The sequence below is a fragment of the Pan paniscus genome, chromosome 6, assembly GCF_029289425.2.
Source record: "Pan paniscus chromosome 6, NHGRI_mPanPan1-v2.0_pri, whole genome shotgun sequence".
NCBI lineage: Eukaryota > Metazoa > Chordata > Mammalia > Primates > Hominidae > Pan > Pan paniscus.
The window spans coordinates 180,818,086-180,879,033 of NC_073255.2; the positions used below are offsets into that span (position 1 = coordinate 180,818,086).

The window sequence follows — 60,948 nt, forward strand, 5'->3', positions numbered from 1 at the left end:
TTATTATTGCTAAAAGATAAAATGTTAATCAGTGTAAATTTAACATTCACAAGAAGTCTAAGACTTTCCATGAAAAATGTTTTGCTGTCACCTTTTCAAAGATTAGAAGCAAAAATAGACAAATTATGATATGTGAGTTTGTATCTATAGTAGACTGTGTTAAATGTCATTATATTGTACTCAACAAAAGGAATAAAATTGTGCTACTAATGCCAGTCTGAACAAATATGCAGCAGAATATTATTCTTAGCTCTATCCAGGTGTTGGTGAGTCAAATTTATTTTTCTGTAATAACCTCATATGAAAGATGAACAATAAAAAATACTAAAAGTAAAATATTACTTAAACACAATCTTGAAGCATTCTTATAATAAGTGCTCCTTTGGTCTATCACAGAAGGGAGACTGATTTGGGCTGAAGTAGCTGAAGAGGGCTCCATGAGTGCTTTGAAGGATTGGTGTTATGTATGAATTCAAGTGGGTAAAACAAGATTAAATGGACTTGAAACAAGGAATAGGAATTTCAAGAATGGGAGCTGCTAGGAGATAGTACTTGAAGGAAATAGAGTGTGTGCATTGGAGAATAAGGAGGTAAGTGGAGGGAAGCTCTACTGGCCCACAGATCATTTTAAAAGAAAAATAACCCCATTAGCCTCCTGTTGAATAGATATATTTTAGTGTTCTCCACAATAGATTAAATACATTACTATTATTGTAAAGTGCTTCTTCCACCATAGTTCAAAAACTAAAACTCTATAGAGAACTAGATTGAAAACAGACACGTAGTAAGAAAGAACTGGAAGGATTTTGCAATCATCACTCAGTGAAAATGAGAGAAAGAGAGAGAGAAAAAAGCATGCTCATTTTATCTGCAGACCCTAACTTAGGATGAGGAAATCAAAATGTGGCTAAGAAATTTAGAGATGTTTGAGATAAAGACACATTGACGAAATTTAAGGAAGAAGATGAGGTATACCTGAACTGCAGAGTCAAAAATATTTGTAAGTGAGAAATGTGGAATGATTATCTAGAAGTCACGGCCTCTCCTCTACAGTCAAACAGCAGGAATTGGAAAGTGGAGCAATTTTAAGGCTGATAAAATAAGTAAGTTTTAAGAGAATTTAATTGATATACTATCTTGAATATTTTGTTTTCTCTCCAAGGTCTTATCTCATATACAGAAATCCTGTCCCCATCCAATTTCAAGTTAACACACTAAAATAAATCCCATGAGAATACAGAAGGAACAAAATGAATAAACATGTGAGATGCTTTGATTGGTTTACTTGCTAATAGAAAAGCAATAAATTCTATAATTCCCTCTAGGGAGAATGTGAGTAGACGCAATCTCACATGGTTCTGTTCACTGAATCATTATTTTTGTCTGGGGAGTTAGTTGTAGACAAATGATAATAGAAAAAGCCCCAGCTTGCACAAACTAAGTCTATCATAAAGTTCAGGAGAGCTCTGTTGCTGGGCTTCACCTCCCAAGGAGGCCCCTTTAGAGACAAGAATCAATCTCAGTCTATTTATCCTTCCCTCCTGTCATTGAGGTTTCTTCTAAGCCCAAGGCTATGTTTGAAGAAAAGACTACATATTATGCCACTGTAAGTAAAAGTGGTTCATTGACGCTGAGAAGTTTGCAGGTGGGAAAAGGGAACCAGAAGTGAATGACATTTCCAGCTTAAGGTATTTTTGACAAAACACTGCCCTCGTGTAGTTTCCTTCTGGCCCTAAGCCTATGTTTATAACTGGGGTCCTGAGAGTAGCTCTGGGGACCACTACTGGTCCTCACAACCATGGGGTGGCCATGGTTCCTCTCACCCTCCTGGTCCCTCATCCTCACATGCCAGTGCCTGGCTTTGTCATGACTCCGCCAGAGAAGAGGAAGAGATAATATCATGTAGGATATTATCTGGCTAAAGGGCTAAAAAGAACTCCAGGGACTACGTGGCCCAGGTTCCTCTTCTTACAAATAAGAAAACACTAAATCAGAGTTATTAAGTAATTCACTTGTCCTGAGATTGATTGATCTTCCTTCTGCCATTGCTAACTGTCTGCCCTTCCGATTCTTGAACGATTGTCTGGCTAACTAGGACCCACTGCTCAGTTGTTCAAGAGAGAGATGCCACTGTCTCATAGGGCAACCCAATGCCTGTGGGGAAAAGATTCTCTTTTTGTTTCCTTATTTAGCACAGGAACTGTTAAACATATAAGCATTTCCTTGTTATTACTGGATCCAGAAGTCACTTTCCAATGATTGTTGCAAATCATCAATAATGGTTTTTATGCACTTATTAAGTGTCTTATGATAGATAACTCATTTAATCCTCACAACCATCCTATAAGGTAGGGTTTGTTACCCACCCCATTTTGCAGATGGGGGAACTGAGGCACAGCAAGGCACAGAAAAGTCATAAATTTAGTGTGTAGCAAAGCCAGGATCTGAACCCAGGCAATAGGGCTCTATCTAGAATCTTTGCTTGTTGTTTTTTTTTTTCTAAATTATGCTATTCATTAGGATCAAATTGAGTATCAAAGTAACTACTGAGATCGTAAGTAATGTCTGAGTGATTGCAAATATTTGAAAAATCTGTGCTGTCCCAGAACCCTGTCTTTGATAGCCATGGCTTCCATTCTGACTAAAATATCAATAAAAACGTTTACTTTTGATCGGTGTTAAATATCCTAAATATGTCCCCTTTTCTTCCATAAGATTCTCTCTCTCTCTCTCTCTCTCTCTCTCTCTCTCTCTGTCATAGGCATGGCAGAATAGCACTTTGAGTTTTGAAAACCTGTATTTTCTTCTTTAATACAAGAATGAGGTTACATTAAATTATTCTTTTCATCTCTTCAAGTTTCTTTTCAAACTTAATTTTATGAATCAAAATAGAAAAACAATGGCAATGAAAGCAAAATGTGTTTTTATTTAAATTCAAAAATAACCAAAAAGGAATGCAAAATAAATGTGAAAGAGTTTGCAAAACTGTAATGATTGCATTGGATTTTTAATTCCAATGATTTAGATTCTTTCCTCAATTTTGTGGTCTCTGTAATGCTGTTAATAACAGCTAACATTTATTAAACCATTAACAGGTATCCTAGTGGTACTCATTCTTCACATCAGCCCTTTAGATATCTGTTGTTATTATTTTACAGATGAAAATAGTGAGGTTCAGAATAGGGGACTCAACTTTGTAATGTTCAACATTCAGAATCAAGGTCAGAATGATTGCCTAAAGAGCACTGCTAACAATGCTTATCTCATTGTTCTTCAGACATCGTATTTTTTTTCAATTACTGCTAATTTTGTCATGCTATGGAAGAATAAAGAACTGTATCCATGAAGGCTTTTTCCTCATTCTATGCACTGAAGATCTTTCTTTGATGTGTAGCTGGAGTACACTCTCAAAGAAAACTTTATTTCAGGCAACTGTGTCTTTATTGTATCTGCTGAGGCTTTTTACTCAGAGAAAAAAATAATCTGACTTCTTAAGCTATGAAATCCAAAATGCAAAACCATGCCAATAATGAAAAAAAAATGTGTTCAGCTTATAGTATCATTTTCTGTCATCCTTGGCTTCACAAATGAGCTGATACAACATTAGTTTGTGTGAAGAATCACCACTATGTGTGAAGAATCACCACTATGGAGTTGTCACCTTATGACCCTTGCTAGCAAACTCTTAAAATGTACATTTGACATCTCAGTTAGATGTGGTTTGGATGCAGTTCACATCTAATTAAATAAGACTAACAGTTCTATTTGCTCCTTTTTTTATTCAATTCCTTTAGAAATAGTTTATTTTGGCTACTGCTTTCTTTCAGAAATGTCATACCAAAAAAAACACATGTAAAATTCTATAAATGCAGATTATTTTACTTATAAACTTTGATTAGTCAAACAATTCTAACCATTTGGCAAAAGGAAGCTCATGATGCATTTGTAACTGCTGAGGCATCCAAGTGCTTGCTACCCTGGGTCCCTGAACTGGGTGCAGAAACACAGAGATGCACACAGCACAGTTGAGAGCCACGGGGTTTGTCACATCCCACTCCCAGGATTCTGTCTCAGGCTGCCCTCCCTCTGTAAGTTGTGACCCTGCTTCACCTCTGGGAGGTCTCCTATGTCTCATCGAAAGACTATCTTTGGAAAGAAATTTAGTCTTTTCAGTTCCCTGTTTCTTTCTTTTGATTTTTAACTGGAAATTCCCAGAAGCTACTTTACAGATGAGAAAATTAAAAGACATTGAAATGTAGTTCTCTGTATGATGAAGCTCATTTTCTTTGACCTGTGCAGATTTATAACTTGGCTTTGCTTCTGCCCTTGTTCATAATTTGGTGGACGTGGCAAAAATTTTCAACCTGGTTTAAGATCCACTTCTACTTGTAGTCAATAGATGATGTTGATTGTTTCTCTATCAGGACAACTCGGGAAAAAAGTACACGCTTCTGTAGGAGAAGTGATACTGAGATTTTTCAATTTCTACTTACTTGTTAAGGATTAATACTTTCTCATAATTTAGTGACATTTCTCCCATTTGAAGCTCTAAGAAAGTCTTCTAAGATCAGATGTTCCTGTTAAAACTTGGTGAGAAGACCAGGCACAGTGGCTCACACCTGTAATCCCGGCACTTTGGAAGGCCAAGGTGGGTGAATCACTTGAGGTCAGGAGTTCGAGACCAGCCTGGCCAATATGGTGAAACCCCGTCTCTACTAAAAATACAAAAATTAGCCAGGCATGGTGGTGCATGCCTGTAGTCCCAGCTACTCTGGAGGCTGAGGCAAGAGAATTGCTTGAGCCCAGGAGGCAGAGTTTGCAGTGAGCCGCGATTGTGCCACTGTTCTCCAGCCTGGGCAACAGAGCAAGACTCCATCTCAAAAACAAAAAAACAAACAAACAAACAAACAAAAAAACAACTTGGTGAGATGCAGAGAAATAGTGTAAACTTTAATTCTATATTTCATTGTGAAGTTTTTCTAAATAAGAAATGCCCTGTTTTGTTTCCTGTAAAGCACAAAGTTCATTAAAAACAAATGAACGGGTGTGCAATTTATACAAAAGATAAGTCGCTGAATATTCCAACTTTGTAGAGATCATCAGTATAAATAACTTCATGCTTAAAGAATTTTCCTGCAAATATGTGAATAGATACAAAAGACATAAATATCTTTATATTCTAAAATATAAATCAGGTCATATAATACACACATACGTTAACTTCATGGAATGACCTAAAGATCAAAATTGTCCTTTTTCATGGCTGCATAGTATTCTGTGTTGTAATAACAGCCAAATGAAAATAATCGATCCCCAACTGATAAACTTTTAAGTTGATTTCAATCTTTTTATTTTTTTATTTTTTAAATTTTTGTGGGTATATAGTAGGCATATATATTTATGGGGTACATGAGATGTTTTGATAGAGGCATGCAATCTGAAATAAGCACATCATGGGGAATGGGGTATCCATCCCCTCAAGCATTTATCTTTCGAGTTACAAATAATACAAATACAATTACACTCTTTAAGTTATTTTAAAATGTACAATTATGTTATTACTGACTATAGTCACCCTATTGTGCTATCAAATCATAATTCAAATTTTTAAATATATAAACAAGATTACGAAGAATAAGTACGACCTTTTGCTCACTATGCTTCAGTTTCATTGTGTTTCTTTCTCTTCCCAGAAGTCACCAAGCACTTCTTGCCCAGAGACTTTGCCTTTACTGTTCCCTGTGAAGAGAATGGTCCTCCTTTGGCTCTGGGCAGGGTTGCGGCCTTCATTGTTTAGGTTCCTTTCACCTGACTCTGCTTGAGAGAGACCTTTCCTGACCATCTCATCTAAAGGAGTCTTCCTCAAACCAAGCAACTTTCTATTATTTTACCCAGATTTTTTTTTACTGTTCTTTTCACAGTCAGCAATTATCTTATTTACTCATTTACTCCTGGTGTTTTAGTGGTAGTAACTAACCATTCCCTCTCTCTGCTCCAGAAAAAAATCAGTTAAGAAATGCATACAAGAATCAGATATAATTTTAAAATATATATATTTCATATATTTTGCTAGTAAGGCTTATTGAAAAGCATGGTTCATATCTTCAAAAAAATTTCTTTCCAAATTAAAATCATAATCACTAGCTGACACCTCTCCCGACCTCCAAATGGTAAGAAACATGCTCCTGGTGCCTTATGCCAAAGGGGGTGGAAATTCATGTGGGTGAAACAGAGAAGGGGCATCCTCAGTTTCTCTTTCCTGTTTCACAATCATATAAATTAGGGGACAGAGAAAGGCAGGTATATTCCAAGACAATTTCATCCAAGGGCATAACAATTTCCTTCTCTAAATGGGAATGTGAGGAGTGGAAGAGAACACTGCCTTAACTTCACTTCTTCATGACCTGGTCCCCTTCTGAATGCATCTACCTCCACCACTGTGCCTCCTGCGCTTAGAACAGTGGCTAAAACAGATCATGCACTCCAGGATCATTTGTTAAAGGATGGATGAAGTACAAATTGACACTGGATAATATTGTTCTCTTATCGAATTAGCAAAGGTTGAAAATAAAAATACGTGGTGGTGATGACCATGTGGGAAAGAGGCATGATTCTCAGGTACACATCAGTGATATATTATATTGGTATAAAATAATAGAATTTATATAGATAAAAATTAGCAGAATTTGTATTGGTAAATTTTCTGAAGCAAAGCTGGAAATAGACATCAAAAGCTTGGAATTTCAATATATTTAGCACCTGCAAATTCACTTTTAGAATACATTCTCAATTAAACATCATCAATATAAGCCAAACATAAGCTTGTAAGAATATTTATCTCAATGCTACCAAACATAAAAGAAATAGAAACCAAAAATTTCTGACAAGAAAAATGATTCAATAAATTATAATAAAAAGGATATTGTACTGCTTTTATATATTATTATATATTTGTATATTGCCTTTTTATTTTTTGTATATTATATATTTACTATTTTGATTTACAGACTTGAAACTATTTTCCTACATTTTCTTCCATTTTAATTCTTTCACATGTGACTAAATTTTAGCATCAAGTGCTGATAAAGAATTAAATAAAATACTTGAAATAGAACTACAAACCCTAGAGATGGAAAATAGGTACCAGAGGTGCTTCCAGGGAGTATTGGCCAGTGGCTGAAAAAATGATGGTTGTAGGAAGTTTTAAAGAAACTACAAAGTTGAAAGGCTATTTACAAAAGATTTTCAATCTTAAATATGAAAGTAGAATTCATGTGAGAAGGTAAATGGGTTGCTAAGCAAGAATATGAAGAACAGAATGCCCTAACCACTTCATACTGGGTAGAAAAACGCAAGCATGCCCAGGATATAAAACCATCTTGTATTGCAGCATTTTGTCAGTGTCATCTCTAATTTCACTACGTTAATAACTAAGGATTCCACCCTATAAAAGAAGCAGAGTACCTGAATTCTCCTAAATGACACGTGTTTCCATGCATGTATGTGTATACAGTAATACAAGATATATTATATTACACCTTATGTTAATTTTTTTATATAAGAAGTATTATAGCTATACTTTTTTTCCGATTACTCTATTGGTACAAGAGGATTTTTTAAATTTCATGAGCATAATTGAGTTGGTTCCAGTAACATATTTGAAACAAATTCAACAAAGAATCCATTCAAAATAATACATTTCTTAATGCTCCCTCTGAAACACTCAGCAAATATTGTGCATCTTTGACCCACAGCTCTGACCTTCCTGTCCTAGATGAGGGTTTGTCTTTCTCTGCCACAAGAGCATGGAAGGCAACCAGACATGGATCACAGACATCACCCTGCTGGGATTCCAGGTTGGTCCAGCACTGGCGATTCTCCTCTGTGGACTCTTCTCTGTCTTCTATACACTCACCCTGCTGGGGAATGGGGTCATCTTTGGGATTATCTGCCTGGACTCTAAGCTTCACACACCCATGTACTTCTTCCTCTCACACCTGGCCATCGTTGACATGTCCTATGCTTCCAACAATGTTCCCAAGATGTTGGCAAACCTAATGAACCAGAAAAGAACCATCTCCTTTGTTCCATGCATAATGCAGACTTTTTTGTATTTGGCTTTTGCTGTTACAGAGTGCCTGATTTTGGTGGTGATGTCCTATGATAGGTATGTGGCCATCTGCCACCCTCTCCAGTACACTGTCATCATGAGCTGGAGAGTGTGCACGATCCTGGTTCTCACGTCCTGGTCATGTGGGTTTGCCCTGTCCCTGGTACATGCAATTCTCCTTCTAAGGTTGCCCTTCTGTGGGCCCCGGGATGTGAACCACCTCTTCTGTGAAATTCTGTCTGTCCTCAAGCTGGCCTGTGCGGACACCTGGGTTAACCAAGTGGTCATATTTGCTACCTGTGTGTTTGTCTTAGTCGGGCCTCTTTCCTTGATTCTGGTCTCCTACATGCACATCCTCGGGGCCATCCTGAAGATCCAGACAAAGGAGGGCCGCATAAAGGCCTTCTCCACCTGCTCCTCCCACCTGTGTGTGGTTGGACTATTCTTTGGCATAGCCATGGTGGTTTACATGGTCCCAGACTCTAATCAACGAGAGGAGCAGGAGAAAATGCTGTCCCTGTTTCACAGTGTCTTTAATCCAATGCTGAACCCCCTGATCTACAGCCTGAGGAATGCTCAGTTGAAGGGCGCCCTCCACAGAGCACTCCAGAGGAAGAGGTCCATGAGAACGGTGTATGGGCTTTGCCTTTAAAACATGTGGTTTGCTGAAGCAAGAATTTTGAATATATTTTGTAGAAGAAGTTTAATATAAAAATGGTGAGTGATTGAATTCAAGCTTTGAAAATAGGGCAATATTCAATGGAATGTATGTTCTCTAAAATCGAGGAATCATCTCAGTAGATAGGAGAGCAAAATTATCAGAATATTTAGCCTTTCCTTTAAAAGTGTTAGAACATCTTTTTGCTTTTATTTTTATTTATTTACTTTTTATGTCACAGTGCCATTTTATATAATTTCCTGAAATAGGCAAAATGAAACTCTGGTGTTAAAGGAGATAACAGCATTGTTTTATAATAGCTAAAACCTGAAAAGAATCCAAATATCTATCAACAGGGAGAAGTTGAGTAACTTGTATATTCACACAGCAGAATACTAAGTAACAAAGAAAATGAATGAACCTCAACATACAGTAACATGGATGAATATTACAAACACAAAATCTGGAGTGATAGAAGCCAGACACAAAAGGATGTATGATTCCACCTACATAAATTTCAAACATAGGCAATAACTAAACTATAACGTTAAAGCTAGGATATTAGACATCATTAGGATGAAGGGAGTAGATAGTGACTGGGAGGGGTAGGAAGGCAGCTGGGTAATGGCCATTTACTGATAATCCCTTGCACTATACATTTATGCTTTGTGTACATTTCTCTTGTGTACATTTTAAAAATAATTTCTACATTTATTTTAGATTCAGGTTGTACATGTGCAGGTTTGTTACATGGGTGTATTGTGTGATGATGAGGTCTGTGGTACAGATGATCCCTCCCCCAGGTACTAGGCATAGTACCCAATAGGTTTTTTTTCGGTCCACACCCCCTTCCTCCTTACACTCTCTAGTAGTCCCCAGTGTCTACTTTTCCCATCTTTATGTCCATATGTACTCAAAGTTTAGCTCCCAGTTATAAATGAGAACATGTGGTATTTGGTTTTCTGTTCCAGTATTAATTTGCTTAGGATAATGGCTTACATTTGCATACATATTGCTGCAAAGGACATAATTTCATTTTCTATGGCTATGTACTATTCCACGGTGTATATGTACCACATTTTCTTTATCCAGTCTACTTCTGATGGCCACCTAGGTTGATTCCATGCCTTTGTTATTGTGAATAGCACTGTGAAGAACATACACGTGTATGTGTTTCTTTGATAGAAATATTTCTTTTCCTTTGGGTATATACCCTGTAATGGGATTGTTGAGTTGAATGGTAGTTCTATTTTTAGTTCTTTAAGAAACCTCCAAACCTCTTTCTGCAATGACTGAACTAGTTTACATTTTCACCAGCAGTGTATAAGTGTTTCCTTTTATCTGCAGCATTGCCAACATCTGTTATGTTTTGACTTTTTAGTAATAGCCATTCTGACTGATTTAATGATAGAATGTCATTGTGGTTTTGATTTGCATTTATCTGATTATTAGTGAAGATGAGCATTTTTTCATGTTTGTTGGCTGCTTGTATGTCTTCTTTTGTAAAGTGTTTGTTTATATTCTTTGCCCATTTTTAATGGGGTTGTTTTTTGTTTGTTGATTTGTTTGTTTCTTATAGATTCTGAATATTAGACCTTGTTGGATGCATAGTTTGCAAATTTTTTCTCACATTCTTTAGACTGTCTATTTATTCCGCTGATAGTTTCTTTCGCTGTGCAGAATCTCTTTAGTTTAATTACATCCCATTTGTCAATTTTGGTTTTTTACAATGGCTTTTGGGGACCTTGCCAACAATTCTTTGTCAATGCTGATGTCAAGTAGGGTATTTTCTAGATTTTCTTCTAGGATTTTTATAGGTGTGGTTTTACATTTAAGTCTTTAATCCATCTTGAGTCATTTTTTATATATGGTGAAAGTAGGGGGTCCAGTTTCACTCTTCTGCATATGGCTAGCCAGTTATCCCAGCACCATTTGTCAAATAGGAAGTCCTTTCCCCATTGCTTATTTTTGTTGACTTTGTCAAAGACCAGTGGTTTTAGGTGTGCAGCTTTATTTCTGGGTTTTCTATTCTGTTCCGTTGGTCTGTATGTCTGTACAACATCTTGTATCCCTTGATGAAATAATTTAGGAGTAAAAGGGAATAAGATACGGAAAGCTTTAGATCAATACTAAACTGTGTAAAAAACCCTAAAATATATTAAAGCTTTAGGATTTGGTAAAATGAAGAAAATCCATGAGTAAATATTCAAATGGCCCAGGAGACAACAATGGTTTTGAGCATTATTCAAACTTTACACTTACTCTTGGGTGATGCTAATTACTGAAAAGGCAAGATTTAATCACCTGTTGAAGCTCTTGAAATTTTTTTCATCAATACTTTTTAATGTTTGAACCAACCTGTATGTAGATGGTGACACCAAACATCCCAACACAGCTTTGTTATAACCAACATCATTTATCTTTCATGGTGGCAAAAGATCTCCTAGATTCATGAGATTGGATTGAAACGTTGTGTTTATGATGCTGATGGTGATAAAATAAATAATGAATACTCTTTGTGTAGTTGTTAGCTAAGGCAGTATATTAATAAATCAGTTTTACAAGTATTATCTTTATTTAGGATTTTAAAAACTGTGATTACCTTTGGATGTACAATACTGTCAAGTTATTAATTTCTTTTTCAATTATTATTAGGGTATCTGACAAAGTTGGTAAATTTTTATATTTTTATAACACACTAAAACTATGATCTACCAAAAAGTCAAATTTTTACTAAAGGTGTAAATATTTAAACTTTTAGCAAGGAGACATGGTTGTTTCAAAGCTATCAGGTTAACCATTTCAGCAGATTAATATTGGAAAAAGAGGTAGTTTCTACATATATATTTAACATTTATGGCATATACAATGCAAAGGATACATTGATTATTTTTAAGTATACAAGTGATAATAAAGAATGACATGTCAGGGTTAACTAACAGAATGTACCTCAAACTAAGGGAGGAGTCATTTAGAATTTGAACAAGTTATAGACAATCACGAGGTTCACCTTGATCAGAAGAAGAAAGCAGGTAAATGAAGTGGGTTAGAGCAATATTTAACAGTAAATATGGGGGGCAGATAGTAAAAGCTTTGATAGGCATTAGTATAGTTGGCCAAGGTCAGTTATTTTTATGAATATTAGGACTTTTACCACATGAGGGCCCTTTTAGACAAAGCCTGCCAAGGCTTTCATCAGTTTGGGTAAGATTACTATGGAAATGAAGTGTAGAATGTCATACAGAAGGTCGTGAACTATGGTAAGTAAACAATGTCTTGTGATGAATTCATAGTTGTTTGTAGGCATATCTATAGCACATTGTTTTTCATGTACAAACCATGAGAAAAGTTTAGCTTATTTTTTAACGCTCTTCTCCAGGATTTGCTGTAATGTATGATAAGAAATGAGAAGCCTATTCAACACTTGGATCTCAGCTATGGGCTACTCAGCTCAGAAAGAAGTTGCATTAATCAAATATGGGACATACCAAACAGGACTATTTTTATCATTTTTTAATAAAAAGAAGGAACAAATCATCATGGATACTTAGTAATATATGGAAAACCCTAAATATAATTTAAGTGTAGAAGCCATGAAAAGAGTTTTATTACTTGAAACCTAGGAGTCATATTAGGAAAGAAAAATGAAAGAAAGAAGAAAGAAAGAAAGAAAGAAAGAAAGAAAGAAAGAAAAAAGAAAGAAAGAAAGAAAGAAAGGGAAGGAGAGAGAAGTTGTTAGATAAAAATCAGTTATCATATTGAAATTAGGTCATATTTTTAGGTGTTGAAAGACAACAAAGTCTTCAGCCTTGCTGTAGAATAACAATATTTAATCACCAGTAAGATGTTCTTAAAATTTTGTTATGAGAAACTCTTTTAAATACAAAAGCCTGTCAAGAGCATACAGTATATAAAATGTCAATCTATTGTTGAACTATTACATTTCTTCTTTATATTATTAGTAGGCATTTCATCTACTAAGCTTGATAACATGTGATACATAACACATGCTACAACATCAATGAACCTGAACGACATTATGCTAATAAAATAATCCAGTCACAGAAGAACAAGTACTGCATGATTCTACTTATATGAGTTATCTGAAAATAGTCAAATTCATAAAAACGGCATAGATTCTTGTTGCCAGGGACAGAGGGCAAGGGGAGACATGAAGTTGCTATTGAATGAATATGCATTTTCAGTAATGCAACATGAGTAAGTTCCAGAGATCTGGTGTACAACATTACGCCCTATAGTTGATCATACTAATAGTGCAATTAAAAACTTCTTAAGAGAGTAGAACTCATGTTAAAGCCTCTTGACAAAATAATAAATAAATAGATGATAAATAAACAGATAGATAAATAAGAAATCCTAACCTCTGTCATTCAGGAAAGATTAGGGACTTGGTTGGGATACATTCCTTTATAATTTATTTTAATTGAGAACTTCTGGAAATATGATGCCTTAATACAGGGGAATAAATCTCAGTCACTCTGAAAGCCCAAAGGATAAGATGCTGTGGGGAGAGAAATGTATTTTATTGACACCTTTCAAGTCATGAAAACAACTTTACCTAATTATACAGCTTATAATATACACTGAAATAAAATACTCTTACATTTCTCCATGCTTAGTATTATTCATTTGTAATTATCCCACCTGTGTATCACAAAACATAAACTTTACAATCCAAGTCATTTAAGTACTGTGTGCTTCTAAGTAACTCAGAGTGTGATGAACTTGAACTGTAATTTAAATAAAAAATAATTTTAAGATAAAATGTTTTGTATTAGCTAAAATCAAAATTAAGAAGGAAAAACAAAATATTAGTAAGTCAAATTCCGCAAAATAAAGTAGTAGCAGATTATGATTAAGTTGTTTTTATCCCCAGAAAGTACGAAATATTTAACATGAAAGCAAATAATGAATATAATTTGTCACATTAATAAATTAAAGGATGCATATAATATGGCCATCTCAGTAGATCGAGAAAAGTATTTAACAAAATTCAATGCCAAGTCATGATAAAACTTTTTATAACTTATATGGCAGTAAGCCTTCTTAAAGATAACCTACAAAAAAAAAAAAAAACACCAAACAAACAAAAAATGCAGCAGATAGCCTACTGAATGGTGAAATGCTAGCATCTTTCCATTTAATATAAAGGACAAGGTAAGGATGCACATCATTGTCACTTTTTTTCCTTTTTCTCAGTTTTTTACTAAAGATTCCTACCAGTACAATTAGACAAAAGGAATAAATAGACACCCATGCGTGTGTGCGCACACACACACATTTGAGAAAGAAGAAACAAACTGTAATTAATGCAAAGGACACAATTGTCAGATATGCAGAAAATCTAAAATAATCTTCTAACATATTATTAAAATTATATGAAACGTTAAGGTAGCTTGTTACAAAATTGATATGAAAATCTATTATATTTTTGAAAAGCAAAAACAATTAAAATAAAATTTTACAAAATTCATACAAGGATGTACCAAGAAACAAACTGAATAGAATATAAATTATGGAAGTAGATTTATGCCTCTTTTAGCTCTTGCTAAACTACAGGTAGCACAGCATGATCAATCATTGGAGAAGGAAGGACTTTGCAGTAAATGGGGCTGGGACAATTGAGTCTCCCTAAAAATACTCAAAGCCTGCAAAATCACTCAATTCCTGTGTATTCAAGACCTTTGAATATTCAAGACCTATTTCAAAGACACAAATATAATGTTTTTATAACATATCTAAGGGAAGATTTTTTAAAATAATGCACAAAGTTGCTTTTGTAAAATAATATACCAAGTTAAAAAATCTTCAGATTGCATTAAAAGCAAATATTGATAAATTGGACTAGATTGGAATACTGTTGACAAGTTATGAAATAGATTTATTTTTGTTTCATTTTGCTTTTAGAAATCAGGGATTCATCATTTCATAACCTTGAAGTTTACAATCAGAAGGTATTTTTTCATATTTAAATTATGTCACTGTACTTCCTTTATTACATGTTTTAAGACAAATGGTAGCTAGGAATGCCCAAATCTTTTTGTGAGAAGATGGCAAACAGATATTTGAAAGCTAATGGCACAGGCATTTTATCCATGGAATATTATGCACCAGGGAGCTGGGAGACACTGAGAGAATGTTTATGTACAGGTATATGAAGGCTAGAAATGGGTGTGTTGATTTAAAATTGGCTGAAGAGAAACAAGAAAGGAAGAAGAAAATCATAACACATACTGTTACACAACAATTTCTTTCAGGGTAAGAAAAGAAGCTTGATAGATGTAAAATGTTCTGAGATGACAAATTAAGATAACTCAGTCTCTGAATATTGGAGTAATTCTCAGCTTTAGAACTTTCCTGCCCTATTAGTGTATGTGATTCCCCTCTTTACACGGAAAAAGTTTATCCACTGTAAGAACTCCAACTTGTCCTGAGGCTTAGTTATTTATAATCTTTCCTTGTGATTCCCTATGCAAAATTATTATCAGCTATCAGATGAGGGTCAAGAATTACATTACCTAGTAATCCACGATGAGATAAGAGTGGCTTTCTGAATGTATAATTAAAACTAGAATGATTTTAACATAAAGGTATAAACAGCTTCTAGTAAATTGGCTGTAAAGTTTTAAAGTAAATAACTAAAAATCTAAGTCCCTGATATGTCCAGCACTGAAAAAGCTAATCTGTACCAGATGTCTCTGTGCTTGTTTTTATTGGATTGTTAATGTTATTATCGAATTATATTGGAGCAAGCATGGGTATTTATAGTCCATAAGCCATTATGTCATATATTTTATAAGTTATCAAGAGAAAAGCCTCACTCTAGAATGACTCCAAAGTGACCACTGGGTCTTGTTCTTAAAACACATCTAATCATATGGTATGGTCCCTGAGGCCCTACCCAGTGAAGGTCTCTGACTTTGAATCGGCTGGTCCTAGACTAGCTCATAGATCTAGAACAAGTATTGGCAGTCTAGTGTCCTTGGGCCCCTTTGATCGGTCATTGTTTTTGCAAAGAAAATTTTACTAAAACACAGCCACACCCATTCATTTACACATTGTCTATGACTGCTTTTGCCAGAGTTGACCTTTTACGATGAAGAAGATGGTCCTCAAAGTCTTATATATTTTTCTGTGGACTTTTACAGGAAAAAGTCACTAACTATTGACCCAGAGAATATATAATGTGCTCTAACATATTAATTCAATGGGTACAAACTTTACTAGTATTGGCTGTTTCCCAATTATTGGAGTTAGATTTCCAATCATTTCAATAACAAATAATCCATTAAAAATTTTAGACAGTTGACGGGATATAAAATGCTACCTGATGGTGACTGTAATTTACATTTTCTTGCTGACTAATGGTGAAGAGCAGCATTTTACATGTTTATTGACCACTTGTATTTCTTTGGAGAACTTTCTATTCAAGCGCTTTGCTCATTTTATAAAATTTGTTTGTCTTTTAATATTAATTTGAAAGAGTTCTTTTCATATATTGTCTTTAGTTTCTTTGCTAGATAAAGAACAGTGAATTTTATCACTTTCTGCCTGCATTTCTTGTTTCTTAATGGGGACTTTGATAATCACAGTGATTAATTTCAAAGATTTTCAATGTTAATCAATTATTCAAATTTTACTTCTTTGGATTATTGTGTCCTTTCTACAAATATATTTCTACTTAATTAATGAAAGTATTCTTCTATTTTCCTCTCAAGAGTTTAAGATTTCAGTTTATATGTTTAAGTCAATAAATAGTTAATTTTAAGGTGGCATTTATCCTAGCAGAAAACAAAAAAGCCAACGTACACATTTTGTACGGAGCAGGGCCCTCTCCTCGTGGTGCCCTTTGAGATGTCTTACATCAGCCTCTCCTTCCTCAGTGCCCTCTTCTGGGCACTCTTGACCTCTGCATTCCTCAAGCTGTAGATCAGAGGGTTCAGCACCTGATTCCAAAGGCTGCAAAACAGGGAAAGGACCTTCTGCTGCTCCTCGGGATGGCGGGACTTGGGGGCCATGTACATGACAATGGCGTTGCCAAAGAAGAACCCCACCACACAGAGGTGGGAGGAGCAGGTAGAGAAGGCCTTTCTGCGGCCCTCCCCAGACTGGATCCTCAGGATGGCCACCAGGATGCTCAAGTAAGAGACCAGCACCAGGCAGAGTGACCCTACCAGGATGAACACGCAGGCTGCAAAGATGACCACCTGGTTGAGCCAGGTGTCAGCACAGGCCAACTTGAGGACAGACAGGATTTCACAGTAGTGGTTGATTTCATGAGCCCACTGAAGGGCAGCCTCAGAATGAGAACTAAATGGACCAGAGCCAGGAGGAAGCTGAATACCCAGGAAGCCACAGCCAGGACAGTGCACACTCTCCAGCTCATGAGGACATTGTAACGTAAGGGGTGGCAGATGGCCACATAGCGATCATAGGACAAAACCACCAAAATCAGACACTCTATGTGAGCAAAAGCCAAATACAAGAATGTCTGCATTATGCATGGAAAAAAGCACATGGTGCTTTTCTAGTTCGCAAGATCCACCAGCATCTTGGGAACAATGTTGGAAGCATAGGACATGTCAATGACGGCCAGGTGTGAGAGGAAGAAGTATGAGAGTGTGCAGACTGTGGTCCAGACAGATGAGTTCCAAGGCTATTCCAAGGGAGAAGCTCCAAAAGAGGAGCACTTCCATCTCAGCACTGAGCTGGAATCCCAGCAGGATGAATTCTGTGACCATTGATTGGTGACATCCCATTTCTTCTTTTTTTTTTTAATTATTATTACACTTTAAGTTTTAGGGTACATGTGCACAATGTGCAGGTTAGTTACATATGTATACATGTGCCATGCTGGTGTGCTGCACCCATTAACTTGTCATTTAGCATTAGGTATATCTCCTAATGCTATCCCTCCCCCTTCCCCCCACCCCACAACAGGCCCCAGAGTGTGCTGTTCCCCTTCCTGTGTCCATGTGTTCTCATTGTTCAATTCCCACCTATGAGTGAGAACATGCGGTGTTTGGTTTTTTGTCCTTACGATAGTTTACTGAGAATGATGATTTCCAATTTCATCCATGTCCCTACAAAGGACATGAGCTCATCATTTTTTATGGCCGCATAGTATTCCATGGTGTATATGTACCACATTTTCTTAATCCACTCTATCATTGTTGGACATTTGGGTTGGTTCCAAGTCTTTGCTGTTGTGAATAGTGCCTCAATAAACATACGTGTGCATGTGTCTTTATAGCAGCATGATTTATAGTCGTTTGGGTATATACCCAGTAATGGGATGGCTGGGTCAAATGGTATTTCTAGTTCTAGATCCCTGAGGAATCGCCACACTGACTTCCACAATGGTTGAACTAGTTTACAGTCCCACCAACAGTGTAAAAGTGTTCCTATTTCTCCACATCCTCTCCAGCACCTGTTGTTTCCTGACTTTTTAATGATTGCCATTCTAACTGGTGTGAGATGGTATCTCATTGTGGTTTTGATTTGCATTTCTCTGATGGCCAGTGATGATGAGCATTTTTTCATGTGTCTTTTGGCTGCATAAATGTCTTCTTTTGAGAAGTGTCTGTTCATGTCCTTTGCCCACTTTTTGATGGGGTTGTTTGTTTTTTTCTTGTAAATTTGTTTAAGTTCATTGTAGATTCTGGATATTAGCCCTTTGTCAGATGAGTAGGTTGCGAAAATTTTCTCCCATTTTGTAGGTTGCCTGTTCACTCTGATGATAGTTTCTTTTGCTGTGCAGAAGCTCTTTAGTTTAATTAGATCCCATTTGTCAATTTTGGCTTTTGTTGCCATTGCTTTTGGTGTTTTAGACATGAAGTCCTTGCCCATGCCTATGTCCTGAATGGTAATGCCTAGGTTTTCTTCTAGGGTTTTTATGGTTTTAGGTCTAACATTTAAGTCTTGAATCCAACTTGAATTAATTTTTGTATAAGGTGTAAGGAAGGGATCAAGTTTCAGCTTTCTACATATGGCTAGCCAGTTTTCCCAGCACCATTTATTAAATAGGGAATCCTTTAACAGGATCTGAAATTGTGGCAATAATCAACAGCTTACCAACCAAAAAGAGTCCAGGACCAGATGGATTCACAGCCGAATTCTACCAGAGGTATAAGAAGGAACTGGTACCATTCCTTCTGAAACTATTCCAATCAATAAGAAAAGAGGGAATCCTCCCTAACTCATTTTATGAGGCCAGCATCATCCTGATACCAAAGCTGGGCGGAGACACAACCAAAAAAGAGAATTTTAGACCAACATCCTTGATGAACATTGATGCAAAAATCCTCAATAAAATACTGGCAAACCGAATCCAGCAGCACATCAAAAAGCTTATCCACCATGATCAAGTGGGCTTCATCCCTGGGATGCAAGGCTGGTTCAATATATGCAAATCAATAAATGTAATCCAGCATATAAACAGAACCAAAGACAAAAACCACATAATTATCTCAATAGATGCAGAAAAGGCCTTTGACAAAATTCAACTACTCTTCATGCTAAAAACTCTCAATAAATTAGGTATTGATGGGACGTATTTCAAAATAATAAGAGCTATCTATGACAAACCCACAGCCAATATCATACTGAATGGGCAAAAACTGGAAGCATTCCCTTTGAAAACGGGCACAAGACAGGGATGCCCTCTCTCACCACTCCTATTCAACATAGTGTTCAAAGTTCTGGCCAGGGCAATTAGGCAGGAGAAGGAAATAAAGGGTATTCAATTAGGAAAAGAGGAAGTCAAATTGTCCCTGTTTGCAGACGACATGATTGTATATCTAGAAAACCCCATTGTCTCAGCCCCAAATCTCCTTAAGCTGATAAGCAACTTCAGCAAAGTCTCAGGATACAAAATCAATGTACAAAAATCACAAGCATTCTTATACACCAATAACAGACAAACAGAGAGCCAAATCATGAGAGCCATTCACAATTGCTTCAAAGAGAATAAAATACTTAGGAATCCAACTTACAAGGGATGTGAAGGACCTCTTCAAGGAGAACTACAAACCACTGCTCAATGAAATTAAAGAGAATACAAACAAATGGAAGAACATTCCATGCTCATGGGTAGGAAGAATCAATATCGTGAAAATGGCCATACTGCCCAAGGTAATTTATAGATTCAATGCCATCCCCATCAAGCTACCAATGACTTTCTTCACAGAATCGGAAAAAACTACTTTAAAGTTCATATGGAACCAAAAAAGAGCCCACCAAATGTTGGTGATCAAATTAATTTTCTGTGGTAACTTTTTAGAAAATGTTAATGATAAAAATACTGGGAGTAAAAAGCTATTTATGTACAACCTGAAAGCATGCTAAATGTAAATGTTATGTTCTATTTCACAAGGGAGACCAGTTTGGGTTGGATTGGTGAAGAGGGCTCCAAGAGTGCTTTGCAGAATCAGTATTAAGTATGAAGTCAAGTGGGTAGAACAGTTAAAATTGTCTTGAAATAAGGAATAAGAATTTCAAGACTGGGAGCTGCTAGGGGTAGTACTTGAATGAAGTAGAGTGTGTGCTTTGAAGAATAATGAGGTAAGTAGAGCAAGCCTCTATTGGTCACACAGATTATGTTAAAAGAAAAATAACTCCAATTATACTCCTCTTGGATATATCTTTTACTGTTCTCCATGATAGGTTAAATCTATTACTATTATTTTGAAGTGCTCCCTCCACCATAATTTAAGAATTAAACCTCTATTGAGATCTAGGTTAAGAAAAGACACTCAGAGGGTAAGAACTGGAAGGATTTTACAATCATCAAACTTTATCACTTAGTGCAAAAAAAAAAAAAAGGATAGAGAAAGAAAGAGTATGGCCATTTTATCTGTAGGCACTAACCCACAATAAGGAAATAAATATGTGGCTAAGAAATGCTTGAGATGGAAGGCACACTGAAGAAATTCAAGGAAGAAGATGAAGTATACCTGAACTACCAAGTCAATAATATTTGTGAGAAATTTGCAGTAGTTATTTTACAATGATGTTTTCTCCATTGAGAGAAAGCTATTTCTCTGAAGTGATGCTTTAACAGAATTCAGGGACCTCTAACCAGCAGAGACCAAGAGATCATTGGCTCTCCTCTAGGGAAACTAGGAATTAGAGAGTGGAACAATTTTAAGATTGATAGAATAAGTATTGAAAGAAATTAATTTAAGACATGATCTTGGTTTTTAAATCTTCTGTGCAAGAGTCTTGTCTTTTGACAGAAATCCTGTCCCTGTCCAATCCCAAGTAAACACACATAACACATCCCATGGGAATGCTGAAAGAACAAAATGAATAAACATGGGCAATGCCTTCACTGGTTTGCCTGCTAATAGGAAAGTAGCAAATATCTTTAATTGTCTCTGGAGAGATATGATTAGAAGTATTACCACTGGGTTCTGTTCTCTCAATTATTATTTTTCTCTGCAGGGAGTGAGTGTCTAGTCAAATGATGGTAGAAAAAGCCTGGCTTACACAACTAATTGTATCATAAAGTTCAGGAGAGCTTTGTATCTGGGCTTCACCTCCCAAGAAGGCCTCATTAGCGAGGAGAATCAATCTCAGCCTATCCATTCTGCCTTTCCTGTCTTTGAGGTTCCTAGCAAGCCCAAGGGTATGTTAGAAGAAAAGACCACAGATTATTCTACTGTAAGTAAATGTGGTGTATTTGCCTTGAGAAAGGGTTTACAGATGGGAATGGGAAAGGGGCAGTGAATGAAATCACTGGCTCCAGATAGTAGCGATGAAATGCCCATGCTATGTGGTCTCCTTCTGCTTCTAAGTCTGTATTTATAGCTAGGGTCCTGAGGGGACCTCTAGGGGCCACCGTCTATCCCAGGATATGGCCATGTACCTCTGACCTTCTCGGCCCCTCCATCCATATCCCCTCATTACCCTGTGGCAGCTCCTGGCTTTGTCATCACTGTGCCATAGAAGAGGATCAGATAACCATCCCTATAGGGTATGATCTGGCTAAAGGGCTCCAATGATTGTCAGGGGCTATGTGGCTCAGGTGACTCTTTTTACAAATAATGCTAATTTTAAAAACTGAAGTAGAGTTTTTAAGTGGTTTGCTTACCCAGGGATGTATCCTCCTTGCCCCTCTGCTAACTGCCTAGTCCTGCACATTCTCAGAAGCGTTGTGTCGCCAGACAAGACCGCCTTCTCAGTTGTTCTGGATACAGGCACCATTCACTCACAGGGAAAAGCCAGTGCCTGTCAGGGTACAGGGTCTCTTTTTTTTTTTTTTTTCTGATTTTAGCAGAGGAACCATTGAGCACATAAAATGTCTCCTTATGATGACTGGATCCAGACATTCTCACCAATGATGGTTCTCATATGCCTAATTATATATCTAAAAAACTTAAGTTCTTGTGTGAGTTAATGCATTTAATCCTCACAACTATGTTATGAGACAGAATTTATTACTCACCCCATTTTGTAGATTGGGAAACTGAGGCATGAAGAGGCACAGAGAAGTCATAAAGCTAGTATGCAGCAAAGCCAGGATCTGAACCCAGGCTGCAGGGCTCAGGAATCCATGCTTGTTCATTTGTTTTTAAAACTAGGCTGCGGCCGGGTGCAGTGGCTCACGCCTGCAATTCCAACACTTTGGGAGGCCAAGGCAGGCAGATCACCTGAGGTCAGGAGTTTGAAACCAGCCTGACCAACACGGAGAAACCCCATCTCTAATAAAAATACAAAATTAGCCAGGCATGGCGGTGCATGCCTGTAATCCCAGCTACTCGGGGAGCTGAGGCAGGAGAATTGCTTGAACCTGGGAGGCAGAGGTTGCGGTGAGCCGAGATCGCACCATTGCACTCCAGCCTGGGTAACAAGAGCGAGAAACTCCGTCTCAAAAAACAAAAAAACAAACAAAAAAAAAAACTAGGCTGCTCCCTAGGACTAAGCTCAGTGTCAAAGTATATTATTGGAGATGGCAAGTTATTTCTGAGTAATTGCAAAGATTTGACAAATCAGTGCTGCCTTACAACCCCACTGCTGGAGGCCCCAGGGCTCCCATTCTAAGACAATTTTCGATAGAAACTTTTCTTTTGTGTCAGTGCTAAACACCCTAAATATGCCCCCCTTTTCTTTCCAAAAAACTAATCCTCTCTCTATCATTGGGATATTTAGCATGGTGGTATTGACCTTTTACTATTACAGCCTGTATTTTTTTTTCTTCAGTAAGGGAGTGTGGTTACTTTAAAGGAGTCTTCTATTTCTTTAAATTGCTTTTTAATTTTAAAAATCAAAATATAGGAACATTTATATTAGGAAATCAAAGCAAAATGTATGTCTTATATTTAAACTCAAAAACAGCCAAAAAGAAAAGCAAGATAAACGTGAAAGTGTTTGCAACACCATGATGATTGCACTGGATTTCCAATTCCTATGCTTTAATACTTCCCTCAATTTTACGATCTCTTTAATATCATTAGTAACAGCTGACATTTATTAAATTCCTATAATGTACCAGTGCAATGGTATTTCTTCTTCACATCAGTCCTTTTGGTATCTGTGGTCAACATTTTACATTTGACAATAATGAGCCTTAGAATACGTGACTCAAATGCGTCATGTTCATTGCTCAGAATCAAGACTGGAATAGTGTTCTGGCCAAGACTGTTACTCCTGTTGCTTTCATTCTTATTCAGAGACCATATTTTTTTCTGTCACTGCTAAATTTGCTTTGCTCTTTAAGAACAGAAAAATGTATCCATGCTGTTTTTTCCCTTACTCCATCCACTGAAGATTGTTCTGTAATGTGTAACTGGAGTGGATGCCTAAATAAACCTTCCTTTCAGATATCTGATTCTTTATTGAACTTGCCACAGGCTTTTTCTAAAAGAAAAGTCTGACTGCTTGAACTGTGAAATCCAAAATACAAAAGGATGCCAATAAATAAAAGGAAAAAAAGTATTTTCCTCTTATACTATTTATTTGTTTACTTATCTTCACAATTGAACTGATGGACAATTTCTGTGTGTAGGTAGCCACCATTATAGACTTTTCTCCTTGTAGCCTCTTGTACACAACTGTTAAAAGCACAGTTGATAACTAGAGTTTTATACAGTTTGGATGTAGTTCACGTCTGATTAAATTTCACCTTCGCTAAGAATTCTATTTGTTTCTTTCTTTATTCCTGCTCTTTAGAAAGTTTATTCTAGGCTGCTGGGGTTTTTTTCCCCGAAATTCTTTACTTTACAAAAATTAAAAATAAAACTATAAACCCAGATTTGCTTAATTATGAATTTAGATTAACCAAACAGTTGTATTTATTTGGTAATGACTGGACTGTTTTTACTCCTAAAGCATCCAAATGCCTGCTACCTGGGTCACTGGGCCTTGGAACAGTAGGAACACAGATGTGTACACCACAGATGGGAGCCAGGAGGGACTAAAAATATGCAAAATATCCATGTCCTTGGAGGTCTCGGGGATAAAAGGCTTCTCCTTTTCAGCTTGATTCATTGGGACATTAACACAACATTTGCTGTGTCCAAAAATTGACAACTACCATTCTGGCATTAAAATTATATTGTGCAGAAAATTAAATAGTTTCCTATTTCAAATATCTGCTCATTGGAAGTTCTGTACATACATATCTTTTAACTGTATTCTGCTTTCATGAATCTAAAAGTAAATCAATTATTATAAAGTCAAAAGTGTATCAGCTAAACTGATGAATTTTTTATGTCAATTTCAGATTGTTAAAAATATAAACAAGGTTACAAAGAATAAGTACACTCTCTTGCTCACTATGGTTCAGGTACATTGTGTTTCTTTCTTTCTCTTCCCAGAACTCACCAAGTGCATCTTGTTCAGAGACTTTGCGTTTACTGTTCCATTACTGTTCCCTGTGTAGAGAACGATCCTCTTTTGGCTCTGGGCAGGGTTGTGGCCTTCATGGTTTAGGTTCCACTCACCTGTCTCCTCTTAAGAGAGACCTTTTCCAACCATCCCATCTAAAGGAGACCCCCCTCAAATCAAGTAACTTTCTATTATTTTACCTAGATTATTTCCTTCATTGTTCTTTTCATGGCCAGCAATTATCTTTGCTTGTTTACTCCTGGTCTTTTAGAGTGGTAATGAATCATGCCCTCTCTCTGTTCCAAGTCCGGAAAAAATAAGTTGAATAATACATGAAAGAATCAGATATAATTCAAAAAGGTATTTTATTAATAAAGTCTGTTGAAAAGCATGGTTTATATTTTCAACAAAGTTTCTCTGCAAATTAAAATCACAACCGTTAGCTGACACCCCTCCCCACCTCCAAATGGGACTGAACATGCTCCTGATACCTTAATCCCAAGCGGATAGAAATGCATGCAGGTGAAACAGAGAACAGAGAAAGGTCACCCTCAGTTTCTCTTTCCTGTTTCACAAATCATATAAATTAGGGGAAAGAGAGAGGCAGGTATACTCTAAAACAATTTTATCCAGGGGCATAGAGGTTTCCTTCCCTAAATAGAAATGTGAGGTGTGGAAGAGAAGCACATCACCTTAATATTACTTCTTTATAATCTGCCTCCCTTTCAGAATGTGTTTACATCATCCACAGCTGTGCCCCTAAAGCTTAGAACAGTGGCTGAAACAGATCACGCACTCAAGGATCATTTGTTAAGGGATATACGAAATACAAATATAAGTTACAGAACATTGTTTGCTTATGAAAGTAACAGAGATTGTAATTGGTAATGCCTAGTACTGACTATGTGGCAAAGAGATATGATTCTTACACACTGTGGGAGGGAATTGCAATTGGTCAAATTTTCTAGACGGAAGCTAAAATAGGGATAAAAACCTCTGAAATGTCTGTATATTTAGCATCTGCAATTTCACTTTTAGAATATGTTCTAATAAATAATTATGAATATAGGCAAATCTTAAATTTAAGAGAAATGTATCTCAATGCCAATAAAAATAAGAAATAAAAATTCAAACAGTAAGAAATTCAGTAAATTGTGACAGAATATTGTGCCCCTTTAAAATAATGTCCATAAAATATAATTTTGATACAGGAAAAGTATTATATTAAGTGAAAAATTGTAATGTTTAAATACTCTGTACAATATCCTATTTTAATATATAAATTTGAGGATCTACGTATTTACTAAAATAAAAGATCAAAATTGTTTTTTTTTAAAGTATCCTGTTGGATTTGAACCTTTAGCCTGATTTGAAAATAAAGATAGTCCTCAGGCTGTTTCTGGAATAAATGTGAAGTGTAACAGAACAGCACCAGGTCACATGGTTTCTCCACCTGATGAGGCCATCCGTCCTGTTCATGGCCCTTGGTCGCCCCCTGCTGGCTGGATAGACCCAGAACCCTCCAGGAAGAGCTCCTTAGAAAGAGCTCACCAGCTGGGGCTGCACCTGATCCCATCCCCATCACCTGCTCAGATTCCATCTGAACAGCAACAGGGCTGCTGGCAAGATCACAGGTGATGGAGAAGAATACAGTTAGGGGAAACGACAGCAACCCCAGTTGCCATAGCTGGGAATATATTGATGACAAAAGACTGTCACATTGGAAAGTAAGATAAGCTCTGAGAGATGTCAACATATTAAGTTATAATCGAGAAAAGAGTCCAATAAAATACGATACAGCGATCATCTTTAAATGTAACCACTTAATGTAAATTGGTTTTTCTTTTGAATTTCTTATTTAAAATACCTCAGAAATGTCACCATGCTTAGTTATTTTAAAGATATATACATGTATTCATTGTATGTAGCCAAGAATTATTTCACTCATGCCTAATTTACAATAACAGATGCTGATGAAGAAGTAAGGAACACTCTCAAAATAAAACTACAAACACCAGATATGGAAAAGAGGCACCTAAAGTTGCTGCTAGGGAGTACTGGCCAGCTTCTGAAAAGGAGCGTCTTATCTCAGAAAGTTTTAAAGAAACTACAAAATTGAAAGCTATTTAAAAGTGATTTCAAATCTGAAATAAGTGGGTAGAAAAGCCTGTGAGGAGGTGAGGGACAGTGAGCAAGCCCATGGCAAACAGAGGGTCCCCGTCCCCGCACATCTCAGACTGAGAAGGAAGCAGGATGAGCAAGTGAAACCACCTCATAATGCAACATTTGTCAAGGTCCTCTCTTCTCAAACTACGTAAAAATCAGCATTTCACACTGAAAGGGAAGCAAGGATACTTGATTTCTTCAAAATAACACATGTGTGCGTGTGTATCCTCTTATGTAGGGTATAATAATAGATCCTGTTTTGTTATATTTTATTAAATGTTATATACATGTACACATACACACACAAATATATATACACATATACATGTATGTATTCTTATTATTCCATTGATACAATGCGATTTTTTTCTCATTTTTATGAGCACACTTGGTTAGTTTTGGCAACATATCTGAGAATAAATTCTAGAAAATCCATTCAAAGTTATAATTTCTAAGTGCCCCCTCTGTGCATCTTTGACTGGCCCACAGCTCTGACCTTCCTGTCCTAGATGTCCACAAGAGCATGGAAGGCAACCAGACATGGATCACAGATATCACCTTGTCGGGATTCCAGGTTGGTCCAGCACTGGAGATTCTCCTCTGTGGACTTTTCTCTGTTTTCTATACACTCACCCTGCTGGGGAATGGGGTCATCTTTGGGATTATCTGCCTGGACTGTAAGCTGCACACACCCATGTACTTCTCCCTCTCACACCTGGCCATTGTTGACATATCCTATGCTTTCAACAATGTCCCCAAGATGCTGACGAATCTTATGAACCAGAAAAGCACCATCTCCTTTTTTCCATGCATAATGCAGACATTCTTGTATTTGGCTTTTGCTCACATAGAGTGTCTGATTTTGGTGGTGATGTCCTATGATCGCTATGCGGACATCTGCCACCCCTTACGTTACAATGTCCTCATGAGCTGGAGAGTGTGCACTGTCCTGGCTGTGGCTTCCTGGGTGTTCAGCTTCATCCTGGCTCTGGTCCATTTAGTTCTCATCCTGAGGCTGCCCTTCTGCGGGCCTCATGAAATCAACCACTTCTTCTGTGAAATCCTGTCTGTCCTCAAGTTGGCCTGCGCTGACACCTGGCTCAACCAGGTGGTCATCTTTGCAGCCTGCGTGTTCATCCTGGTGGGGCCACTCTGCCTGGTGCTGGTCTCCTACTTGCGCATCCTGGTGGCCATCTTGAGGATCCAGTCTGGGGAGGGCCGCAGAAAGGCCTTCTCCACCTGCTCCTCCCACCTTTGCGTGGTGGGACTCTTCTTTGGCAGCGCCATTGTCATGTACATGGCCCCCAAGTCCCGCCATCCTGAGGAGCAGCAGAAAGTTCTTTCCCTGTTTTACAGCCTTTTCAATCCAATGCTGAACCCCCTGATATATAGCCTAAGGAATGCAGAAGTCAAGGGCGCCCTGAGGAGGGCACTGAGGAAGGAGAGGCTGACGTGAGACATCTCAAAGGGAACCATGGGGAGGGAGCTTTGCTCCCTGCAAAATATGGGAGTTGGCTTTTTTTTTTTTTTTTGTCTTCTGCTAGAATAAATGCTACCTTAAACTGGAATACTATAGATCTATACATATAAACTGAAGACACAAATCTTTTAGAAAAGATAGGTAAATGCATTTATAATCCTGGATAGGCATAAATTCATAAAGACACAAAAATCCCTAGATATAAAATTTTTAAGTTCAATAAATATAGGACCTCTTCACATTAATCATCGTGCTCGTCAAAGTCACCGTTAAGAAAGAAGAAATGCAAGCCACAAACCAAGTGATCCTATGGAAACTACATGTACCCAGAAATGGAACTATTGTTTATACAGTACATAGAAAGAACTCCTTTAAATCAACAACCAAAAATATAAACAACCAAATTTTATAAAATTAGCAAAACATGTGAACATATACTCTTACAGAAAATACAAGGGGCTGATAAACATACAAATGCTGCTTTCCACCATTAGTAAGCAAGGAATTGTAAATTAAAACCACCATGAGATACTATTATATACCCACTAAAATGTCTGAAATTTTTAATGGCTTATTTATCATTGAGGTTATTGGAAATCTATTTCTAATATTGGAAATGGTCGATACTAGCAGAGTTTGTGCCAATAGTAGCCAAGTCACATTGAGTTAACAGGAGCATAGTACACATCCTCAAGATCAATAATTAGTGACTCTTCCTGTGAAGATACACAGGTTAATGCTTAAGGCTTTGAGGGCCATCTTCTGCATCAAAACAACTCAACTCTGGCAAAACCAGCCATAGACAATGTGTAAACAAATGGGTGTGCCCGTGTTCCAATAAAACTGTATTTGTAAAAACAGGTGGCTGCTGGAATGGTGCCCAGGGACAGTAGTTTGTGAACCCTTGTTCTAGATCTTAAAACTAGCATAGTTCCAGCTGACCACTTTAGAGACCCTCACTGGGTGGGGCCTCAGGGAGCATGTGATTAGACATGTCTTGTGGTCAAATCCCTGTGATCACATTGTACTTACTCGAGAGTGAGGCTTTTCCTCCTTTGACGCTTTCTAAAATATGCCATGACTCAATAGCCAGTGGACTGTAAATATTCATGGTTTCTCCATCACACAGGAATTAAGAGCAGGCTCCTCATACTCCATCACTAATTTGAGCCTGAGATCTTAGGATAAAAGTTTGCAACTCAACATTCTAATTGGAGCACAGCAGTCCAGTGAAAACAAGCACAGAGATATTTTGTACAGATTAATTTTTAAGAGTGGATTTAACAAGATCTTAGATTTTTGTTTTCTTTTATATTTAGCAACCATTTTATTAAAAGCATCTTATATCTTGATATTGAAAAAGTCCTAGTTTTAATCATATTTTGAGAGAGCCACTCTCATCTTATCCTGGAATACCCAGAAATGTAATTCTTAACCCTAAGCTGATAGCTGATAATAATTTTGCCTGGAAGAGAACACAGAAGGAAAAATTACTAATATCAAAACCTCAGGATATGTTAGAGTTCTTTTTGAGATGGAGTCTTGCTCTGTCACCAGGCTGGAGTGCAGTGGCACGATCTTGGCTCACTGCAACCTCTGCCTCCCAGGTTCAAGTGATTCTCCTGCGTCAGCCTCCCGAATAGCTGGGATTACAGGTGCCCGCCACCCGAATAGCTGGGATTACAGGTGCCCGCCACCACACCCAGCTAATTTTTGTATTTTTATTAGAGACGGGGTTTCACCATGTTGGCCGAGATGGTCTCCATCTCCTGACCTCGTGATCTGCCCGCCCCAGCCTCCCAAAGTGCTAGGATTACAAGCGTGAGCCACTGAGCCTGGCCTGGAGATCTTATACTGTAGAAATCTTTACTATGTAAAGAAGGGAATCACTAGACTGATAGGGCAGGGATTTCTAAAGCTGAACACTACTCTGATATTCAGAGCACAAGTTATCTTACTTTCACTAATCTCAGAAAGTATTAACCTATCTTGCTTCCTTTTTATTCCTGAAATGTAAAGTGTTGTATACTAATGTATTATTGTTTCCATTTTTTTTTTCTTGGTGCTCCTCAGCCAATTTTAAAATCAACCTGCCCATTTCTAGCCCTCACACAATAGCATACAATTTTCCTCTCAGTGTCTACCATCCCTTATGACAAAATATTTCACTGATAGAATTCTCTGTGACATTTGATTTGACAACAAAAAGAATGGTGACTGTCCCACAAGATAAGAAAAGCTTTTAGGGGAAATAGATGCCTACCTAGGCATCCTGGGACAAGCTGAATTCACTTTAAGAGGGGGAGAAATGTTAACTAGAATAAGCAAAAAAGAGGGAATTCTCTTCTATGAGGAAGGCAAAGGAGTGAACTCAACATAGAAACGTAATGAAGTTCAGGTGGAATGGGTCATGCAGACTCAGCAAATAACGCAGGATACTGCTAGGACTCAGTGTTAGAGGAGGGGTTTGTGCCCTGACCCAACAGGACTTATTGGCTGGTTTTTTTGTTGTTTGTCGGTTGATTGGTTTTTTTGTTTGTTTGTTTTGGTTTGGTTTGTTTGCTTGTGTGTTTGTTGTTTGTTTGTTGAGACAGGGTTGCTCTGTCACCCATCAAGGCTGGACTACAGTGGCGTGAAGTTGGCTCACTGCAACCTCTGCCTCACAGGTTCAAGTAATTCTCCTGCCTCAGCCTCCCAAGCAGATGGGACTACAGGCAAGCACCACCATGCTCAGCTAATTTTTATATTTTTAGTAGAGACGGGGTTTCACCATGTTGCCGAGGCTAGTCTCAAACTCCTGAACTAAATTGATCCACCCGCCTCAGCCTCCCAAAATGCAGGGATTACAGGCGTGAGCCACTGTGCACTGTCCCTATTGGCTGTTGTGATGCAGACAGAAGCAAAAGCAGCCCTGGGGCAATGGCCTTCCATTCTACTTGAATAGGCACAAGGGGATCACTGAAGGGAACCTTGTAGACCTTATAACTTATCGAAGTTCTCTGGGGCACTGATAATTTTCACTGATGGACTATGACTGCCTTCATCCCAAGAGTAGATCTGAATAAGATATAACCTGTAGTACAATTAGGAGTTCTGGGAACTATTCTGAAAACACCATGCCCTCACCTGAGGACAGAGGTGGGCCCCGCTATATAGCAGCACACAATAGAAACTAGTTTCAGTGGAAAGCTTTTAAACCTAGATAGGGTGACTGAATTTGTCCCCAACAGAGTTGGAACCCAGAAATAACCAAATCATGGCTAATTGTAATGATACTTGTCAGTAATAATATGGTGTACGAGCATGGGCCACATCTGTTAGAAAGGGATAGCAAATACTTCTCTAATTCTTACTGATTTGTTCTGGAATGAAACTGCTTATACCATGATCACACTGCAGTATGGTATAACATTGGCATTGTTGGTAATATTCAACTATTTTATGTAAATAACTCATGTGTTAATATTGAAACTGATTATGAAATATATTGTGAAATCAGGTTAAAACTTCCTCAGAATGTGATACCAATGGAAAAGGATGGCCTGTGGAAGAACTTAATTTAACTAACCATCAGCTAATATCTACGCTAAATTGTTCTGTATAAGGTTATCACAGGGTGCAAATAAAGGGGGGAAGCCGGTAATCAGATTAGTGCGAAAACATGAAAATGTATGTGTATGTCACGACTTTACAGGATGGATTAGCTGTTTTCTTAGGTCTATCCCTACCCCACACTGACTCACAGATATTAGACATATTTATGCTGACACTATTGCTGTATCTGTTATATAAATGCTTTTCTAAATATAGATACTCTGAAAAGTGTGATCATTCTGGTAAGAGAGCCTAAGCCAAGTGCCTGGTGAGTGAACTGTACAAGAAAGGGTTAACTCAGTTAAATTTATATAAACTCATATAAAACTTTAAAATATTCTAATCATATCACTTAGAGTAAGACACAGAAATGGAAACTTTTCCCTTCGGAATTTGGATTCAGGGCCATGTTATTTTGGGTGGGAAATCTGAAGCAATAGCTTGAGGCCTATAATAAAGATAGCATTGATAGAACAGCATGTGTTCAAGGAAAAAATATAGGATCTAAAAAATGAAAACACTGCTCAGTGGTTAAGATGAAAAGGCTTTATGGGATAGGCAGAATTCTCTAAATAGCCCCCCTTAGACTTTTGTTATTTAATCAAACAGTAATCTAGGTTCTGCTGTGAAGGGGCTTTGTAGATCAATGGGTCGTAAAATGTGAAGGTTACCATGGTAACAATCAGGTGAGTCTTCTAAAGGCTGGGAATTTTTTTCACCTAGTAACAGAGGAGGAAGTCAGAGAGATATGAAGTGTGTGAAGCATTCAACAAACCATTGCTGATTTAAACACGGAGGTGGTCCCATGTAGGCACCAGAGTGGCAGCAGGCAGCTCAGGCCATCCCAGATCCCAGAGGACAGAAAACAGCAATGACAAATGGACAGAGATTTCAGCCCTACAACCACAAGGAATCTAATTTTTCCAACAACCATTAAACTTGAAAGAGGATCTCAAGTCTCAGATGAGAATTGCAGACCAAGCTAAAATCTTGATTTTGTTTTAAAGAGAATCCAGCTGACCACCAGGACTTCTGATCAATGGAAACTGTAAGGTAATAGATATGTGCTGTTTTAAGCCATTAAGTTTTTGTTAATTTGTTGCAACTGCAATAGAACGTGAATGGTGAATACACTTTTGGTATTAAATAAAGATCATTTGTTTCCAGCTCTAGTCCTTGCTAGATTGGTGATCTATAATTTAGCGCAATAATTCTCTACCTCTTTGGTCTCAGAACACTTTTAAATTCTTAAAAATTAGTGAGGGTCTGAAGATATTTCATTTATGTAAGTATATTTGTTGATGTTATAATAGAACTCAAAACTGACAAATTTATTATTTACTTTTAATTAATTTAAATGGCTTCCAATATAGGTTAATATGATATTCTTGATAAGATATTCTTGTAAGTAATATATTTTATAAAAAGTAACTTTATTTCACATTTTTGCTATTCTTAAAATATTCAGCTTAATAGAAAGCTGCATTTTACGTTTCCTTCATTCTATCTGTTGCCATATCACATATCAGCTAGCCTCTGAAAAAATTCAGTGTGCACTCATGAGAGAACAAGGGTAAAAAAATATTAAAACTGTCTAAATAGTATTGTGAAAATAGTTTTTATCCCACAGACTCTTTGAAAGCTTGTCAGAAATTTTCAGAGTCCCTCAACCACACACTTAAAGAATAGCAGACAGCATATCAAAGTGTCAGTCTTCATATATGTAAAATGAGGATAATGATCAGATTAAAATATATAGTCCATATAAAGCATTTGTCACATTTTCTGAAACATAAAAAGGGCTCGATAATTGATACTTATGGCTATTTTCATCTTTTTTCATTTGTATCTATCACTTCCTACAGGAAATAGAAATTTATGTTGGCATTGAGAGATCTGTTCCTTCTCAGAGTCCCCATACCAGGTTCCATGAAAACCACCTCTCAACTATCTGAAAGTCACGGCCTCTCTTATACCTTCATGGAGATTGTAGGGAAGTATAAAGTAATAAAACCATAATCATTTAAAGAGTTTGGATATTGTAATTTGTGATGTCTGCCTCATGTTTATGACCCTTGAGATCTGTGAAAGCTTGTGCAGAAATAGTGTGATGCCATCATCTGCCCTGCCTGGTCCTGATAATTTTCCTGTAAGGACAATCAGAAAATCTTTGTTCTCCTCCAGAGAGAAGATCCAGAGATCTTCCCTATACCCCTTAGAGAGAAGACAAATAAGTATATATTATTATCCTCTTGGGAATTTAATTCTCAATAGAAACTCAAGAACGTTTTTATTCATATGATTCTAAAATAAAAGCTATGCTCCTGGAGTTAGCTAAAGAAACTTCAGTGAGTCCAGTGAATCTGCCTGTATCTGGGATTTAATCCTATGAAGGCTTCCAGAGGGAGTAGGAGTCTATATTCATTTTAGCGGTATGTGTCTCAACTCTGTAGGGTTTATTCTAGGTCAAAATATTTTCCTGAGGGAAAGTCTAGTGCTAACATCTCCTTATATAGAAGATATTCATTTCTGCTGGGAGGTGGTTTCCAGTATAGGTAGTTGAACTAGAGCTGGATGACTGCAGAAATCACCATGGCTATGCTGGAAGAACAACATCCCTGGGTGACTTTCCCTCCTGAATCAACGTGTAGATTGCAGGTAGTTGGAATACACACCAATGTCCCCCTCCTCCTCCCAGGGAAAGTCTTCCTGCCCTGCTGTGAACAGGGGTCCCAAGGCTCCCCTAGCGTCTCTCTCACCATCACCTCCCAATGTCCCTTGATGGTGGAGGTCAGAGCTAGCCCCATTGTCTCAATAAGAAGGAGCTCAGAAAAGGAGGGGCTTTGTATCCAGGTCTCTGAATAAGGCTCTGAAATAGCCAAATTAATGCAAGGACTTTATACATTACCCAGCCTAAATAAAGATATACATGGCCAGGAAAACCTTTCTCAATGGAAAAGAAAAATCTATCAACAGTTACATTACATCTTTTTCTATCTGAAAGAGTTTAAAAGGTAAGTCTGTCATAGAATTATGTCTTTGGGGGAACTATCCCAGGCTATCACTACTACTAAGAGTTGGAGAAATAGAATAAAGCACTCTAGCTGAAGAAACATTCTGGACTGCAGGACTGCCTGGGTGGAAAATAGCTCATACTGATCAAGAAAACCTTTTGTTTTCTCATCTGCTATTGTTTTATTTATTCTATTGGAAAGGTGAAATTTTAGGCATCATCACTGTGATATTTTGTTCTCCATTCCAGTGTGTTAGCCACTTAAAGATGTTAATCTGCCTGCGATTTTTTTTATTTTGTCTGTTTTTTAACAGCAATGGAAAGGGTAATGACAATAAAAAGATCTGTAATCGAGAAAAAATAACCAGACTAAAATATCAAGCAACAAATATTCCTACTGGGTAACAATAGATTGAATTATCTTCAATAATATTGTTATCCTTTATATTCAGAAATTAAATATGTTTCAGACATGAGTATTATGTCCAACTCTGTTTAAGAAAGATTTTGCAATATGATGTTACATCCCCACTTGGCGTACTATAGGAATATATCTTATTGTAACAAAATAATTTAATGCATATTTATATAGAACCCTCCTCAAATACAATGTATTTATAGAAATTTAAGAATTTGTGATTTTGCCTTTCTGTTTTATTGAGTTATTGATCTCAAAGAAACACTGCCTATGTGACTGATCCCTCTTAGGCTTAGTTTGCAAAAGTTCACAATGCTCACATGTGTATCTTCAAGCTTACCTCTCAGGTTATTTTACCTCCATATGAAGTACTTGCTTCAAAAATCCATTACTCTAAAATCGTCCTCAAGCATTGATTCAAAGCAGGTATATGATACTATATTTGTTTTTTACAACTTGTGTAACAAATTACCACCAAAAAATGTGGTTGAATAAAACAATAGAAATTCATTCTCTCACAGATCTGGAATCTAGTAAAATTTAGCTCCCTTTGGGAATCCTAAAGAAGAACATATTTCATCCCTCTTCCAGCATCTGGGGATTGTCAGCATTCCTCAGTGTCTGACCACATCTCTGTCTGCTCTGTCTTTGCATCACCTTGCCTCTGTGTGCCTTCAGCAGTTTGTTTCAAATCTCCTTCTGCCTTTATTGCATAAGAAATGTTGTCATTGGAATTAGGGCTCATCCATAAAATTCAGGATTATCTTAAGATTCTTAATCACACCTGCAAAGACCCTCTTTCAAAATAAGGCAATATTCACAGGTGCTGAGAATTAGGATAGGGATATATCTTTTGGGGGTCACCATTCAATCCACTACACATACAGTACATTTAAGTGGGCCCATTTTATCTACAGACACAATATAGTCCCTACCATTATGCTAATTTGAATGTATCCTTTGCAAATACTGTTTTTAATTATTTTGACATTTCAAATAATCAAATTGTAGCTGTAATGTTTTTTTAAAAAGTATAAATTATTTTTACACTTTTTAAAAAAGTATAAATCATGTCCTGGCCAATAGACAAAAATATATGTTTTATACATTTATTATATATATTCATATGTTATATATGTCTAGTTTTTAGAGTATATTTAATATACATATACCTGAATAACTAAATCTATAACTAAGTAAAAATGTCATTCATCTAAGTATTATACTTTTTTTAAAAAGTATAAATCATGTCCTGGCCAATAGATAAAAATATATATTATATACATTTACTATAGATATCTTATATATTATATACATATAGTTATAGAGTATATTTAATATACATATACATAAATAACTAAATCTATAACTAACTAAAAATGTCATTCATCTAAGTAATAAACATTTTCTGAGTGTCTACTTTTATCTACAAGTATACTAGTTGTTATAAGAGATGAAGAAGTATAAGATATATTACCATTCATTATCTGGTGAAGGCATATCTCCATTCAAATAAATGACATTTGATATCCTTGCCCCTTCATCTTTGATTTTATCTTGAGAATTGTCTATATCGTCATAGTGAGGACATAACTCTTTTAACTGTAATGATTGACCAAGCCTATACCTTTAATAGGTGCCTAAAGAGCCTACCCTTGTGCCTCTACTCTAATTTGCTAGAATAGAAAAGACTCTTTTTATAGGCCGTCTATCAGGTAGGCTTTCAGTGGGGCCTAGACAAGTTCAAGCAGGCTGCTTCGTTTCTTTTTATAGTAACTGGTTGTAAACATGCAACAAAATCCTTCCAAGAAGAGGCTATGATTCCACTACAATTCCCCTTCACGCTTATACAATGAGGCTAGTGGATAAGCATAGTGATGACATTAGTATTTTTGAAAGATTCATATGACTTTTCCAACTTAAATATAGGCCTGCCTGAGAATTTACATTTACCTATGCCTCAAATCCTCCAAACGGATAGTCAAAATTCTCAAAATTTTATTACTGAAACCATCTTACATTCTTACGCACTAAGAAATAAAGTCAGTAATAAGTATAAACTGAAAATATATCCATCATAGAAAGAGATTTAACTTATAACTATCTGGGAATGTGTCTGCTTTATAGAAACCTTGCCATTAGCCATGTGTGATAAAATGAAGTTATATTTATACAACATTTTAAGTGCTACGTTATTGATTATTTTAAATTATTTTTTAACTTGTAATTTCTATGTGAGTAAAGATATTATCTTTTATTTAATGTATATGAAGTGTTAACTCATTCTCAATGTCATTCACCTATGAAGCAGGACTTCCCCTCAAGGCAGGAACTGAAATTGAGAAGGAAACACTAGATTAGATAAAACATGAGAAATCTGTATTTTTTGTCCTTAATAATATATGTAGAAAGATGTCTAGGTGGGAAATCTGAAGTGCAATGTTAAGATGGTTCTTTCACATGGGACCATATGGAACCTGGGGAGTAACAGAAGGTTAATTTGAGATTATAGCATCATGATTGATAAATTAGACATCCTCTTCCACGAGGAGGCATCTTACAGTGATACACCTTAATATATTTGGGATTTTTGCTTGTTTGATTTTTAGATGAGTACAGAGAGATATATACACACATAAATTGATTGACTTGACTGAGCACTTCTAAGTCTCAGAATTTACTATTAAAAATGTCATGAAAAAAGACAACAAATACAAACATATACATATATAATTTAATTACTGAAGCATTATATAGCACACAATCTAATGATGAGATAATACATTAAGTTAATTAGAATATTTGTATTGAATAATAGCTGTTCAAACTATGTTTCAGAGAAATGTTTTGACATGGGAAATGGTTCATGATATATGATAGAGCTAGTTAAACAAATAGCATTTTTCATATAATTTTTATAATAATGATATATATGAAATAAACAGTAGAAAAGTATAACTGCACAATTATTTAAAATGATCACTTTTGTTTGTATGTTTCAACATGTCATCTCTTTAGTCCTTTAACTAGAGTTTCATGTTTTTCTAGGTTTTTAAAACTTCAAGTCAAAATCTCATACAAAGTAGGTATCACATTGTTTACACAAGGGTTCACACAAAATCTAAACTATTCAAGATTCTAAAATTTCTAAATAAGAATAAAAGCAGGAGAATAATATAACACCTGATGGTTAATAAGGTAGTAGAATTACAAATATGTATTTTTCACCAAAAATAAAATAATAAATATCAAAACCATTTTCTTCAATGCTAACACCATAAAGGAAGTCAGTTAAGTTATATTATTTTCAGAAGAATCTTGAGAATGTATTATCCCCATAATAATTTGTATGCTTTCTCAAATTATATGCTCTTGTTTTTAATGTAGAATACCAGAAATTCACGCTATCCTCATGATAAAAATCATGATAAAATACAAATTATCATGGTAAAATATAAATTATTAAAAATCCAATAAAACCCAGATAAATAGAAATATTGGCTTATAAATATAATTCTTTATTAAAAGTGATTATAACTTTTGAAGGAAATGGCTGTTTTGTGATTGAAGTGGGGAGTATACAAAGGGAGCTTGAAACATCTGGTCATATCAGAAGGAAATAACTGCTCAAATATTATGGGAACATGTTAAAAAGACAGAGGAGCATGCTTAGAAGGCCTAGATATAGGAAAATTAAGCACCAAAAAATGACAACAATGAAGTACAACCCACTGAATAAAAAAATCCATGAGTCTATACTGATGGATAGATAGATGACAGATAGCAGATAGATAACAGATGATAGATAACAGATAGAGAGCAGATAGATAATAGATAGGTAAGTGAATGAAGCATTTTTTATACTAAAGTTGCCAACTAATAAATGTAAAAGCAATTATAGAGTCAGAACAACACATTTTGAATCATCATTATTATCTGAGTTAGGCAAGATAATCAATGGATGCTAAAACTAGTGACTGAAAGGAACTAGTGAAGTGACATTATGAGGAACAAGCTACATATATAATAATTTTAATGGGTACTCCAGAAACTAATTAGGGGAAAAAAATCACATAATGGAGATATCTGGGAAGCACCATCTTCACCAAGTGATCCAAGTTAGCTTCACCCCAATAATAGGACAAATTAATATCATAAACTTGCTCAGAACACACAGAGAAGAATACTATTTTTCCTGCAGAAAGTGAATAATTTGAACAAAAACATTGAGGAATATTGTACACTCTCAATTTGTTGGACATTATGCTGAAGAACTCTTCAAAATATCAGTGTTCAGAAAGGCACAAAAAGGCTGAGTAAATATTACAGGTACAGGAGACTAAAGACAGATGACTTTAGATATAATGCATAATCTTGGATTAGGTCCTAGACTGGTGTGGTTGGAGGGAGAATATTGTATATTAGAGAAAAGAAACATGTCAATATCAATATCAATATCAATATTAAACATGTCAATGTCAATATTAAATTCTCTGATTTTAATACTTATATTATGGTCAAGCTAGTGGGAATTAGTTTTTTTTACTAAAAGATCAGAAATTTATAATTAAATAGGTATTATGTCTACACTTTAATCTCAACTGGTTCAAAAAATAAAAATTACATAGAGAAAGAGAATAAGACAAATAATAAATGTTAACATTTGCTGAATCTGTATGAAATTAAGTGGGAGTTCTTTGAAAAATTTGTGACACTTTTTATGTTTAAATTTATTTCATAATTAAATGCTAAAAACAGAGAGGTAATAAATCTTGGGAATTTGAAGGGGCTTATCTAATAGGAACAAACATATAGCCTTTATCTTAGCTCATTTTCAGATAAAAACTCAAATTTTCTGACCTTTCTATCACACTTCAGTCCTTGACAGACTTCCATTAAGGAATGGGAGTCAACCAATCATGGGTCACAGAATTCATCCTGGTGGGATTCCAGCTCAGTGTCGAGATGGAAGTGCTCCTCTTTTGGATCTTCTCCCTGTTATACATCTTCAGCCTGCTGGCGAATGGCATGATCTTGGGACTCATCTGTCTGGACCACAGTCTGCATACCCCCATGTACTTCTTCCTCTCACACCTGGCCATCATTGACATGTCCTATGCTTCCAACAATGTTCCCAAGATGTTGGCAAATCTGACGAACAAGAAAAGAACCATCTCCTTTGTTCCATGCATAATGCAGACCTATTTGTATTACGCTTTTGCTGCTGCAGAGTGTCTGATTTTGGTGGTGATGTCCTATGATAGGTATGTGGCCATTTGCCACCCTCTCCAGTACACTGTCATCATGAGCTGGAGAGTGTGCACGATCCTGGCTGTCATGTCCTGGTCATGTGGGTTTGCCCTGTCCCTGGTACATGCAATTCTCCTTCTAAGGTTGCCGTTTTGTGGGCCCCGGGATGTGAACCACCTCTTCTGTGAAATTCTGTCCATCCTCAAGCTGGCCTGTGCTGACACCTGGGCTAACCAAGTGGTCATATTTGCTACCTGTGTGTTTGTCTTAGTTGGGCCTCTTTGTTTGATGCTTGTCTCCTACATGCACATCTTCTGGGCCATCCTAAAGATCCAGACAAAGGAAGGCCGCATAAAGGCCTTCTCCACCTGCTCCTCCCACCTTTGTGTGGTTGGACTCTTCTTTGGCATAGCCATGGTGGTTTACATAGTCCCAGACTCTAATCAACGAGAGGAGCAGGAGAAAATGCTGTCCCTGTTTCACAGTGTCTTTAACCCAATGCTGAACCCCCTGATCTACAGCCTGAGGAATGCTCAGGTGAAGGGTGCCCTCCACAGAGCACTGCAGAGGACGCGGTCTATGTAAGGAGTGGACAGAGTGTTAGTTGGATAGGACTTTGCTTTTAAACAAGTGGTTTGCTAAAGCAAAAACTGAGAATTTTTTTTCAGTTAGAAGTTTGATATAAATATGGTAATTTTTCAAATTCTGGCTCTGAAAATATGACAAGATTACAGTGAAAAAAACAGCACATTATATTTTATACTACCTTTCCCACTGAAAACTCTATGGAGTATGAACCCAGTTTCTGGATTAAATTTTAGTGTTGAGAGTCACTTCTATTTGCAGAGTGGAAGAGATGGAAAAGCTATTTTCCTTTGGAATTTGCATCATTTTCTCAGCCTTTTATTGCAAATCTCCCATTTTGAAAGAAAAGCAAACAAAACCCAAAGCAAGCATAAATAGATATAGATTAAAATGTATAAAAATAAAATAGAGAAATGAAAAAGAATAAGTAAAATCAGTGAAAACAAAAGTGCTTCTTTGAAAAGATTAACAAAATTGACAAACTTTAGCTACATTTACCAACAAAACAGTGAAAGACTCAAATTACTAAAATTAGGGATATAGAAACATCATCAGCAATCTTACAGCTACAGAAAGGATTATCAAAGAACACTGTGAACAACTCTGTGTGAACAGTTAGAAACTTACATAAAAGGAAAAATTTCAAGAAAGTCACAATCTACCAACTCAATCAAAAATAAATAGATAATCTGAATACACTTCTAGTAAGTAAAGAAGTTGAATCAGTAATTTTAAAACTAACACCAAATAAAGTTGCCAATCACATTGCTGTAGTAACAAATACTATTTAATTTTTAAAAGAATAATTACTACTATTTCTTCATAAAAAATCTCTCAAAAATGAAGAAAATGGAACATTTCCCAACTTATTCTATGAGGCCAGTATCACCTGATATCAAAAAAATCAGAGGCATCACAGGAAATAAAAACTATAGACCAATTTCTTTATGAATATAGATGCAAAATTATTCAACGAATACCAGCAAACCAAATGCAGCAAGCATAATTACCAAGTGAGGTTTATTCAAAGAATGCAAGGTTGTTTAAACATTCAAAACTCAATGTAATAGACCATGTTAATAAAATAAAGAAAAGAAAACACATCTAATTATACATACTAAAGGCATTTGACAATTCCAAAATCCTTTCCTGACACACACACTCACATACACACACACACACACACACACACCAGACTAGAAATACAAGGGAATTTCTTCAAACTGATAAAGGGTAGATAAGAAAACCAAAACTAAAATTACAATTAATTGTTAAAGACTGGGATGCTTTCCCCATAAGAAACATGATCAAGGAAGTCTTTTGTTGCTGCTTCTGTTCAGCATTAGACTGGAAGTTCTAGCCAGAGCAATTAAACAAGAAAAAGAAATAAAAGGCATCCAGATTGGAAAGGCATAAGGTGAAATGATCTTGTGAATAGAAAATTCTAAGGAATTTTTTAAAATCAGCTCGAACAAATAAATTCAACAATGCTGCAGAATAAAAGTTTTGTACTCAAATATCAATTGTATTTCTGTCAAGAAGCTGAGCTTGAGACAGCTGAGTTTCCGAGTGTCTGAGTAACCAAGCTAAGCAACCAGCCAAAATGAAAGCAACGGTCAAGTGTTTAATCATTTACTGTGATCGCATAAGCAAGAGGTTGAACTAAAGTAAGTTCCAACTCCCACACTGTTTCATTTATCCCTGTGGAACTGCACTGTGCAAAGGTCAGGTGGATCGATACAGAAGTAGGGATCACCTCACAGCTGAAGCATCCCCAAGCAAAAGGTCCTAATATTTTATGAGCCTGAGAATACAAGAGAGGAGAGAAGAGGGAGAGAGAAGGGGAGTAGAAACATACTAAATACTGAGTCAGAGTGGAGAAAAGGTGTCTTCAGGGTCTCCCCTTCTCCCCATAAGATCTAGGCCAAGCTTGTCCAACCCAACTCACTCAAAACTAAATAGATAATCTGAGTAGACTTGTAATAAGTGAAGAAGTTGAATTAGTAATTTTAAAACTTACACCAAATAAGGCCATCAATCGCATTGCTGTAGTGGCAAATTATACTTAATTTTAAAAGACTAATACTATTTCTTCATAAAAATCTCTCAAAATAGAAGAAAATGGAACATTTCTCAACTTATTCTATGAGGCCAGTATCACTTGATACCAAAAAATCAAAGACATCACAGGAAATGAAAACTACATTTCCAAAGACCTATTGATCAACTGTTTGATGTGGCTTTCAGGGTATTCAATAATAGCGATAGGGCTGAAGAGGCTGAAAGAACCCAGCATGGCAAATGACGGGATAGACAACAAGCCCCATTGATAGCAGTCTCTGTAAGCAGCGCCCTGCAACCTCAGGGTCACCCAGGGGGATGCTTCACCCACAGATCAAAAAAAGCCTAATAGCAAGCCTGCAGGTAATGGCTGCTACTTTAAGTGTAGGAAGCCAGGACATTAGAGCAAGAACTACCCCAGTCAGGGCAGCCCACCCAACCCTGTTCTCACTGCAGACAGGTGGGTCATTGGAAAAGGGATTGTCCTGAGCTGTGAAGGAAGAAGAGGACACTTTATGCCATAATGGCCCTAACTGAGGACTGGCGGCCATAACTGAGGACTGGAGGGTCCAGAGGTTCCTAGTGACTCCCACAAAAGGCATAGTAAGGAGTCTTGACTGACTGTTAACATGACAGGTAAAAATATTAATTTCTTAATTGATATAGGGGCCAGTTACTCTGTCCTAAATGGCCACTCTGGGCTCTTATCCTCCAAAAACTGTACTGTCATCGGTGTTGATGGCACCCTAAAATCAAAGATTAAACCATTTTTCTACAAAAAATTTTTATGTAATCAGAAAGACATTACGTTTAGGTTTTGGTCAGTAAAATTCCTAATCTTTTAAAGAAACAAAATGTGTTTACATAACCTCCCATCCATTGCTGTTTGATTACTGTTTAATCATCCGTATATTTGTGTCTTTATAAAGATATTGAAAGAGATGGAAGATGCTTTCAAGGTCCCTTATAAAGGTCAAAGTGTCAATTATCAGTAAATACAAAAGAGGTCTACAATTGAATGAGGCAGGTAGACAGCCTGATCAAACACAGAGCACAATGAGAAGTGCTCTTTCAGGGAATTACTTCATTGAAACCACAGACCTCACCTGAGGTATGTAGTCTAAGCTGAAGTTATTTTGTCCCATCACATTAGCTGCTTAAGCCTGTCCTTTAATTGTACACTAAAATGCTCACTCACATTTGCATCTTAGCCCTAGCTCCCTCAATAATGAGATTATTCCCCACATCTGTACTGATCCATTTGATCCTCAACTGATATTATTTCATCGGAGAAAATGAAAATTGAGCAGGCCAGGACTTACTTCTTCTTGGCCTCTTGCTTATAGTATCACACAAAGTGATTAAAGGCATAAGTGTTACTTTCATTTTGGCCTGTTGTTTTAATTGTCTACTCCAACACCTGGAGGCTCACCTCTCTCTAGTCTGTCTTAACTCTCATATACAAGCAATGAACAATCCTAAATAAACTGAAGAAAAGAATCCAATTTGCAAGACTGAGAAAATAAAATGCCTAAGAATACATCTAACAAAAAAAGAAAGACTTACATACTAAAAGCATAAAATATTGTTGACTGAAATTAAAATTTTAAGTAAATAAAAATACATTCCATGAACTATGCATTGGAAAACAATTGTGCAGGTTTTTGGCTTAGAGTGACATCAGCAAGATGGTAGAGTAAGACTTTCCCATACTTGTCCCCTCTCAGAACCATCAATTTGAACAAGTATCCATGCACAAACATATTTTCACAGGAGCTAAAGAAACAAGGTGAGTGATTACAGCAACTGTGTGTAGCACAGAAATAAGAAAATATTCATTGTAAAGAGTAGGAAGGGCAGTTTCACAATACCTGCATCAACCCTCCCTACTCCAGGCAGAACAATGCAGAGAGAGATACCCTCTGCATAGAGGAAAAAGAGGGGAGTAAATAACAGATTTTGTCTCAGACTCCAACGCTGGGCCAGCCTAGATGCCAACAGTGGGTCTGCACCAGGCAGACTTTCACAACCACAGTCTCTGAGCTGTTACCCACAGATTCAGCCTATCTGCCACTGCCAAATAGGTCCCCACAGATTCAGGCTCCTGGCTGGCCCCATGGCTCCAGAATTCAGGCGGCACATGCAGACTCAGTCTCCAGTCTCACTCCAGCACTAGGACAGCCCACCCCAATGCCAGGCTATCCCAGCAGCTTTGGCCTCCTGACCACCTATGGGACTGGGCTGGCCTCCACAGCCCCACGTTTCAGTCCTGCCCCAAACTCTCTACTGGCCTAGAGTAAGGGTTCCCCTCATAACCCCAGGCTTCAGGCATGCCTCGGTGCCAGGCCAGGCCCTGAAGCCTCAGACTCCAGCAGACCCAGGGTTTAGGCCTGCACCAGCTGACTCAGGGTCTAGGCCAGTTCCAGCAGACCCCAGCACCAAGCTAGCCTCTGTGGACCCAGGTTCCAGGCCAGACCCAGGTTTCAGGAACTGGGCCCAACCTCATAGACCCAGGTACCTGGCTGACTCACCTACTGACCTAGGCACTAGGCCAGCTTGACCAAGGACTTCAACAGGCCCACCTACAGACCATGCAAGATGGCCTGCCTAAAATGACTGGACAAGTTGACTTGTGAAGGGCTTATCTAGACAATTCCAGTCTGCAAAGACTGGAATAAGTCTCTGCTTCTTAAGGTGAGCAGACATCAACGCATGGCCATAAGGATCATGAATAATCACAAAACATGGCAACACCAAAGGAACAAATGAAGCGCCAACAACTGACCTTACAAAAATGGAGATTTACAAACTGCCTGACAAATAATTCAAAATAATCATCTTAAAGAAGCTCAGTGAGCTACAAGAGAATGTAAATAGACAAATAGATAAAATTAGGAAAACAATACCTGAACAAAATTAGAAGTTCAATAAGAAAAGGAAACCATAAAAAGAATCAAAGAGAAATTCTGGCACTAAACAACACAATAACAGAAATGAACAACTCCATAGAGAGTTTCAGCAGCAGACTCAATCAAATGGGAAATACTTGGTGAACTCCAAAACAGGTCATTTCAAATTACTCAGTCAAAGATGGGGGAAAGAATGAAAAAGAGTGAAGAAAACCTGCAAAAACTGTAGGATACCATCAAGAACCAATTTAGGCATAATCAATGTCCAAGAGAGAGCAGAGAAATAGAAGGAAAAAAAAGAAGCTTTTTTAAATGATAGAAAACATCCCAAATATGGGAAAAGATATAAATATCCAGGTACAGAAAGCTCCAAAGTTTCCAGTCAGGTTTAATCTAAATGAGACTACACCAAGACATATTATAATAAAACTGACAAAAATCAAAGACAAAGACATGATCCAGAAAGAGAAAAGAAGCATATCACATACAAAGGAACACCAATATGGCTCTCAAAAGATTTCTCAGCAGAAATCTTTTAGGCCGAGAGAGTGTGTTGATTTACTCAAAGTGCCAAAGAGGAAAACAAAGACTGACAACCAAGAATACTCGAATGACAAAACTGTCCTTCAGAAATGAAGGAGAGATAAAGACTGTCCCAGACAAACAAAAGCTAAGGCAATTTACCACCACTGCACCTGCCTTACAATAACAGCTGAAGGGAGTTCTCCTACCTAAAAGAAAAGGACCCTAACTGGCAACATGAAACATGAAAGGAGATAACTTAATGGTAAAAGAAGTACACAGTCTAATTCAGAATACTCTAAAACCATAATGGTGGTGTGTTAATTACTTATATGTTTAGTATAAAGGTTAAATTATAAACTATTAAAAATTACTACAATAATTTTTAAGGGATATGCAACATAAAAAGATGTAAATGGTGACATCAAATATTCAAAATGTGTGGTGGAAGGGAGTAGAATAAAAATGTAGTGCTTTCTCAGAAATCTGTGGAACAAAAAAATAAAAAATAAATAAATAAGTTTAAAATGTAGTGCTTTTTGTGGCCAAAGATAAGTTGTTATCAGCTTCAAATAAACTGTTATAACCACAAGACACTTTTTGTAAGTGTTATAGTAACCACAAATCAAAAATCTATAATAGATGCTTTAAAAAAAGTGAAAAACAAGGAATCAAAACATACTATTTGGGAAAATCACTTAACCACAAAGGAAGGCAATAAGAGAGGAATAGAGAAAAAAAGTATAAATAAAACAACTAGAAAACAATTAACAAAACGGCAGTAGTAAGTCCTTACTTTATAAATCATCACCTTGAATGTAAATGAATTAAATTCTCCAATCAAAAGGCAGAGTGGCTGAATGCATCAAAAGCAAGGCCCAGCTTGATGCTGCCTACAAGAAAGTCACTTCACATGTAAGGACACATGTAGACTGAAAGTGAAGGTATGAGAAAAGATTTTCCATGCAAATGAAAACCAAAAGAGAGTAAGAGTAGCTATACTCATACCAGATAAAATAGACTTCAAGTCAAAAACTGTAGAAAGAAACAAAGAAAGCCATTACATAAATAATAAAGGGGTTAATTCAGCAAGAGGGTATAACAATACTCTGATGGAGTGTGCTGTTGAAGATCTCTATAGAGTTGCTCATTTTTGTCAATGTGGTTTTTGGTGCCAGAATTTCTCTTTATTTTTTTACTGTTTCTTTCCTGATCTCTCTCTCTCTCTCTCTCTCTCTCTCTCTCTCTCTCTATATATATATATATATATGTATATATATGTATATATATATGTATATATCAAACACAGGATCACCTAAACACAGAAAGCAAATATTAATAGATCCAAGAAGAGAGAAGACTTCAATACAATAATAGTAGAGGACTTCAATACCCCACTTTTAGCAATGGACAGATTATCCAGGAAGAAAATGTTAAACTATACTCCAGACCAAATGGACCTAACAGACATATACAGATCTTCCATAAACAGCTGCAGAATACACATTCTTCTTAACTGCACATGAAACAATGTCAATGTCTAGAATAAATCATATGTTAAAGCACAAAACAATTCATAATAAATTTAAGAAGACTGAAGTATCAAGGAGCTCTTCTGACCATGATGGTATCAAAATAGAAATGAATAACAGGAGGAACTTCAGAAAAATTACAAATACATGGAAATTAAATAATATGCTCCCTGACAACCAATGGGTCAATGAAGAAATTAAGAAAGATGTTTAAAATCTTTTTAGCCAAATGAAAACAGAAACACACCATACCAAAACACATGGGATATAGAAAAAACAGTTCTAAGAGGGAAGTTTAAAGCAATAAATGCTTACATCAAAAAAGAAGAAATATTGCATACCAACAATCTCTGTTGTGCCTTAAGGAACTAGAAAAACAAGACTAAACTAAGCCCCAAATTAGTAGAATAAATAAAATAATAACAATCAGAGCAGAAATAAATGAAGTAAAGACTAACATCAATAAAAACATCAAAAAAGTCTTCTTTTTGAAACGTTAAACAAAATCAACAAACTATTAGCTAGTCTTAAAAAAGGAGAGAAGACTGAGATAAAGAAAATCAGAATTGAAAAAGGAGACCTTACAATGATCATAAGAAACAATTATAAACAATTATGCACCAACAAATTGGATAATCTAGAAGAAATTGACAAATTTCTTGATACATTTTATTTACCAAGATTGAATTATGAAGAAATAAAAAATCTGAAAAGATCATGATCAGGTAAAGAGATTGATTCCACAATAAAAAATCTGTCATCAAAGAATAGCCCAGGACCTGATAGCTTCACTGCTGAGTTTTACCAAATATTTAAAGAAGAACTAGTAAAAACTCTTCCAAAAAATTAAAGAGGAAGAAATACTTCCAAACTCATTCTTTAATGCCAGCATTACCCTGATACCAAAACTAGACAAGGATGTGGTAAGAAAAGAAAACTACAGGTTAATACACCTGATGAGCATAATGTAAACATTCTGAACAAAATACTAGCAAACCAAATTTAACAACACATTAAAAGGATTTTTCACCATGATCAAGTGGGAATCAGCCCAGGAAAGCAAGGATGGTTCAACATATGCGAATCAACATTAACAGAATGAAGGACAAAAACCAAACGATCATTTCAATACATGCAGAAAAAGCATTTGACAAAATTCAGTATCCATTCATAATTTTTTTAAAAGACCTCTCAACAGATTAGGAATAGAAGGAATATATCTCAACCCAATAAAGGCCATGCATGACAAACCCACAGATAACATTGTACTCAATGGAAAAAAATTGGAAGTTTTTCCTCTAAGATCTAGAACATGACAAGGATTCCCACACTTTCCACTTCTAGTCAAAATTGTACTGAAAGTACTAGCCACATAAATTAGTCAATAAAAAGAAATAAAATGCATTCAAGTTGAAAAGGAAGGAGTTAAATTGTCCCTGTTTGTGGACGGCATGATCTTATATATTTAAAAATCCCTAAAGTTTCCACCAAACAACTGTTGGAACTAATAAATGAATTTAGTAAAGTTGTAGGGTACAAAATCAACATACAAAAATCAGTAGTATTTCCATACACTAGCAGCAAACTATCTGAAAAAGAAATCAAGAAAATAATCCTATTAACAATAGCTTATAAAATAACATATTTAGAAAGAAATTCAGCAAAGGAGATGATAGGCTTGTATATTGAAAACTATAAAACATTGATTAAACAAATTGAAGACATGCCACTGCCCCCAGCCTGCATTGATTTTTTTTAATTGTTTGGTTATAAGATGGCTTTACGCTTTTAAAAATTCCCAAGGACTCGAAGAGATTTTATGTGGGTATTCGATGATAATTATTATTATATTACAAATTAAAACATCATTTTAAAGTATTTGTTTTTATTCATTAAAAAATAATCCCATTATATGATAATATATATAACATTTATTAAAAATGGCTTTTATAAAGCCAAATAAACTGAAAAGATAGCATTGTTTCACATTTTTATAAAATTCTTTGTCTGTTTTACGAAATGACTGGATTTGTAAGTTTTCTGCTGCATCTGATTTTTCATAATTTCAAATGTCACATAACATCTGGAATACCCTGTTACACCTTCACAAGAGAACAAGAGTAGGAAAAACTAATGATATCTTAAATTCTTATGAGAAAAACTTTGTTTTTTGAAACTTAATAAGGGCTCAGTAACTGTTGTTTATGGCTATTATTTCCCTTCCTCATTGTGAGCATATACATATTCCATTTCAGACAGAGATACACTTTGGCATTGGGAGATCAATTCCTTTTTAGGGTTGCCATAACAGGTTCTATGGGAACCAAGTCACAACCTCTCTTATACCTTCATGAGAACTAAAGAGGTGTGTGAATTCATAAAACTGTAGCAATTTTATGTGTTTGGATACTATAATTTGTGATATTTCTCTCAAGTTATTTACTCTTGAGATATTTGAAAATCTGTATGCATACAGTGTGATGCCAAGATGTGTCCCTCCTTTTTCCTACAATTTTCCTCCAAGGACAATCAGACACAATCTTTGCTCTCCTCCAGAGAGAAGAGTCAGGGAACAATTTTTTTCCCCTTAGGGAGAAGGTAGAAAGATATGAGATCTCATAATCCTTCTGGGAATTTACTTCTTAGCTAATTCTAAATAAAACCCTTATTCCTTGAGGTTTAATTTAGAGCTTCATACTCTATTTTGATAGCATCAGCAAGTGGAGTATATGCTGCCAAATCTGGGATTTGTTCCTCTGGAGTCAGCTAGAGTTTCTTATAGCACATAACTCATCTATGTAGTGTTTATTCTAGTTCAAAGTTTACCCCTGAGGAATATCTAGTGCTTACACCTTCTTATGCAGAAGAGATTTATTTGCACTGTGAGATGGTTTTCAGTACTGCTAAAGTAGGACAGAGTGGCAGCAAAAATCCTCATGGCTATGCAGAGAGGAATGACACTCCTGGGTGGCATATCCTAAGTTCTTCCTAACTTAAAGTTTGTGTACCAGGTAGATGAAATAGAAATATAGATGCACCCCACTCCCACCCAGCTCTGGGAGGTTCTGCCTGCTGTGCCATGGCCAGGAGCCTTCTGATTGCTTAGCAACTTTCTCTCCATCACCTCCCAGTGAGGAGGGATGGTGGTCATCTAAATTGGCCCAACTCTATTAATTGAGAAGGCAACTAAAAGTAAGAGAGCTTCAAATGCAGACAATGCCTCTGGATAAGGATATTTTGGATAAGCCAAAAGGATGAAAGGATCTTAGATAGATGAGATAGATAGATAGATAGATAGATAGATAGATAGATAGATAGATAGATAGATAGATGGATAGATAGATAGATGATAGATTAACTAGACAGGCAGGCAGAGAGAGAGAACTACATATAGATAATATATATTTATTATATAGATTATATACATATGTAATCTATCACAAATGAAGATATTCGAAGAAACTTCTGTTACCAGAAAATAAAATTCTGGTAGCAGCTGCAGTAAATTCTTTCCCTTGCAGAAACAGTGTAAGAGGTAAGTTTGTAATATAGTTATTTCTTTTTGAAATTTTCTAAACTATTACTCTCACTGTCAAAAATTATTCAACTCAGAAATTACTGTGTGTGATATGGGATTCATCCTAACACAAAATAGAGCAGAATGAGTGCCAATTCTTCTGATCAGAGTTGAAGAAATAGGATAAAGCACAGTTACAGCTCAGTTACAGGACTGTCCCGGGCGGGGAGTATTTTACATACTGATCCTTCATACTATTGTTTTCCGCATTTCTACTATTTTATTGGCTCTATTTGGAAGGAAAAAATTTATTTAGGTACCTTAAATTTTTCTCCTATATTTCATTGCTGCACCTTCTAAAAAGTTTTGCTCTTTCTTCACTATTATTTTCATGTTCATTTTTTAACAGTGAAATATCTCCAGATGGCAATGGAGATAAAGGATTTAATAATTCAGAGAAAAAAATAAACTAAAAAGTTAAGATGTTACTATATCCATTTTTATATTACAGGAATTTTCTTTAGTTGTAGCAAAAATTCATGTTACGAACTTCATGCACATTTATATAAACCTCCCAAAATATATTCATATTTATAGATCTAAGACTGTCCCTCATTTGAGTTTGAGCCATTGCTCTTAAGATGCCACTGCCATAAAATATATGCCTCTCTAAGGCTGATATTTTGCAAAAGTTCACAACATAGCCTTCAAGGTCTTCAAGGTCCCTTTTTACTTTATTTTACCTTCTTATAAACTAATTTTCCAATAAAGCAATTATCCTGAAACTGTCTTCTTATATGCAACATTCAAAGCAGGTATAAGACATTAACTATTTATGTATGACCAGTTTTCCCTACAGATATAATACAGTTCATTTGTTTAAGCTTATTCAAGTATATCCTATAGAAATAATGTCTATCAAATTATGTGGATTATTCATGACATTTTAATAAATCCATTTTCGAATGATTAACTTCTAACTCTGAACGTTTCCTAGTAAAGTTAAAACCATGTCTTGGTAATTGATAGAAACTGACAAATAGAAGACACTAGTATATGTATTTTTCAACTAAATATAACAATGTGTTTAACTAGCATTTTCTATTTTCCTGTTTCATCTAATACTATTTTAGTTATTATCAGGGCCATAAAGATGTTTAATACTTATAACCCATCCATAAGACTTTTATAACTGATTATAGAAGTCATATCAGCTCAAATAGATGACATTTGGTATCAAATCCCTCTTCCTTTTTAATTTTATCTTGAGCATGCAACATATCTTCAAAATAGGAATATAACTCTTTTCACAGTTTTTACTGACAAACCTTTATACACTTAATAGGTGTCTGAAGAGCTTCCTTATAAGAATCTACTCTCATTCCCTAGAAGACTCTCTTTATACGCTGATTACATAGACTTTCAATGAAATGTAAGGAAACAGGCTATCACCTTCCTTTCTATGGTAGCTGGTTGTAGACAAACAAAAGAATCCCCCAACTTGAGGAGCGCTGTGTCTCTGCTGCTCTCTGAACCACCCCTGTGGATTATACAATGAGGTAGTTGATAAGCACAGTAACAACACTAGTATTTTTGAATAATCCAGATTCAATTTCTAGCTTCAAATATGCCTGCCTCATAATTTACATTTACCTATGCCTGGTATTCTCCAAAGTGATATGCAATATTTTCCAGAATATTTATATTGTTAAATCCATCCCACTTTCAAGAACATAAAAAATAATGTCAATAATAAACATGAATTAAATTACATCCATCATTGTAAAAGAAATAATTCATATTTATCTGGGAATATGTTAGTTCTGTAGAAAATATACTTTGACTATGAGCAATAAAAATAACATCACAGTTATGCAATATTATGTATTTTAAAGCTATGGCATTGATATATTAAAATGTTGTTTACACTGTAATGAATGTATAGGTAAAGATATCTCTGTGTAATGGATGATGTGGATCTGAAAAATCAAGTCATTCCAGATGTCACTTATCTAGGAAACAGGAGTTCTTCATGGGCCATGAACTGAAATTAAGAATAAAATAATAGATGCAAAATAAAAGACATATAATTTGCTCTTAATTATATAGGTAAAAGGATGTCTAGGAAGGAAATCCTGAATAGTTTTGAGATAACGACTTTCACAGAAAGTGTCTAGATCCTGGGAAGTAAGAAATAGTAAAATGTCCCATAAAGCTGTAATCAGTGGATTTTATCCCAGGTTTGACGGAAGTATATTAAAACAGGACCAATGACCAATTAGCCAATGACCAATTAACCTCTGAGAGTCAACATGTCAAAGCTGAAAATCTAAACGTAGGACAATGTCATAGGAAAGGTGAATGAGAGTATGATGCCCTGATTGCTAAGTCAGAGGCTTTTTACCAATAACTAGTTTCTTCCAGGGTAATATATCTGATTTTTTGTTAGTTTGCTAGACAGTAATGGTTATAACCCATTGAATTAAAAATTCCATGTGTCCACATTAATTGATTGACAGATAAATAGAAAGAAAGAAAAAGAGAGAGAGAAAGAAGAAAGAAAGAAAGAAAAAGAGAGAGAGAAAGAAAGAAAAGAAAGAAAGAAAGAAAAAGAAAGAAAGGAAAGAAAGAAAGAAAGAAAATAGGCAGATAGGCAGATAGATCAAGCTCATTCTCACAGTAAAGCCAACTAATAAATATAAAAGGAATGAGGGAGTTAGAATGACACATTTTGCAAACATCATTACTTATAATGGAGTCAGGTAAGATAATCAATAGATGCTTTAATGAGTGGCTGAGAATTTAATAAAAACAAGATATGTATATATTAGTTTTAATATATTTCCCAGAAATTATACTAGAAAAAAAGGATAATTTTATAATGGAGATAGACGATTTCAATATTGGAGCAAATTAACATTATCTGCCTACTAATAGAAGGCATTGAGATGGACACATAGATTCATCTCCTGTTAAAAATTTAAAGTCTGGATAAAAATATGGAGGGTCAATAGAAAACCCATTCATTTTGAGAACATTCTGTGAAACAACTTGTTTGTACTTTTCAAAAATATTAATGTCTAGACACAGGGAGAGTGCCAGATCAGAATAGATTAACTACACTGTGGGATATTGCATCACATCTTGGACAGGAAGGACAGAAGATGCTCTATTTAGAAAAGAATATTATGTCAAGATCACATTTCCTGATTTTGATAATAGTACTGTGGTTAGATAAGTGAATACCTTTGTTCTTGGATAAAATAGAGAACTTAGGAGTAAACTGGTATCATGGATACACAGTAGTCTTAAGTGTCCCAGAAAAAATAATAATATATATTAATATAGACAAAAAGAGAACACAAGCAAATATGAAAAAAATTATTAACAATTGTTGAATCTAGATGAAATGTGTATGAGAGTATTGTTTCTAATTCTTGATACTTATCTGAAGGTTTGAATTACTTTACAATAAAAAGTTAAAAACAAAAACAGAAAGAAACACTGGGGGAAAAGGTGAGTCAAGTAGGCACAAATATATACGTGCTTCCTCTCAGCTCATTTTGAAATAAATAACTCATTCTCTTTGATTCTCCAACCCTGACCTTTCATCACACTCTGGTCCTTTACAAAGTATCATTAAGGAATGGGGGACAACCAATCACGGGTCACAGAATTCATCCTGGTTGGATTCCAGCTCAGTGTGGAGATGGAAGTGCTCCTCTTCTGGATCTTCTCCCTGTTATATCTATTCAGCCTGCTGGCAAATGGCATGATCTTGGGGCTCATCTGTCTGGATCCCAGACTGCGCACCCCCATGTACTTCTTCCTCTCACACTTGGCCGTCATTGACATACCCTATGCTTCCAGCAATTTGCTCAACATGCTGGAAAACCTAGTGAAACACAAAAAAACTATCTCGTTCATCTCTTGCATTATGCAGATGGCTTTGTATTTGACTTTTGCTGCTGCAGAGTGCACGATTTTGGTGGTGATGTCCTATGACAGATTTGTGGCGATCTGCCATCCCCTGCATTACACTGTCATCATGAACTGGAGAGTGTGCACAGTCCTGGCTATTACTTCCTGGGCATGTGGATTTTCCCTGGCCCTCATAAATCTAATTCTCCTTCTAAGGCTTCCCTTCTGTGGGCCCCAGGAGGTGAACCACTTCTTCTGTGAAATTCTGTCTGTCCTCAAACCGGCCTGTGCAGACATCTGGATTAATGAAATTGTTGTGAACGAGTTCTCACGAAATCTGATGGTTTAAAAGTGCAGCACTTCTCCCTTTGATCTCTCTCTCCTGCTCTGCCATGGTAAGATGTGCCTTGCTTCCCCTGTGGCTTCTGCCATGATTGTATGTTTCCTGAGGCCTCTCCAGCCATGTGGAACTGTGAGCCAATTAAACTTCTTTTCTTTAGAAATTATCCAGTCCTGGGTAGTTCTTTATGGCAGAGTGAAAGCAGACTAATACACCGAACTATACAAACTCACTAACGGCATATGTCATAAGATTTAAAAGAAAATAAGAAGGTTCAGCCAAAGAAGTGATTCCCAAAACCCAGCAGCACACTTGTCCATTCTCACACAATTGCACTTTCCCTGTTAAATAGAGGGATTTAGTTAGTTGGGTTGAATGCGCTGAGAAATTTTGTGTAAAACTTATTAACTCATGTACAGGAGTTAACTAGTAGGCTGAGTGAAGGAACAAACTTAAAAGAAGAGATAAGTCAGGCACGGTGGCTCATGTCCGTAACCCCAGCACTTTGGGAGGCTGAGGTGGGTGGATCACTTGAGGCCAGGAGTTTAAGACCAGCCTGGACAATGTGGCAAAACTGCATCTCTACTAAAAATACAAAAATTAGCTGGGCGTGGTGGTGCACGCCTGTAATCCCAGCTATTCTGGTGACTGAGGAATGAGAATTGCTTGAACCTGGGAGGCAGAAGTTGCAGTGAGCCAAGATTGCGCCACTGCACTCCAGCCTGGGAGATGGGGAGACACTGTCTCAAAAAAGAAAACAAAAAAGGAAAACAAAAAGAACATATATAAGGGAAAAGAGAGAAGAGAAGCAAAAGAACGCTACAGATCGTGTGGGAACAGTGAACAGTGTTTAAAAAGTTCAGGGTAAACTCAGTAGCTAGTAGCTGGCAAAGCGGCAAAACTGGGCATTCCCTGTTGAAAAGGCTGAAAATGAGTATCCAAGAAAACTATTTGGGTTATTTATGGCTTCTTCAGAAAACACTGAGTGTTGAGCTGTGTATTGTACATATGCACATCTGTCTCTAAGTGTGATTCTCCAGTGTCTTTTCATCAGCTCTTCCACCTTGGTTAGTCCAGTTGTGGATCATTTCCCTCATTAGAATGTCTTACCCCTGAAAAAGGAAATTTCACCAGACAATGTAGGTATGTAGCTAGCTCTTCAACCATGGTGGTGAAGAAATTTTTGCTGATCCAATCTATTTTCCTGTTACAAGGCAAACTGAGGCATAATAAAATTTTAAAGAGTTTACTTGAGCAAATAGCAATTCATGAATCAGACAGCTCCAAACTATAAGTGGTTCATGGCCTCCACTAAGGGAATGCAAGGGGAGGGCTTTTACAGGACAACCATGGAACTAAAGCAAAGAAAATATTTGATTGGTTACCTTTATACAATTGCCTTATTTGGCCTATACTGCTGGAAAATCTTTAGTTATATAACTTATTTGGCAGCTTCTGAGTGGTTAATCTTAAATTTCATTTTGCTTTAATACAAGTATTTATAAGAAATAGTTCAAGTTAATTTTCACTTGTGTTTGCAAATCAATCTGGGTTAGGTCACTTATGAGGCCTAACTGGCTTTCACTGCTCCAGGAAAAGTGATTCCATAAGTGACCTAACCCAGCCTGAATCATCTAAGTGATTCTCCATGTCTGGTTTCCATTTTAATTTTCTTTAACAAATCTTCACTACAAATCTAATGGTTAGAGATGAGTCCCCATGCATTTTAGGTGGCTGCCCAGAGTGTTACCTATAAATTCTACTTTCTAACCTTCCCTAAGATTAGGATGCCACTTGCTTCCAGAGTCTTTCTCAATTTTACTATAAGAGAGCATGTTAATACTTTTTCAGCAAAATAAGTGTATGCCTTTCACTTAGGGGTTAACAAGTACTCCACCCAACTCATTATTATTCCCTGTGGGTGAAGATACCCAGGCAGAACTTATTAAATGTAAAAACAAAATGAGTTTTTGTAATAATAGCTAACATTTTGATTCACCATTCAATGGCATATGCTACATATTAATAGCACTTTACATGGGCCATTTCATTTAGTCATAACAAATCCAGGAAGAAGGTCCTATTGTCACTATTTTATGTATGCACAAACCAGAAAGCAGCAAGTGTCAGACTTATCCCTAGATAGTCTGGCTCCCAGCCTCTGTACATAGCACATCAATGTAGAATTTTAATATCTATGTTATCAAATAAAGGATAAGGTAAATGTATCCCAAGGCAGAACTGTTAAAAGAAGGAAAGTTTCTTTATAGTCTGATGTATGCCACAGGGAACTGATCTGTTCTCTCTAAGGCGTGGAGGACCAGAGTTCATGTATGAGAGGCTGGTTGTCCTGGATGGTGACTCTTATGTGCTGAGTCACATGAAAGCACTGGACTTCTAGACAAATGCAGAACATGAAGAAGATGAGAATAAAGGTAGTTCTCACTGAGACTGGCTATTTAGTTCAGCTAAGACCCAGAACCAACACACCCATAGTCAGTCTCTCTCTTTCTTTCTTTCTGTCTCTCTGTCTCTCTCTCTCTCACACACACACACACACACACACACAAACACACAGAGCTTATTTACTTTGTGCCAGTCACTGCTCTAAGAATTTTACATGTATTACCTCAATTAATCCTCAAAATAACACTTTGAGTCAGAAGATAATCAATATCCTACCTTACATATAAAGAAACTGAGGCACGGAGAGATTAAGCAACTTGCCCGGTACCTCACAGCTAACAATTACCCAGTCCAGGATTGAACTAAGACAATCTGATCCCTGACCCTATAGCCATAACCACTACACAGCACGGCCTCTATAGAGCATATCTGTGAATAAAGATCAAAGAACTCGTGACAGTGAAAGAAAACACATAATTAAGACCAAACTATGGATATTCAGCTTTAGATAGAAAGGGGTATACATCTTCTAAAGGAAGCAGCTTGACTCTAAACATAGATGTGAAAAAAGTGGGGGAGTGGTCGCAAGAAAGAACTGTGACTCCAAGGGTCAGGGATGCATGGCCGTGAGGACTCTGGGGTTGAGCTGGAGAGTGAAACAGACAACACTGAAAGAGAAGACCGACAATGCAGTGTTACAGCAGTGCCTTACCAATTGATGAGAACTAAAATGGATGTTTTATAGCATTTTATCTAAAAACAGCCCCAAGAAAAAGGAATTCAGTTTCATTATTGATATTAAAAATGGTTATAATCTTTCAGGTGGTATTTACCTGAAAGTTTACCTGAGAACATTGCTCAGGTAGGTATCAAATTTCACATCTAAGATGGGGAGCTCCGCAACAGTAGGAATTGGAATCCATTCATTCATTTATCAGTAACATGAGCACATTGCCTAGCACCTAGTAGGCACTCACTAAGCACTGGTTGCACCAATTCATGCACCTTGAACTATCTGCTGAGTACTTAGACACAATTGTCAGTGTTAAACTATATTCTGATTTCTGTATTTTAAAAATCCTTGGGCTTGGCATGGTGTCTCATGCCTGTAATCCCAGCACTTTGGGAGGCCAAGGCGGGTGGATCACGAGGTCAAGAGTTCGAGACCAGCCTGACCAACATGGAGAAACCCCGTCTCTACTAAGAATACAAAAATTAGCCAGGCATGGTGGCATGTACCTGTAATTCCAGCTACTTGGGAGGCTGAGGCAGAAGAATTGCTTGAACCTGGAAAGCGGGGTTTGCAGTGAGCCAAGATCACGCCACTGCACTCCAGCCTGGGCAAAAGAGCAAGATTCCATCTCAGAAAAAAATAAAATAAAATAAAAATAAAAATAAAAATCATTTTATTTGAATAACACAGAATAGTAGAAAGTAATTGTAGCTTAAAAATTATTTAGCACTTGTGTACGAGACAATATGTTAAATGTTTTTGATATAATCCTCACATCAACACTGTGAATTAAGTACTAATAATATCCTCATTTATAGATGGGAAATTGAGGTTTAGAGAATTAATTAACTTACTCGATGTCAACGAAATATCAAGTGGTAGAAATAAAACTGTAGTCCAGTCAATCTACTCTACATTAACTGAGAACCATTCTTTTGGAAAGGGCCTATTGATATTTGTATCTTCAGTGGCTAGACCAGGCCAGTTTCATAGTAGTTACTCAATAAATGTTGACTAAATAAATAAATGAGTAATCATGTAGTCCACACTTCTATATTTTTAAAAAAGGATCTCCATAAAATATGTAATTAAATACAATGTCAGTCAATTTAATCATGTTTAGCTCCAGATACATTCAGTTTTTGCAAGTTTCTTCTGAGATGAATATTAATAAACTACATCTCATCTGTCAGTGGCCACAGAGAAATTGTAAACACATTCAGAGAGGATATTTCGAGACTAATATAAAAGAAAACTAGGATGATATATATTTGTTCCTATCATATAGAACAAAGGTTATAGGTCTTTCAAAAAGACTGTCCCAAATTGCCAAACCCTATGGTTACAGTATGACACAACGTGATTGTGCTGGCACAGTAGCCATGGAGAGAGTGTTCCCCTCCTCTGTCTTGCCAAAGAGTAGAGTATTAGGCACTGTAATTACTGAAAATGACACAGATGACACCCTGGGAGTGGAAGTCAGTGCATGCGCCACCTTATATTGGCCCCCATGGTGTCGTTGGTATGTAGAGTGAGCACTGCCATCACTGACCTGTAGGACCATTCTTTACTCTTTGCTAGGTAATGTAGACCAGTGCTTCTCACACGTCAATGTGTATATTAATCATTCAGGGATCTTGCAAAAATACAGGTTCTGATTCAACAGGTCTAAATGAAATAGGCAGAGATTTGCATTTCTTATCATCTCTCATACCTTGCTGATGCTGCGGATCCATAGACAACACTTTGAATATTAATCATATAGAGACTCATTGTTAAATCTATGGTTCCTAAGAAAAAGTGAAGGCCAGGCACAATGGCTTACATCTGTAGTTCAGCACTTTGGGAGGCTGAGGCAGGAGGATTGCTTGAGCCCAGGAGTTT

At 36.5% G+C, this 60,948-nt stretch overlaps 4 protein-coding genes and 1 pseudogene across 4 annotated transcripts; 4 read left to right on the plus strand and 1 right to left on the minus strand.

Annotated features, from left to right (window-relative positions):
• Positions 1-2,467: 2,467 nt before the first annotated feature.
• On the plus strand, positions 2,468-8,974 carry LOC100976806 (olfactory receptor 2A2). The gene has a single exon (XM_063606406.1). It carries the CDS (start codon positions 7,806-7,808, stop codon positions 8,760-8,762), a length of 957 nt encoding a protein of 318 aa, XP_063462476.1. The 5' UTR covers positions 2,468-7,805; the 3' UTR covers positions 8,763-8,974.
• Positions 8,975-16,648: 7,674 nt separating this feature from the next.
• LOC100973538 (olfactory receptor 2A14-like) lies at positions 16,649-17,548 on the minus strand (annotated as a pseudogene).
• Positions 17,549-26,286: 8,738 nt separating this feature from the next.
• LOC100976474 (olfactory receptor 2A14) lies at positions 26,287-36,323 on the plus strand. Its single transcript, XM_063606408.1, has one exon. The coding sequence runs from the start codon at positions 27,307-27,309 to the stop codon at positions 28,237-28,239; it is 933 nt and encodes a 310-aa protein (XP_063462478.1). The 5' UTR covers positions 26,287-27,306; the 3' UTR covers positions 28,240-36,323.
• A 1,359-nt stretch (positions 36,324-37,682) lies between these two features.
• LOC100976130 (olfactory receptor 2A2-like) lies at positions 37,683-42,231 on the plus strand. The gene has a single exon (XM_003820519.7). The coding sequence runs from the start codon at positions 40,191-40,193 to the stop codon at positions 41,121-41,123; it is 933 nt and encodes a 310-aa protein (XP_003820567.3). The 5' UTR covers positions 37,683-40,190; the 3' UTR covers positions 41,124-42,231.
• Positions 42,232-55,310: 13,079 nt separating this feature from the next.
• Positions 55,311-55,934, plus strand: LOC106635009 (olfactory receptor 2A5-like). Its single transcript, XM_055115267.1, has 2 exons — positions 55,311-55,562; positions 55,608-55,934. The coding sequence occupies exons 1-2, from the start codon at positions 55,311-55,313 to the stop codon at positions 55,932-55,934; spliced, it is 579 nt and encodes a 192-aa protein (XP_054971242.1).
• The last annotated feature ends 5,014 nt before the right edge of the window (positions 55,935-60,948 follow it).

Excerpts from the sequence above, each read along its gene's own strand:
- LOC100976130 (XM_003820519.7), top strand. The coding sequence starts at position 40,191 with ATGGGAGTCAACCAATCATGGGTCACAGAATTCATCCTGGTGGGATTC.
- LOC100976806 (XM_063606406.1), top strand. The coding sequence starts at position 7,806 with ATGGAAGGCAACCAGACATGGATCACAGACATCACCCTGCTGGGATTC.
- LOC106635009 (XM_055115267.1), top strand. The coding sequence starts at position 55,311 with ATGGGGGACAACCAATCACGGGTCACAGAATTCATCCTGGTTGGATTC. Across the intron at positions 55,563-55,607 it reads TCAACATGCTGGAAAACCTA|ATGGCTTTGTATTTGACTTT; the intron begins GTGAAACACAAA and ends TGCATTATGCAG.
- LOC100976474 (XM_063606408.1), top strand. The coding sequence starts at position 27,307 with ATGGAAGGCAACCAGACATGGATCACAGATATCACCTTGTCGGGATTC.